Source organism: Gossypium raimondii, chromosome 7 (genome assembly GCF_025698545.1).
Source record: "Gossypium raimondii isolate GPD5lz chromosome 7, ASM2569854v1, whole genome shotgun sequence".
In the NCBI taxonomy this organism is placed as follows: domain Eukaryota; kingdom Viridiplantae; phylum Streptophyta; class Magnoliopsida; order Malvales; family Malvaceae; genus Gossypium; species Gossypium raimondii.
The window spans coordinates 25,706,760-25,778,848 of NC_068571.1; the positions used below are offsets into that span (position 1 = coordinate 25,706,760).

At 33.0% G+C, this 72,089-nt stretch overlaps 1 non-coding gene and 1 pseudogene across 1 annotated transcript; one reads left to right on the forward strand and one right to left on the reverse strand.

Moving 5' to 3' along the window:
• Positions 1–24,122: 24,122 nt before the first annotated feature.
• On the reverse strand, positions 24,123–24,229 carry LOC128042719 (small nucleolar RNA R71). Its single transcript, XR_008198232.1, has one exon. It is a non-coding gene; the product is annotated as a small nucleolar RNA R71 (small nucleolar RNA).
• A 704-nt stretch (positions 24,230–24,933) lies between these two features.
• Positions 24,934–53,164, forward strand: LOC128042528 (bifunctional UDP-glucose 4-epimerase and UDP-xylose 4-epimerase 1-like; annotated as a pseudogene).
• Positions 53,165–72,089: the final 18,925 nt, after the last annotated feature.

Here is a 72,089-nt window from a genome sequence, read left to right on the forward strand (position 1 = left end):
GGCAGAAGAAATATGAATAATCCGCCTAAACAGTAGTCATGGAAGCCCATAGGGCATCTGGGGATTAACCCAACAAGAATCAAACATGGGAAATGATGTGTCCATAGTGCCTGGTGTATAGGAAAACAAAAGAAGATCTATCTCAGAATCGTAGATGAGGATCTGCCATTAAGAACCGCCAGAAGGTGCTTAGTGAAACCTGGTAAGGTAAAGGTTTGATCACAGGTACCCCGAATAGTCTATTTGGTAAAGACAGGTCAGTTAGAACCTATTTACAGAAAGAGGTACTAAGAATGTTAATCCAAGTGACATATATATTTTTCAAGGCTATTCCTCTGTAAGGAAAGCCCAATTCAAAAGTATCTACTACAAAGTTAGTTCCATAAGGAGAAATCATACAAGGAAGAATGTGAACTCGAACGATTAATAGTCTGTTCTAGGTGGATTTGACGTGCCTGAAAGGTGAGGTATCACAATAAGGATGGATTACAAAAGGTTAACCCAAAAAACATTTAAACCCAAGTGTAGGATAGAAGTAGAAATGATGAAATAAGGTTAAAACCACCAGTGTGGTGTGACCCTTTTCTAGTAGGCCTTATGAGTTGAATGTCAGTGTATCCCCCATAGCTATGGTGTGCCACAAGCCTGGATAAAACTAAAAGGGATATCCATGATAGGAAGTGTGAGGAAAAAGGGGATAGAAGGTTATATGAGCAAGGAAAAGTGAAAATCTGCAAGGATGATAGACCATCTAGAATCCACCAAAATTAGTTGAGCAGTCATAAGCCGACTAGGTAATAATCGCTCAACGATAATTTTGCCATTAAACAAAGGCGGAAACTAAAGGGGAGTCTAACATCTTAAATAAAGTGGGATCTTCTAAATGAAACAGGGAGTAGTGTGTTTGGTTCTTTTCTATTTAAAATCGCTATGAGATAATGTTTAATTTTTAGTAATTTAGTAAAGAAACTCGCTAGGTTCATTCGAACTTACAAGGGTTTTAACATGTGGTTGCTGGATTCATGGGAGAAGGAACTCAAGAAAGGACCAAGCCAGACCATGTTAGATCAAGGATCATCATTAGTAAGGTGTCGTGCACATAGGAAAAAGGTACCTTCAAAGGTTTCACCTCGGAGTCGAATATTTTTGACTAAATAGTTTCCTTAGAGTCTTGAACTTTGAGATAGTAAAATTTTATACTAATCTAGGTTTTATGTTACAAGAGTATTTATTATTAATTAATAAATTCTGTCACACAAATTGTAAGTTTAAAATTTACGAGGAGTCTAATCTGGTCCATTTGTGGCACCCCATACTCGAATTCATCGATCGAGTCGAGTGAGGGAGTTACATATTTTTATCGAATCAGCAACTGGTGTGGTGTAGTTACCTGTGTATTCGAGTCTATTTACTAGAGTTCATCGGGCTAAGTGATGATCATAAAATTAAAAATTGAAATGAAATGATATGTGCTTGAGGTTCAAATGGATAAATGTTAAATTGAGCATGAGTATGGTATTGAAATACTGATTTGGAAATGAATTAGTTTGATATATGATTGAGATATCATATGGTTTGATTATATGTTAAACTCACATTGTTGATGTTGTGCTTTTTCATGTCTAGCCAACTATGTCAAATTATGGTAGCATGTTCTATTTGATATTAAGATGATGTAAGTTTTGTTTAATGCCTATGAACTTAGTAAACATTCTATATGCTTACCTAGCTGGTTTTCCCTTTCCTAGTAGATTATTACCTTGTGGAACACGTCAAGCCAAATCTTTTTGAAGTTCACACTATCCTATCATTGAATCTGTAGCTTTTTGGTTATCTTGAGTCAAGGAATTATGGCATATATATAAGTGCTTTGGTATATAGCTTGAAGTATAGAAGTCTTGATGACTTTGGTAACTTGTGATGATTTGGTATCTTCATTCATATATGGAGATGAATATATGCATTTCATGCTTAATGATCTGATAATTTATTACTATATGAATGTCATATGAAAATGGTTTTGAACTTGGTTTATGGTGATTTGGATGTTGGTCTTGTTATGTGATTTACAAATGCATGAATTTGCATTGGTGATGCCTAGTTGAATTGGTATATTTTGATTGATTTACTTGGAATATGTATGACATATAAATTGGACTGTTTCAAGATATTTTGGTGTATGTAAAGGCTTATTATTTGGATAATTTTATTGATATGTATGCCAAGACAATTGAATGTTAACTCTATTGGTTGAATAGGTAATGAAGGTTTTAAGAAGTTAGATGTGGCTATTTGAACTTGATTGATATGTTCTTGGAGTGTTTTGATTTAAATGAAGTTAGTAATTGTTGTACAAATTGATGAGTTTGGTTGGAAACTTTGTGATAGGTACCAAATTGCAATTTTTTGCCAAACATAAGGGCCTCGTCCCGATGACCAATTCACCTCGTCGCAACATCGACCGATAGTGAGTCACGTCATGATGTCGAGTGGCCTAAGGTCACGACATGGCAAACTATTTGGTGATGTTACAACGTGGGGAGGATGCCATCATGAAGTCAGTCATGAATTTATAAAAATTTGTAATTTTATCCTAATTCATATTTGGGTTGTCAAAAGAGCTTTTAGAAGCTCGATTAAGACTAGTAATTGACTGATTATCATAATTCTGAATGTAATTAACTCTTGATTACATGAATAAGTGATTATGTGGTGTCAAATCTAGGTTTTAAAGTTTATTCGATTTAGTCCAATTTTTACGATTTAATTCCTAACCCAAAAATTAACCATGCAACATTTCAATCAACCAATCACCAAAGATGATGACACCAAGAAAAATGTTGAATCCACAACCAAAGATGATGAGCCTCCTCTTTTTGTTTCGCATAAAGATGTCTTAAATACAACAAATTCTATATCCCTAATATTTGACTAAAAGGCCCTTAGAGAGAATGATGTAACTTAAGTTGATGTTAGACACAAAATTGCTTTTGTAGTTTTTTACACCTCGTCAAACTTAAGTGTTGCTGGAAACTCAAAAATATATAGCCTTTTTTAGCAAATTTTGACTAGAAATTCTTGCAAATTCTGAGCCCTTTTAAGCGTAATCAAACTTGGAAAAACTAAAGATAAATTTCTATTTTTTATTATTTCGATGCTCAACTTACACAATTCTGCCAAATTTCAACGGCTTTGTACAACAGAAGAAAAATGAATTTTAAAATTCACCCTTAGGAAGATAAAATTGCTATAGCACCTTCACAACATGAGGATTCAAACAAGGACGGATTGATAGGTAGCCATGGACGCCCAAAAAAGATCAATTTTGGACCCTTACAATTCAATTAACCCAACTCTCAATTGAGATGATTAAATTGGACAGGTTGTTGCAGAGAAAAAGGCCCAAAATTTTCAATTTGAAGAGGATAGATCCACAAAGATCGAGAGCAGCCCAAACTATCCCAAATTATTTCCCAATTACACTAATCTAATCTAAATTCAATAATTAAAAAACAACCCCTAAACTCTTCCTCATAATCGTTCCAACCCCTCCACTTTTCAAGCCTTCCATTCTCAAGCACTTAGCTAAATTTAGAAAAGCCATTCAACCACCCTCTCCTTAAATCACGGCCGACCACTTGAGGGAGAAAACCAAGGCTCTCCCATGCTATTTTTAGCTATTCCATATTAGTCTAAATAAGACCCCAAATTACCTTTAAAAGGCATCTTATTCATTCTTCATTTCCTCTCCACTTGAGTTTTCTTTTCTTCATTGTTCATTCCCTTTTTCTTCCTCTTGAAAAGGAGATTTTTCTATATTGAGGGTACTTTGGCTTAGTTGTGATGGAAAGACAGAAGAACAGAGGAGGGAGCAACCAGTTTATGCCTCGTGAACGTCTAGGATCGGATAGAGTGCTTCTTCCCTTTTATCTTTGTTTTTGTTCAATTCCTAAACACGATTTCAACTAAGTATTTGCTATACAAAATAATCATGATTTCTTAAATTTGTTGGTGTCAGAATGATCTAAATTCCATATTTTGCTTCATTCAATTTTGCTAAAAGTTGTTTTGTGCTTTTGATCGATTTATTCGTGCAAGTAAAATCATGATTAAGTTTCTTATGCATGTTTAATATGAAGAAATATATGAATTAATTAATTAATTTGAACAAGGTTTTAATTAATTGAAAAAATACTTGTATGGTGTAATGTTTAATCATGTATAGATTAAATCGTAATAATACCAAAACTATTATTACCTAACATAACCTTGTAATATGTTTTTCTTATGACATTTTAAGTTTGTTAAACATAGAAACATGTGAGATAGGTTGATTATGGTTGATAAATGATCAATTTAGCCATGGAATTTCCATAACATCTTTTAAACGTGTGAATAATTCTAAGCTAGAAGGATGATTACTCTAACATAAGCATGCCATTATGATAACCTTGCATAAATTACTTCCAAATTCTGAGCTCTCTTCAGCATATTCTTGGAAATTTATTACAAAATATAAAATTAGAAAAAAAAGACAAATTTATATTTTTTATTATTTCAATGCTAAACTTACACAATTCTGCTAAATTTCAGCAGCTTTGTACAACGGGAGAAAAATCAATTCTGGAATAACCCTTGGGAAGATCAAATTGCTATAGCACCTTCACAGCATGAGGATTCAAACAAGGGCTAATTAATAGGCAGCCATGGATGCTCAAAAAGATCAATTTTGGACCTATACAATTCAGTTAACCCAACTCTCAATTAGGATGATTAAATTGGACAGGTTTTCGTAGAGAAAAAGCCCAGAATATTCAATTTGAAGAGGATTGATCCACAAAGACGGAGAGTAGCCAAACCATCCCAAATTGCTGCACAAATAAACTAATTTAAGCTAATTTCAATAATTAAAAAAACCCCTTAAAATTCTCCTCACAACCGTTTCTACCCTTCCATTTTCAAGTACCTAGCTAAATTTAGGAAAACCATTCAACCCCTCTCCTTAAATCATGGCCGACCACTTGAGGGAGAAAACCACAGCTCTCACATGATATTTTTATCCATCCCATATCAGTATAAATAGGACCCCAATTTTCCTTTCAAAGGCATCTCATTCATTCTTCATTTCCTCTCCACTTGAGTTTTCTTTTCTTCCTTGTCCATTCCCTTTTTCTTCCTCTTGAAAAAGAGCTTTACATATCCTTGAAAGTAGCCATATTTCAGCTATATTGAGGGTACTTTGGCTTAGTTATGATGGTAAGGCAAAAGAGCTAAGGAAGGAGCAAGCAGTTTATGCCTTAGGAACGTCCAAAATCAGTTAGAGTTTCTTTTTCCCTTTTTATTTTTGTTTTTGATTAACTCATAAACATGATTTCGATTAAGTATTTGATGTTCAATATAATCATGATTGCTTAAATTCATTGGTGTTAGAATGATCTGATTTCCATAGTTTTCTTTATTCAATTCTGTTAAAAGTTATGTACTTTTGATGAATTTATTCATGTAAGTAAAATCATGATTAAAATTCTTATGCATGTTTAATGTGAAAAAATGTATGAACTATAACACCCCTTACTTGGTCTGGTCATCGGACCCATGCTATAGGATGCTTCAGCAATTAACTGAATAGTTACATGAAAAGTAAATTCAAGAATATCAAATAGCATGCAATTATACATATATCATGCATAACAAACAAAACTGAGTCTAAGCCGAGCTTAAAAAAGCTCTAAAATTGACTCGAAAACAAACAATGATCAAATTGTAACATTTATAAAAGATAGGGGTCAATATAAAAAATAAAGGGTCACACAACCATGTTTCTCACAGAGGTTGTGTGGCAGAAAGAGGACCTTATCCACCAGTAGTCACATAGCAATGTGGCTAGCCTGTGTAATATTCAAGAACTGTGTGAACAAAAAAAAATAACAATTCTAGGAATTCTCAGTTTTTCTTTTCTAAATACAATCGACTGGTGTATTTTTTTTGAAATTTCAAGTAGAAGAAGTCCCAATTCACTTTATCTCTTGAAACAACTGTTGTTAAAGTGGACCATCAATGATAAGTTTCGTCTTTCAATAGGGATATGACATATCTCAAACAATCATCAGGTGAACAGATCATTTCCTCAAAGAATCTTTAGGTATTTTCCAGCCAGTATTCAACTCGGGTCAGATTATCTTCTGTCTTTCCTCAAAATTCTTCAACCCCACACATTCTGATCTTGTCAACCAAAATTTGATATGAATTTTCTATATTTTGAGAGAAAAGGGATGCCACATGAGGCAAAATAAGGGTCAGAGGTTGCGGAGCTACAAGATTGGTTCTCATGAACACAGTAAACCATTAACTCATCATACCAACGAAGACATTTCTCATATCATTTTCAAATATTTTTGAAACCGATATGCTATGACTCACTTCCCATTTGGAAGCCGGAACATTACCATCTACTTTATTAGTGACGACACAGATTAATTCAGCCGACATCTTTATATCTATAAGAAAATAGAGTCAGATCGGATTGAGAAGCATCACACTATCACAAGTGAAATGTGGCATGTATTTTCTAGACTCGATACTCTTAGAATAGACTAAATCATAGCTTTGATACCACTAAATGTAACACCCCTCACCCGGTCTGGTCTCCAGACCCGAGCTATAGGATGCTACAATAATTAACGGAATAGTTACATGAAAAACTAAATTCAAGAACATCATATAACATGCAATTATACATTTACCATGCATAACAAACAAAATTGAGTCTAATTCCAGCTTGCAAAAGCTCTAAAATTAACTTGGAAACAAGCGAGGATCAAACTGTAACATTTATAAAATATAGGGGTCAATATACAAAACATCGGTGATGTAGTCGTGTGCCCAGACCGTGCATCTCACGGAGGCCGTGTGGCACAAAACTGACATTGTCCACCAGTTGTCACACGACCATGTGGCTAGCTTGTGTAACATTTAGGAATAGTGTTTGTATAATCACATATACAACCATTTCACTTTCCATTTATTCACCATTTACCTTTTATGTTTTCATTGTTCATAGAAATAAAGTGAGTATAGCATATGAAATTTACATAACTTCTCAATTTGTTCAACATAATTGAATCAGTGCTACTTAATTAAAAGTATCAATACATATTCACCATGTATATCAATTTAATAAATTATATCCACTTTTAGTTATATGACATATACCATCACACATATATGCTTTGTTTTCATACTATTAACCCGATGAACTAGATTATCAAATTTGGATACACAAAACTAATTTACTTCCACAAACTACAGAGTTGGTTTACTTATAAAAGTTTTATTCAATGCTGTTCACTCAAGCTGTCGAGACTCCGCAACATGTGTTGGATCTCAACCCTTGATAAAGCACAATTCGGTTTGCTCCTACAAGCTATGATATTTGGGTTGCTCACACAAGCTGTCGAGAATCCGCAACACATGCTGGATCTTAGCCATCGCTAAATAATGATTCGATGCTACTCACTCAAGATGTCGAGAATCCACAATTTATGTTGGATCTCAACCACCACGGATCGCTAAATAAGAATTTGATGTTTCTCACTCATGTTTTCAAGAATCCGCAATTTATGTTGGATCTCAGCTAGCGAATAAATCTCTATTCACAATTCTCCTTTTTCCTTTTTAGAACCATAATGACTTTTCATTTGTATCTAAACCGTTTATTAAATTCATACGGGCTCTTTTATCAATTTCGTATTATTTTAAATCTACAACATCATCATGTACATGCTATCCAACCACATAACATTCCTAGATCCATTCAATGTCGTGTATCTATTCATATTTATCAAGTATTTCATATTTTACGATTTAATATATTTGATATCAAAAGTAATTAAATTTTCAATTATATATATAATTAATATATATTTATAAACACAATTCAATCATAATAAAAAATACAATAAGTTCCATATGAACTTACAGGAAAACCACAATAAACAAGGTGTTAGAGACTAATCCAAAATTTCTCACGTTTCTTAATTATCTACCGATTGATTCAAATCCGATGTATAATAATTCATTATAATTTATCAATTCCAATAGCCTTATATCATCATATCATAAGTATAATTCAATTCAATTTCACTTTACCAAAGTTTCCTAAAATTTTCATTTTATTCAATTTACTCCCTAAAACCAAAATAGCTATATCTTTCAAATTTAAGCTTTCTTTTCAATCGATTCCAATTACATCCTTCTACAGCCCTATAATATCAATAATTACAAAAATTACATATCAATTTCAAATTATGTACACTTTAGTCCCTATGTTCAAAATTAACAATTTTTACTTTACAAATTAGTCCTATATCACATCTAAGCTTACAATCAAGCCATTCAACACCAAAAGCTTCAAAATTCATCGATGGAAACATTTTGAAACTTTAACAGTTTCAAAAATTGTCAAACAATTTAGCTAAATCAAGCTATCACGATCTCAAAAACATAAAAATTACAAGAAACAGATTAAAATTGTCTTACCAATTTGAAGAACAAAGTTGGTCGAAAGCTTGGTTTTCTTTTTAATGGAGAAACGGTGCAGAAAGGGGGAAATAAAAAATGATAATGGCCATTTTCCTATTGTTTATGATTTAGAACCTTTTGTTTAATTTTTTAATTTAATTTAATGTTAAAATTAACATATATATTACTAGTTTTCAAGCATTAACCGACCGATATATTTTACAATGGCCTGATAACCATTTTGAATCTTGCAATAATACTTTTTAACCTATTTAACTAATAAAAATTAATAGTGATTAACTTTATAGTTTTTACAATTTAGTCATTGTACCTTAATTAGTCACTAATTCGATAAAATTACCTATCCAAAATTCAATTATCCTATAATATAACTCCGTAAATATTTACGAGCTCAATTTATAGAAACGAGGTCCCAATACCTCATTTTTCAAAACCGCTAACTCTAGAATTGATACACTTTGGCCTTAAATAACTGTCCACTTAAAAGATCCATCAGACCAAGATCCAATATAATAATATAAGTAACACATAAATATTATTTAATAATATTTATGGGCTAGATCATCAGAGAATAGGGTTGCAAAACCATCGTTTTCGGCACCACTAAAAATCAGACTGTTACAACTCTCCCCCCTTAGGAAGTTTTGTCTTCAAAATTTCTATTTGACAATAGATTAGGGCACTGTACCAATCTTTCTTAGAAATCCCATACTACCTCTAAAATCTTGAATTAAACTTTCCTTTTCTTTCAAAACACATAACATTCTGAAAACAAATATTATCAATCCATAATTCAGTATCTTTCCTTTTATATTAGCATTATGTTTGTTGCGAGATGATGTGTCTTTTCAATAATCTTATGAAATTATGACTATTTCCTCTATACCTTGTATGAAATCAATCTCTAACAACATTTTATTTTTTATTTAAATCTGAACAGTCCAACGAAGTCCTGTATTTACATGTAATGTTGAAACCATCCGTTTTGATTACTCAACAAACTAAGGATGACGTAGCTACGAATCTCAATATCTTTCTTTCCTAATTCAATTACTAGAACAACTGTTTTGGATAGATTCCTGATATCATCAATTTTAAACTTAGAAGTATATTCGCCTTCAATTGTCCAAACTTTGTTGACACTTATGTGACCAAACGTATTGACATCTTTCTGCAGCAATTTCATTATCGGAAAAAATAGCCATCACCAAAAGCCTTTATGACACCATCTGCAAAATTCGGCTAGTTCCAAAAAATTGCACACTTTAATCTCATTTTTCGAAGATTTCAACATTTCAATTGTTGAAATTTTATTCAGATTAAAATACCTCTAATTGAAAATTACATACCCCAAAATTTCTACTTTCAAAAATTAGAATTTCACATCTGTTGAACTTCGCATACATCTATCCTTCTCATATGATCTGTAACACTTTCTTCGATGCTGATCAGGTTTAGTTTCATTTCTTGAATAAGTCTAAATTTCATCAATAAATACAACGTCAGATTTTTTAGATTAGAACTGAAAGATTGTATCCATCAAATTCATGAAAGCGACTGATGTGCTCGTTATCCCACTCAATATTATGATAAGATAAAATGTTAGTTTTTGAAATCATTGCAATTTCTTTTAGCTGTTCAAACAAGTCGTCAACACGGAGCAACTAATACTTATGATTCATGAGGATTATAATCAAATGTTTGTAATCTATACAAAATTTCATGATTCTTTCTTTCTTTCTCCTAAATAGAACTGGTGACCCCAATGTGATACACTCAATCGAATAAATTCCCAGCCTAACAGTTCTTGCGGATAAGCTTCCAGTTCTTTCAATTTATTCATTATTGTTCTGTATGGTGCAATCAAAATCGAAGTAGTTTTGGGTGTCATTTTGATAAACCTAAGAATTCTTCGAAGAACACTTTAATGAATTTCTGTAACTTTCAGTTCTTGTTCTGTCTATGCTTCCGATACTTTGAGTTTAAAGATGATTAGGTCCATTTCACATCCTCTTCTGATCATATTTCAGGCCGATATCGCAAATATAATAATCATTGACCGCCTCCGGACGTACCAATGTCTAGAGTAGAAGTTCTGCACAAAATATATGGAAAATGGTATCTACAAGTATACGAGTCAGGTTGTAATATAGTTACAATGGAGTAGGTGAGTATTCCGAGGATCATACCTAAGGGAGGCGAGCATTAGAATAATTCTTATTTTAACATAAATAAATATAATTAATACTCTAATCATATTATAGTACGAAGAATTAAAAGAAGAGGTTTTGGATTATAATAAAATAATAATAAAAGAAATGAAGGAAAATTAAATGAATGAAAAGAAAGAAATAAATTAAAGGAATATATGTCAAATATGGACATGTGTGATTAGCTCGCTTTGGTAATCTTAATTAGCTGTTGTCTTAGGTTCTCTTGTTTAATCAACTAGTTAATACCCCAGCAGGATCTTCAATACGTTCACTGAAATATTGAGTCGGCAAGAACTAATTATCTTCTGACCTCACAGTCCAGACTAGGTTAGGGTTAAGGTGTTCACGGATAGGCTATACTAATTTTTGATTAATTCCACCTTAATAAATTCATAGGGTTGTTAGGCCCAGGGTTTAGGTTATTTCTGTCCTAAACAGTTGATCCATTAAGAAATCTCTATAAAAAGTTAATTATTCATACCTCCACTCACTAATCCCCAACAGGAGGATTAGTTCTTCATGATTCTAATTAACAATATGAACATGAATAAAAGAATGGACATAAAGAACAGTTTCAAGAATAGAGTTTAGAAGAAGCCTTATTGTATAAAATAAAAGTGCAAAATCCTCACAGAGTTTGAGGAAGGTTTCAAAATCTAATTTCTTCCTGAAAAATAACAAGAATGAAAATAAAGTCTAAACCCTAAAAGAAAAGAAAAACTAATGTCTAAAACTAAGGGGAAAATATACAAAGGAAAAAAGTGTCTATAACATGTGTTAGCTAAGCCTATATATAGACTTAGGATGGTCGGCATCCTTAACAATAGGTCACCTGCCGTTCCCGACCATAAAGTTGGATTGTGCAGACCAAAATGTCCCTGGCTCGTATTAATTTCCTATATAGAGGCGATGTCGCGACACATCAGGTCCTGTGTCATGACACTGAGGGTCGTATGTTTAACTTTAGGGGAATGTTGCGACATCACTAGGTTGTGTCGCAAAATCTAAGGAAGTCTTGGACTTTTCTTATTCTGAACCTTATGTTGCGACATCCCATGCTCCATTTTGCAAGCTAGCCACTAGTATCATATTAAATCCGCCTTCTAAAGGTCTCATGCACACTCACAAAGCATTAGCTCACCCTTAGGCTTTATTCAGCCTCTAAGGTCAATAAAAGACTAGAATAACACATTTATTACACTTAACTTAATTTACTGAAATGTAATTAAAACACGACTAAAATACTTATGTTCAAGCTCCCAAAGTGTGAAAAATAGTTTAATTTGCTGCACTGAATTACGACAGATCAAACTCCCCCACGCTCAAGTCATTTATTGTCCTCAAGAAATAAAAAGATGACCCTTGAACACGTATAGTACAAGTGTTAGGTTTGGAAAACAAGAATAGGCATTTCATATTCACATATAATATTGGCATGAATATAGTCGACTTACCACTTTTGGTATCAAACACCTAAGCTTAATATATTACAAAGCATACAAGCATTAAGGGTCTCAAATATAGGAATCCATCAATATATTATACAAATAATTTGACTATCTTAGCAGAATAAAAATAATTATAAATGCAATTATTCAGTATGATTTCAAATTCTGAATAAATCTTCTTAGATCACATAGGACTTTTCAGCTTGTAAAGTTCTAAGGCTTAGGATAGGTATGGATTTTAAAAATAGTAAGCATGAAAAGGCTTCAAGCACGAAAATAGTTTGGTACATCATATTGTCCCCTATTCTCCCCCTTAGTAAGCCTTTCCCACTCACCACCTTATGTCTCTTTCTCTCACCTTCCTTATTTCTCCCTATAGGAAGTCATCATAATATAACAACCACAGTTAACTCACTAGTTTTTATGCACTAACGAATGCTCTTCTCTACTTTTGTCGCCTTGTCACATTTTTTCTCTAACACATCTCACTCACAAATGCTTTTTCTTTTCATGTACTTTTTCCACTCGTTTTGATTTTTCTTTTTGATTTTTTTCTTTTTTGCACATTTTGGCTAACCTATAATCACTAAATCACACTGATCCCTCCTATTTCACTCCATTTTTACAAAATCTGCTATAATATATCTACTTAACCCTTAATACATATGGCTAGACGTCTATAGTAATGCAATTCAGGACTAACGAGAAAGGATAAGTACAAATTTATTCGGCTCGAGTTTTGTATAAAGGTTCATTAAGAAGTATTTTTTGGCTCAAAAATAGGTACTAAGGATAAATAACAGGTTAGATTTTTGGCTTTGGGAGTTTTCCAAACAATGCCTTAGGTCATCCCTAGGTATCTCAATATTTACAAATCTAATCAACCAAACAACCACAAATTCACAATTTATCATTCATACTAGCCTGCTCATTTCTTTATATTCTCTATATCATTTGATACAGTTAATTGCTTTAATGCCTCTTTAGAGTGTAATATATAGAATTTAGTAGTCTAATAATAAAAAATATAAAATTACCTATCCTCATGCCAAATTTATTGTAAATACAAACAATCTATTTACACGCTCCTAACCAATCACTTGTATTTCTACAAACTCAAGCACATAAATGACAAGAAAAATCAAAGAACTGCATAAAAATTTAAAACAAAATTTTTCTATGTTACCCCCACACTTTAGATAACTCATTGACCTCAATGTGTAGCCCCTAATAAGGCTTAGTTTAGATAACTTATTATCCTTATTTACCTCCGGTGAGGTTAAAAATAGTAGTGGCGATGAGATTAGTTATTGTAGTGGTGAGATTGGATATTGTAGCAGTGAGATTAGAAAAAATGGTGGGGTATGTGTTTGGATTTAAATGCAACTGTAGAGATGAGGTGAAAATAAAAAATGAATATTAAGGACATTAGATTAAAAATGATATATAATAGAAGTTTTTTAAATTGTTTTACTTTTACGAAATTTTTAAAAATATGTGAATTTATAAATTTATTTAATAAGATACGTTTATTAAAATGTTCATTTTTAATTAATTAATATTAATTTTATAATGGAAATATATATAACTACTATTTTATAAAAAGTAAGCCATACAAGCATACATTAGATAAAAGGTTAAAGTTGTAAAAAAAAAGTGACTGGGGTTGCTTATTTTTTTCATTAGAGCTTCAGTGAGGTGAGGCTTTCCAAATGTGCCTCACCATTGGTGTTCCAAACACCAAAAAACTCTAGAAAAAAGACATTATTCCTTAAGATTTTGTCACACTGATGTTAATTGGTGATCTAAAGGAAGCCTAAGATAAGGAAAGAAGTTACTCGATTGATTTTGATAGTTCCATAGGCTATTGGTGGGTGCTTCTTGTTTTGATTGTTTAAAGCTCGAATTGTTGTGCTTCCTCCATGTAAGGTTCCTACATAGAAAATTAACACAAAACAACTAATAATCTACTATTTATTCTATTCCTAAAAAAATCAAAATAAAAAAATCACTCAGTAATTAATACAACCCTTGAAAAAAACATTAAAAAGTTCAAATTCATCTTCATCTGAATCATCCAATCATGGAAACTGCCTCGTTTCCATCAGGGCTTTTCCCTTTCCTGATCCATATTCTTGATGGGAGCTTCCACCCGTTGAAGGTGCATGACGGGATGGGCTTCTAAAGACTGGTCCTTTCTATGTAGAATATTGTGGCTGAAAAGCCATCTCATAATCATCCTATTCTCTTGGGAGGTCTTGCTTGCTTTCACTCTCTAAAGTTGCCTCCTACTCTACATTTCCCTAGTGTGTTTGTGTTTGGCTGAACACGTCCGATGGGTAATTTGGAGCTCTTAACCCGTTCAGTTGGGCAAATACCTGAAGTACTGGGCATGTTTCCTACATCCACCTAATCATCCCATTAAGCTTTTCCTTCGTGCTCTCACTTGCCCCTCTTTGAGCTTTCGTCTTATATTTCCATTTAAGTGAAACTGGGACATCCATTTTTTCTTTCCTCCTCTGATTCCAGTTCATGATTTGTTTCCTTTGAAGCTCAACATATTGTGTATACAATGAATCTCTGGTGATGCTTTTTGCTGGTTTCATGAACTGTTCATTTTCGCCCATTGGAACTTTTTCCCTTCGACACAATTCTGTCACCAAGTGAGGAAAGAAAATTCCAAATTTTTGGCTATGCGTACATCACCTCATTTCACAGTAAATCCATTTACCTACATATATCTGCTTACGCTGTAAAATTCCATACCATAAAATAGCTCGAAAAGTATTAACGTTAGAAACATTTAATGCAAGTTCAATTCTAGTACATATGAATTGCATCCACATTTTCGCTACTGGGAACATATCGCCTGATTAAAATTAGTAGGAAAATCTATTTTTATCCTATCATTCTATGTACCACTATCTTGAGTTAAGTACTTAATGAAATCCTCCATATCGATATTCTAAAAATTTTCTAAATTAGTGCTACTAAAGAAGTCTTTACTGTAAAAAGGTGCATCATAGAACTCACATATCTATCTAGGAGTGATCGACACCTCCTTGCCTCTAACAATTATAGTATCCCAGTTTAGTCTTTTTCGTATTTCTTGGTCTCTAAAGAAAGTGTAGAACTCCTGTACAACTAAATTTACTATAATTTCTTTGAGAGTGACACAGAATCACTCACAACGATGATATCTAACTAAGTCCAAATTTCGTTGCATTAAACCATTGAAGACTTGAACCCTCGTTCTTGAATGAATGGTCTTCCCTGTAACTCGAGAAAGTATTTTTTAGCATTTAGATTTTCAAATTTTGCAGGGTTTGAAACTACCGGAGGTTCTCGAACTGCATTTTTCTTACTCTTCCTAGGAGACGTTTTCTACTATTCTATGTTAAATAAGCAAAGAAAAATTTAGCCTAAAATGAGAAAGAAATACTTTAAACCTTGACCTTTGTGCTTCTCCGAATTGTTTGATGATTTTGCACCCACTTTACCTGTAGAAATAGCAATAGTTGTTTGTGTAGTTAAGGTTTGGGATGAAAAGGGTTTTGGAGATTAAGAGTTTGTAGAAATGTTTAGTGTTTAGGAGTTATGAGTTGGAGTTAATTTTTTTTAAAGTAAAAAATAAGGGTTTTTAGGTTTAAAAACCTGGTAGAATAAGGTAAATTCCTTTCGTAGATCATAGATTTTAACCACTTGTGGAATCATGTAACAACACAACCTTCATAATTTTTGTTTTTCATCCTTGATTTGCAAAAGATTCAGGGATTGCTATTTGTCTTTATTACACATAAAGTGCTTAAATAATTCCTCTAACAGAAATCGTACAAGAATTTCCTTGAATATCTCGATTAATGTGTCATTCCGTGCCACAAAACTTCGTTCCCAGTTGCAAAGGCCTTTAAGTTTTTCTACAGGTTGTGTTGTCATTCTAATAGGTGTTTCTTGCAATGGTCGAGTACTTTGTGATTTCTTCAGCCCTATCTTCTTGCTTACCGATGGAATTATTTGGATGATGCTTGCCATATAATCATAAGTCTAATTGATATATATTTTTTCGATCTTCGCCAATATCTAGAAAATCCCTAGCCCGTTAAACTTCTGAGACGTATGGTTAAAGATTACTATCTTACAAAAGATATTCAAGTTGAGTATTTCTCCTGAAAGTGCATATTTTTCCTCATTCTTTCTCACCAGATCCCTAAGCGTTGGACATTCTTCCACTAAGTCGAAAATACATATCGTTGGCTCTGATTGACGGGGTAGATTCATAACATACTGATATTGCACGCTGCCTCCACCGAAAGAATCCAACATTGAACAGGTGAGTTTAGCTTCTGATTGATTCTTGTGTCGATTCACTCTTTCCTCAACCAAATCTATAGCTTTTTGTGATGTTATTTTTTTCTAGTTTGTCTTGATATTCCATTGTACCCAGGGTTAACCAATTGTTTGAGAGCTCCTCTTTCTCACAAGCGTTTACAGTTAAATTCTCTTTCTTTTTCATTCTTTGGTCTTGCCCGTTCTAATACCCCTTTGTATTTGTATCGACGCTGATGTCATCATCTTGTAAAGAAGTGGGAATTTCTTCTCGAAGTTGGATTAATTTGAGCATTAATAGTTGTTGGTTTTCTTGAATCTCTAATTCTTCATAGACCCCTTCTTCATAAATATCAACATCATAATCTAATTCTTTCCCTAACCACATATAATCAAAATTATCCATGATTTAAACCAATTAATTCTCGTCGTTACTGTTGCGGGTATCTTTGAATAGAGCTATTCACGAAGGTTTCTTGAAAAGCATAAAAATGTTAGTAATATTACTAAATGATTAACTAAATTGAAATTTTATCTATAATCTGAATATTTCCTCATTATTCTGTTAATATGAAAAAATTAAAATCAAAATAGTCACGTTGCCTCCCCACAATGGCGCCAACAACTTGATCGCCTCATAACGTACCAATGTCTAGAGTAGAAATCCTGCACAAAAGATATGGAAAACGGTATTCGCAAGTATACGGGTTAGTTTGTAATATAGTTACAATGGAGTAGGTGAGTACTCTGAGGATCGTACCCAAGAAAGGCGAGCACTAGATTAATTTTTATTTTAACATAAATAGATCTAATTAATACTATAATCAAATTATAGTACGAAGAATTAAAAGAAGAGGTTTTGGATTATAATAAAATAATAATAAAAGAAATAAAGGAAACTCACATGAATGAAAAGTAAGAAATCAATTAAAGAAATATACCTCAAATCTAGGCATGGGTGATTAGCTCGCTTTGACAATCTTAATTAATTGTCTTCTTGGATTCTCTTGTTCAACCAACTAGTCAATAACCTAGCATGATCTTTCGATACGTCTACTGAAATACTATGTTGGCAAGAACTACTTATCTTCCGACCTCACAGTCCAAAACGGTTCAGGGTTAAGGTGTTCAAGGATAGGCCATGCCAATTTTGGGTTAATTCCCACCTTAATGAATTCCTAGGGTCGTCAGACCTAGGGTTTAGGTTCTTTCTATCCTAAACAACTAATCCGTAAGAAATCCCTACAAAATAGTTAATTATTCATACCTCCACTCACTAATCCCCCACAAGAGGATTAATTATTCTTAAATCTAATAAGCAATATGAACTTGAATAAAAGAATGAACATAAAGAATGATTTCAAGAATAAAGTTTAAAAGAAGCCTGATTGTATTGAATTAAAGCGCAGGATTCTCACAGAGTTTGAGAAAAGTTTCAGAATTTGATTTCTTCCCGAAAGCAAATAAAAAGAATGGAAATAAATTTTAAACCCTAAAAGAAAAGAAAAACTAAAGTCTAAAACTAAAGATAAAATTATTCAAAGGAAAAAGGTTTCTATAACATGTGTTAGCTGAGACTATTTATAGACTTCGGATGGCTGTCATCCTTAACCATAGGTCAGCTTATGTTCCTGAGCTTAAAGTTGGATTGTGTAGACAAAAATGCCCGCAGTTGGCATTAACTTCTCGTATAAAGGGCCGTATGTTCAACTCCAGGGTGTCTTAGGGGAAAGTCGCGACATCGCCAGGCTTTGTCGCTACATCGATGGTAGCCTTGGACTTTTCTTATTTTTCTCCCTATGTTGTGACATCCCATGCTACATGTTGCAACCTAGCGACCAGTATCGTATTAAATGTGTCTTCTAATGGTCTCCTGCACACTCACAAAGCATTAGCTCACCCTTAGGCCTATTCGACCCCTAAGGTCAGTAAAAGACTCGCATAACACATTTTAATACACTTAACCAAATTTACTGAATGTAATTAAAACATGACTAAAATGCTTATGTTCAATCTCCCAAAGTACAAAAACTAGTTTAATCTATTGCACCGAATTGTGGCAGATCAATCATACAGTAGGTTCTGGGAGCATTAAAATTAATCGCATCATTATTCTCACAACATATTCAAACGATTTTACTAATATATTCTTTTCAAATTTTAAAGCAGTGCAAAATGTATGAATATGTTAATTCAGGACCAATCAAAATATATACAGTTATATTGAAAAGAGAGAAATATACCTGTAACATCATTAGATGTTGTAGTCTCCTCTTTAGCTTGTATTGTATAGGTTCTGGCTCATGCACAGGCCTTGGATCTTGTAGCTATATCTCTAGTTTCACAGCGGTTAGCTCTCATAAAAATTCGAAGTCTCGATATTATACTTCTCAATAGAGTTATCACCGATTTGAGAACCTTTTCTTAATTAGTCCTATATTTATTCAAGCAATCCTTCCAAAATGGTCAAGAGAACCACACAGGAAATAGGATCCTTCCTTTAATCTACATTCCCCAAAATGGCTTCTACCGTAGTGTTTGCAAGCTAGTTTATTCGCATTTCAAACACTATCTACACTAGCCACTAGTATATTTGAAGATATTAAATAACTTGGTCTTAGTTTGTCTTTGCTCAAAAACCCAGTTAGAGAAGTGAAAATTAATATAAACATCCCTGGACTTCTTCAGTGGTGAATTCTAAAACGATCTAACCAAACGTCATTCGTTAAAATCCTAAAACTTCAACTCAGTCTGTTTCTTTTTATTATAAATTTCTTCTACTTTCTATGTTAATTTAGATAAAATCACAAACTCTTTTAGTTCTAGGGCTCCCACTAACAATCAAATATCATCATTTAATCCTCATTCAAAATGAGTTCATAACTCAGCTTCAATTGGTACAATTTCTTGGGCACATTTACTCAATCAGATAAACTCTCGCTCGTATTCAGCCAGAACGAGATTCCCTTGCTTCAGTTTTAGGAATTCACTCTTTTTCTTTTCTAGATACAGTCGACTAATGTATTTCTTTCAAAATTCCAACTGGAAGAAGCCCTAATTCACTCTATCTCTCAGAAAAACTGTTGTTAAAGTGGACCATCGCTTATAAGTTTCGTCTTTCAACACGGATATGACGTATCTCAAACAATCGTCAAGTGAACAGATCATTTCCTCAAAGAAGCTCTAAGTATTTTCCAACCAATATTCAGCTCGCGTAAGATCATCTTTTGTCTTTCCTCGAAATTCTTCAGCCCCACAATTTTTGATCTTGCCAACCGAAATTCAACATGCATTTTCTATATTCTAAGGGCAAAGGGGTGCTATAAAAGGCATAATAGGGGTCGGAGGTTGTGGAGCCACAAGATTGATTCTCAAGAACTCAGAAAACCATTGACTCATCATACCAACAAAGACATTTCTCGTTTCAATTTCAAATAATTGCAAAACTGCTATACCATGACTCATTTCCCGCTCAAAAGTTAGAATGCTACTAGCTATTTCATCAGTGATGAAATAGTTTAATTTGCTCGACATTTTTATATCTATAAGAAAATAGAGTCAGATCGGATCGAGAAGCATCGCACTATCACAGGTTAAATGTGGCATGTATTTTCTATACTCGATTCACCACTAAATTTAACACCACTCACTCGGTACGGTCCCCAGACTCGAGTTATAGGATGCTACAACAATTAGCGGAATAATTACATGAAAAACTAAATTCAAGAATATCAAATAACACACAATTATACATATATCATCCATAAAAAAATTAAGTCCAAGCCAAGCTTACGAAAGCTCTAAAATTGACTCAGAAACAAATACGAATCAAACTGTTACATTTATAAAATATAGAGGTCAATATACAAAATAGAGATGACACGAACGTGTGCCCATGCCGTGTATCTCACGAAGGTTGTGTGGCACAAAAACGACCTTGTCCACCAGTAGTTAGATGATCGAGTCACTAGATCATGTTTGTCACACGGCCTTGTGGCAGACCCGTGTAACATTTGGGAACTGTGTGAACAAAAAAAATAACAATTTAACAAATAAGCACATGGTCATGCCTCCATCCCATGTCTTTCAACCGTTCCACATTAATTTGGTACTAAGACATAACATTATACGCTATGAAAATTCAACCAATCCAACAAGCCTAAACATCTCAAATATCAAACACAACTATACTATATTTCGTTCATTTAAACCTATAATCAGTATGCCATATATTCAACAACACAATTCAAGATGACTTGATCAACATAAACCATTCAAACATTCCAAAATGGTTCAATGGTATACCATTCAAACTATATACCTAAACTTATCATTTTTCACCATTGTAATATCATTTCCATATACCAAAACTTATACTACCAAATCACATTCAAAGCCTAAAAAACCTATAATTAAATCATGTTAAATCAACCTATAGAACCTTAGTACTTAGCCATACACTTGTCTCAATCGTGGCTTACTGCAATGCCAATTTACGCACTAATCAGTCGTACTCTAGTGTAGCAGATTAAACTAGTTTTCGCACTTAAAGAACTTGAATATAAGCATTTTCATTATGTTTTAGTTAAGTTTTTTAGTTTAGTTTAAATACAATAAAAAGTATATTTGGAGTCTTTTATTGACCTTAGGGACCGAATGAGGCCTAAGATGGGTAATTGTACTTACTAAGTGTGAAAGAGACGATCAGAGGGCATAGAAACTCAATTCTGGTTGTTGTGTTGCAGCACAGGAAGTTCTATGTCGCAACATAGGGAGCAGAATACAAGAATATCTAGACTACCTTCAGTGTCGCGACACAACCATTGGATGTCGCAACACACCCCTAGAGTTACCCTGAACCTTAGCATACAACCATTAATGGGGCGACACAGGCACTGAGGTGTCACAACATCAGTCCTATACAAGAAACACTTACAAGCCAAAGACATTTTGGTCCACACAATTAAAATTTAAATACGAGAGCATCAACTGACCTAGGGTTGAGGATAACAACAACCCTAACTCTAGAAATAGGCTCTTAAAAACTTGTTAAAGGATAACTTTTGATATTCTAAGTTTTTCTTAGGGTTTAGATTTCTTTTCGGTTCTTTCATTTGTGTTCTTCTGAGAACTTGATTTGTGAAGTACAATCAAAGTCTATGAGGATTCTATGCTTAATTTTAATACAAATCAAGCTTTTTCTAAACTCTATTCTCTTGAATTGCTATTTATGTTTACTCTCTTTACCATGTTTATATTCTTTATTAGATCCATGATGAGCTAACTCTCCTATGGGGGATTAGCAAGTGGAGGCATGATTAATTAATTGTTTTATAGGGATTTCTTAACGAATTAGCTATTTAAGAAAGGAATAATCTAAAACCTAAACCTGAAACCCCTAGGAAGTCATCAAGGTGGAATTAACCCAAATTTGGTATGTCCTACCTGTGAACACCATAACCCTAAATCGATTGGACTATGAGGTCGAAAGATAGGTAGTTCTTGCCGACTCAGTATTCTAATGGACAAATCAAAAGATCCTGCTGGGGTATTGACTAGCTGATTGAACAAGAAAACCCAAGACGATAGTTGATTATGACTACCAAAGTGAGCTAATCACCCATGACCAGATTTGATACACATTACTCTTTGATTTCTTGTGTTTAATTTATATCTTTACTTTCTTTTATTATTTTTTAGTATAGTTTACCAAACCCTTTCTTTGATTCTTCGTGCCATAATTCCTTTGAAGTACTTTTTGGATCAATTTATGCTTAGGTTAGAATTAATTTACTGCTTGCCTCCCTTGGTTACGATCCTCGGAGTACTTACCTACCCCTTTATAACTATATTACAATCTGACATGTATACTTGGAGATACCCCTTTTCACATATTTTTGGCAGTGGTCACACAGACATTTACAAAACTTACAAAATCATCCAAAATCAATATCATCATTAGACCAAACTTATAATCTTTCAACCCTATATACATGTCACATAGCCTAATCATAGGTTGGATAATGTGAACTCTGGGTTGATCCAACCAACACGTTCCGCAAAATGACCTATACAAGGAAATAAGAAACAACATGTAAGCATTTTTAATTCTTGGTAAGTCCATGTGAGGTTTACTTATCTTACCTTGATATACCACCAATTAAGCAATGTACAACACATTGAAATTTAAGCATAGAGTCACTTTGGCATCTTGCACTTTCATTTACAATTCAACAATACACCATTAGGTTAGTTCCATTTCATATCAACACCAACGTACTCAAATCATAATCATATGCATCCATTCATAACATGTTCAATTGGAAAAATAACAACTCAAGTTATAATCACATATAGAAAAATTTCGTTTTCAATTTAATCACCATTTACCATTTACATTTTCATTGTTCATAGAAATAAGGTAAGTATAGCATTTTAATTTCCATAACTTCTCAATTTTATGGGTTAAATCAGTAATGATACCAAAACTATTATTATCTTACATAACCTCGTAATATGTTTTGCTTATGAAATTTTAAGTTTCTTAAACATAGAAGTATGTGAGATATGTTTAGCAATTAATTAAGTCAACTATTTTTACTCAATTTGATTAGGGTTAATAATGAACAATTCAATACGGAATTTTCGTAACATCTTTTAAAAATGTGAATAATTCTACGCTAGGAAGGATAATTGTTCTAACACAAGCATAATTTTTGTGTTCATTTTAATTGCATACTTAGACAGTTTTTAGCTTATTAAATTAGTTCATTAATTCACTTTTATTTAATTCCACCATAGTTTCAACTCATATTATTTTTTCATTACCAATTTGTTCGAGTTCTAATTTTTCACAAATAATTGATTGAAAATCTTTGTGGAGGCGATACTTGATACTTATCACTTTATTACTTGTCACGAGGGTGTACACTTGCACATTTTCGTCATTCCTAGTTTTTGGCACCCTTGTCTGGGACTGTTTAAAGACGTTATTTGTAAAATTGTTATTTTATCATTTTGTCTTATTTTTCTGTTAAATTTTAACTGAGTTAATTTTTGTGATTTTCCTTTCAGGAGTTTATGAGCGTTGATCAAATTATCGACTTACTCCTAGTTGACCCTAAGCTTGAGCGAACATTTAGAAAAAAAAAGAGAAAGACAAGCTAAAGAAATGAATTTTGAAAATCAAAATCAAGATCAAGGAAATAGAGTCACTTATGCTTGCAATGTAGTCCTTTTTGCTGATGGCAAGGATCGAGCCATAAGATAATATGCCATGCCATTTCTCCATGAACTTAATCCTGCTATTATTATATCTGATATTGAGGAACAGAAGTTTGAGTTGAAACATGTAATGTTTAAAATACTCCAAACAGTACGTCAATTTAGTGGGATGCCTACTGAGGATCCACACCTTCATCTCAGATTATGCATGCAGGTGAACGATTCCTTCAAACTGGCTAAAGTGACTGAGGATGTACTAAGGTTTAAATTTATCTCATTGCTAAATTCGTTGCCACCTGATTATACATGCACACGGAAATAATTGGTAGAACGCTTCCTAATGCAGTACTTTCCACCTAGAAATAATGCTAAGTTGAGGAAAGAGATCATTACCTTCCAACAATTGCATGACGAATCCTTGTATCAGGTGTGGGAGAGATTCAAGGAATTATTAAGAAAAAGCCCTCATCAAAAACTTTCGCATTGCATCCAACTAAAGACATTATGCAATGGTCTCAATGCACACACAGGGATGGTGGTAGACGCTTCTTTGAATGGAGCACTTCTTCCTAAGTCTTATAATGAGGCGTGTGAAATTATTGAACAAGTAGCTAGTAATAACTACCAATGGCCAACCAACCGAGTGGTCACCGGATGAAGAATGGCAGTAGTACATGAAGTTGATGTGCTGACATCCCTTGCACCTAAGATATATTCTATGTCCTCAATGCTTAAGAATTTTATTGCTAACATTTCAATAATAATATGACAGGAAATCAACCTAGCCAGTTTGAAAGCATCTCCTCTATATACTACAGAGATCGAAACATGTTTGAAAACTGCCTACCGAACCCAAAGTCTATTTACTACATGGGTAGTCAGAATCAAAATAGAAGTGGTCTGGTCTCGCAGTCAAACTTTTATAATCCTTCATAGAGAAACCACCAAAATTTCTTATGGAGTAATGAAGGAGCTGGCCCTAACAACACTTATATTTACTCTAGACCAAATCAACAACCAGGCTTTATTCAATAAGTTCAAAACTTGCCACCAACTGAACCTTCGAATAGTCTTAAGAATTTGTGAAAACTGCCTACAAACCCAATGTCTATTTACTACATGGGTAGTCAGAATTAGAATAGAAGTGGTCCAGGATCGTAGTCAATCTTCTATAATCCTTAATGGAGAAACCACCCAAATTTCGTAATGATGGAGCTGGCCCTAACAACACTTACATGCACTCTAGACCAAATCAACAGCCAGGGTTTATTCAACAAGTTCAAAACTTGCCAACAACTAAACCTTCGAATAGTATTGAGAATTTGTTGAAGGCTTACATAGCGAAAAATGATACCTTGATTCAAGGTAAAGCATCACTAATCCAAAGTCAAGCAGTAACATTGGTCTAAGGACAATTAGCTAATGAGCTTAGAAGTAAACCCCAAGATGTTGTACCAAGCAACATAAAAAATCCTCCACAGCCAAGAATTTTAATCATCTTAAGAACTTATTGAAAGCATACATGGTGAAGAGTGATACAAATTTGAGGGATTTGGAGAACAAAATGGGGCAATTAGCCAACGAACTTTGAACTAGACCCCAAGAAGCTTTTCCTAGTGACACAGAAAGTCCAAGAAATTTGGGTAAAGAGTATTGCAAAGTAGTTACTTTATAAAGCAGAATGACATTAGAATCTAGTGTCGTCGAGATGGAAGATGATCCCACTGATACTTAAGATAACAATAAAGTGTCACTAAGAGTTGAAACTCTCGCACCATAGAAGCCAGATCCTGAAAAATCTGATGAGGTAAACTCTAAACTTGTCAATTTTGATAATTTAACACCTAAGTCTGATGTAGAAACATTACCTCGGAAGAGTTCTCCAATTAAAGCTAAGGTTCCACCACCTCCATATCCGCAAAGACTACAATAGTATAAGTAACAACAAGATACTCAATTTAAGAGAATGTTAGATGTATTGAAACAACTACGTATCAGCATTCTGTTGGTGGAAGATTTGGAGCAAATGTCGAATTATGTGAAAGTTGTGAAGGAATTTCTTTCTAAGAAGAGAAGGATTAAGTAATTCGAAGCAGCCTAACTACAAAATGTAGCTTATTTTTGTAGATTAGGTTGTATCTTAAGTTGAAGGATCCAAGTAGTTACACCATACATTACAATATTAAAGAATTCTATTACGGTAAGGCTTTGAGCGATTGGGATCTAGTATCAACTTAATGCCTATGTCTATGTTCAGATGATTAGGTATTCGTTAGGCCAGACTGACTACTGTTACACTCCAACTGGCAGACAAATCCTTAGCGCATCTAGAAGGAAAAATTTAGGATGGATTGGTACCTGTTGAAAAATTCATATTTCCTGCTAACTTTATTATCTTAGATTTTGAAGCAAATATGGAAGTACAATAATCCTAGGAAGGCCTTTCTTGGCAACCGACAGGACAATAATCAATGTGTAGAAAGGTGAACTCACCATGCGAGTTCAAGATGAACAAGTGATCTTTAATGTACTTAAGGCCATAAGATCTCCTGAGAGGTTGCAAATTGTTCTATTGTTTCTAAGGTAGATTTATTGGCTCCTACAGAATTGGAATTCAATTCTCACAATGATCCATTGAAAGGTATTTCATCCATCTCTCCGTATCAAGACGAAGATGATAAATGTTTGGCTTTGCTGGAAGCTAACTAGAGACGATTCCCTTTGAAAGTTCGGTTTCAGTCATTAGAGTTGTTATCCTCTAAGTACAAGCCATCCAGACCATCAATAGAAGAACCACCCCAGTTAGACTTAAAGGTTTTGAAAAGGCCTGATAAGGGTATCGAGTGGACTATTATAGATATTTGAGGTAAAAGTCCTTCTTTGTTTACTCACAAGTTGTTGCTAGAAGATACTGAAAAGGGGTCTATTGAGGGAAAAAAGAGATTGATCCAATCTCGAGTATTTAATCCCGGGAAATTCAAGTTTCAATGGTTAAAAGCAATAATCATTTATCCCATCCATGACAGTTCTTGGGTGAGGTCTATTTAATATATACCAAAGAAAGGAGGTATCACAATTGTAGAAAATCAGGACAATAATCTGATTCTATTAAAGACAATCACGGGTAGGCGAATTTTTGTGAATGACAAAAAGTCGAACAGAGCATCGCAGAAGGACTATTTCTCGCTGCTATTCCTTGATCTGATGTTGGACAGACTTGTAGGGCGAAAGTATCATTTCTTCTTAAATGAGTATGGTTAGTTAGACAAATGGTCTTTTGTCTCTGCTCCAGATAGAGACCATTCAAATAAAATTTAAGGGTGTATTTCTTTAAGCTCCTTATTTCTTTTATATTTCCAGTTTCCATTTTATTTTTTTTGTTTTAATTGTTAGCTAAAATATTGTGCAAAATAAACGATCATTTTGACCTAATCTTTTTTTTAAGTTGTTTTTATAGGTATCATTTAAACTATCCACCACTCTTATAATATTTTCTAAACCTTTCCACTGCCACCCTTACACCATATTCCAACTTGAACCACCTATCCCTCAAGAACCATACACCGCCACCTTATATCATCTCTAAATTGAATCTTCAGCCATCTACCATAATCAAAACCACCGCCAATCACCCCATTTTCAAACTCCACCGATTCTGCACAAGTTTTGGATTAATTCTGCTAAACTTGCTGACCAGTTTGTACAGTTGTTCTAGATTTCACATTTGAGCCACGGACTCCATTCCCAAAAAGGAAGAAAGAAGACTTGAATAAGGACAAAAAAGATGAAGCGAAACCTACTTCGGATACTTAGGGGTCTACAAATAAATAAAAAGTTGGGGGGGTTTACTTTACTTTTCTTTTAAGGTGCTTTCAATTTTAGTTTCTTTTTGGAAATTTATTTTTATTTTTATTTCTCGCATAATAAACATTAAGTTGAAATAATTAATAAAATTGAGCAAACTTGCACATTATTTATTAAAATTCTTGAAAGATAATAAGTCTGGTAAGGGATACGTACATGTCTAGGTTAGGAGTTGTCAAGAAAATACTTGGTATTTAATTGGTCAAATTTAAATCACCACCCTTTTATAGGATCCTACCTGGTGTACATTCTACATTCACTTCAATATTTTTGTTCCTTTTTTCTTACGTTTTAAACAATGAGGACATTGTTTTTCCTAAGTGGGGGGACTAGAAATTAAAATTTCTTATTATATTGAGATTTTTTTCATATTTTTTGGGTTCATTGAAATTGTAAATTTTTCTAAGATTTTTGATGAAAATTATTTTTTCTATCAAGTTATGATTAAGTACACTTTGCTCTGAAATTTAAATTTTGTCTAATTATGTTAACTTTTGTACAAATAAAATTTCATTATTTCAATTATTTTTGTTTTAACTTAATTTTGACCAAAATGCTTATCTTAATAAATGTGTATAAGTCAAACCATGAAATTTTATTCCTTTAGTAAAATTAGGTATGTATGAAAGTTTAAGCCTTTAAAATTGATTCAATAACATTCTTGAGGCGAAATCCTATGAGGCATAACAACTTAAAAATGATTTAGGCAAATTTTTGTTTGGATCATTTGAGCCTTCCAAGCCTACCCTATTCAAATTTATCCCTTGAAACCCACCTATCTATTCTTTTTAGTCCTTACATTAAAGCGAACCATCTTTTATTTGAAAAATTACTCATCTTGATTTTTCTCATAGAACTTTAGACTCGGCTTATTTTAGGATATTTTCTGTCTTTAAATTTGGGGGAGTTCGAAAAGAGTATTGGGAACCTAAAGTGTAAAGGGTGATTTTATTCTAAAAAAAAGTGCACTTACTGTGTTGTTAAAAAATCATTTAGTTCCTGTGAAGATAGGCATATGGTTCCGAAATTGAGAAACAAGGAATTTGATAGTCAATGGATGATTTTTTAGTTTCGAAGGCCTAAGGTAAGCTGAGTTTAAGGGTATTTAGCCTCAAAATATTCATTTTTTTCCTACCTTAAAACCTAGCTCAATTATAACCTTTCAAAAGACTTATTGATTAGAAGTGTTATGCTTGCTACATTAGTGGAGAGAAATTGTTGAATTCAACATATAAAAGCATCATTTAAACCTAGAGATTCCTACTTAGCTTAATTAAAGGAAATAGATTTATTGAAAATATTAAATACACATTAAATTAAGAGAAGGCATTTAGTTCATCTTTTGTTAGCTTGTTAATAATCGAAAATAATTAAATGATATATATACTTAAGTTGCATAGTAGAAAAGTTTCTATTTTTAGCATAGTTTCACTAAATACATAATTATGAAATAAACTAATTTTCCTAAAGGAATCTCTTTAAAAACTAAATTCTCTTGTAAGTTAGCATTACTCAAGATGAGTAATTAATTAAGTTTGGGGGTGTGGAAACTCGAAAATATATAGACTTTTTTAGCACTTTTTGAGTAGCAATTCTTGCAAATTCTGAGCTCTTTTCAGCACAATATTGTAATTTTATTACAAAATATCAAACTTGGAAAAACTAAAGACAATTTTTTATTATTTATTATTTTGATTCTAAACTTAAACAATTCTTCCAAATTTTAGTAGCTTTGTACAACAGGAGAAAAATCAGTTTCGAAATTCCCCGTTGGGAAGATCAAAATGCTATAGCACCTTCGCAGCATGAGGATTCAAACAAGGCTTGATTAATAGGCATGTAACGCCCCAAAATTTTAATTTTGGGTATTGTGAATGTGTGACACAAAATATATGTCTGCTTTAGTGGTTATGTGTTCTAGGTATGTTTGAGAGGTCCCAAGTTGAAGCCAGGACTTAGGCAAATTTTGGTATTTTTATGAATAAGCCCTATCTTTGGTCAGTAGACTTTAAAGTAAAAGTTGGTAAATAATTAACAGAATTGGTCTGTTGGTTTGGTGGATAAGTGGAGTGTTGGTGTGAAGGAGGTCCTGTGTTTGAATCTTGGTGTGGGCATTATTTTTGCTCGTGCGTCTAGGAGAGTTTGAGATGGACTAAAATTCTGAGTAGTGGATTTAGTGGGAAGTTTGATGGAGAGAAATAAGGGATTAGGGTGGTTATCAAATATTCTATTCATCTTTTTTTTTCATTTTTTTACTTTTCCCAAAATCCTTCCACCCCCTTGCCGTTTTTCTCTTCATTGCTATCGAATTTCTACTCTCTTTCACCTTTCATATTCTTGATTTCTATTTTCCCACTCTACCTTGTGTTGCTCCACATTTTTCTGCGATCGTTCGGTAAGTTTTAGATAAGTGATTTGTCTTCGTTTGTTAAAGAAGTGTTTTGTTTATGCCAATTAGGGGAGGATTCAAGGGCTCGTAATCACCAATCGGAGTCTTAGTTTGTGTGGGAGTTACTGTTCATTGGTGGAAGGTAAGGTTTCGTCACCTATGGGTTAAAACCTCGATATGTGTTCAATTTGGGATCACGTTATGTGAGATTAAATTAATGTTATTTGTTAAATTATAGGCTTTGGAGTGCTCGAGGACTGTTATAGCATCAAACAAATACAAGTGTGTACCCGAAACATAGAAAAAAGGATTCAGTGAAAAGTCAAAATTGCTTACTGTCAAGTAATAAAAGAAATAAGAGAAAATGATGTGATTAGAGAAAGGAAATAAGAGTGTTATAAACTTGGAAATCAACATTTTGCAATAAAATCGTTTTGGACTGCAGCAGTAGTCTAACTTTCAAAAATCATCAAAAATTGTGGAAAATGATTCAGAGGTTGAATAAAATATGAAATTAAATTTTATTGAACCTATTTTTTCATGGAAGAAACAGTGTAAGCAATGGAATTGTAAATTTTGAGATATAATAAAGTTTGTGAGACAAGGTCAGAATGATTTTGGGTTCCCCTGCTCTGACTTTGGAAAATCATAAAAAATTGTAAAAAAATAATTAGGGGCTTTAATTTTTATTTTTAAATCCTTAATGAGTCTAATTTCAAGAGAAACAAACAAAAACATCATCCACATTTCGTACTAAGAGATAAATAATTTTTAGTAAGGAAAGGTTGAAGCTACCAAACAGTAGAATAGGTATAATTTTGAAGATTTTACTGTACTTATTTGATAAGCTATAAATTCTAAAAAATTTATGGTAGAAAGGTATTTGAGTCTAGTTTTGAAAACATCAAGCAGATCTTAATTTGTAATTCTGTAGCTCAAGATATAAATAATTTAGTGACAATGACTCAAGTAGACAGCTTTAAATGAACATATAAGTAAATAGTGTAAACATTTATGAATATTTAGCTAGCATTGGTTACATTAAAAATGGATTGCACGGCCAAGGCCAATATGGGTCGAGTGGGCCACATGGGTGTGCGGGCCCACACGGGCGTACGGGCCCACATAAGCACACACAGACGTGTGGGCCCATTTTTACCAAAATGTTTCTAAGGTTGCACGAGTCTCCCAAGTCGATTGTGAACCTACTGTAAGGTCGGTAAGCGCTACTTAGACCTCTAAATGTGTGAAATTGACTAAATGATATTTGTACTGAGCATGTTAATATGTGAACTGAATTCATGTACTGAAATTGCATAATAGTATATCATCCATGGTATGTTGCATTGCATTGGGTTGGGGGTTGTTATTCGGAGGAAGTGTACTGAAAGGCTTTAAGCGTAATTTACTTGCAGCTCAGCTGCAAACTACTGTTTTGTGCCGCATTCGGTACTACTTGGAGTGTAGGGATGGGTGGGTTGATTATATCCCCACATAGAGCGTAGGGTTGGACGGAGATGATGTGTAGAGGCTGGTTAGGTAGGATTTTGGTACTGCATAATTGTTACTGCTACTGATACTGTGATGGGCTAAAGCCTTACTACATTTTTGACACTGTACTGAGATGGGCTAAGGCCCAAACTATCATCGATACTAAAAAGGGATTAGGCCCAATACTGTTCAACTGTGCACTGTGAATACTGATTTTTTTTGTTTCTGCGGGATTACACACTGAGTTTACGTAAACTCTCCCTTTTTGTTTAATGTGCACAGGTAATCCCCAGACTTAGATGGATCGGTACGATGGAGAACTCAGCGGTGACCACAGTAATTTTTGAACTTCATGTTCTTCAATTTACGATCTATGATTTGATTATTATTGATTATTTGGGTTGTAATTTAAGGACCCTCTGGGACTTTGTTTTTAAATTTGGGTTTTTATTGTTTTATTTTAATTTATGGATTTATACCTGCTAGTCATAGGAAATTCGGTTTTCAAAATGTTAAAGTATATTCTAAACGCATGATCACTTAAACTATTTTATTAAAGCTTCCCCAATGAGGGATGTTTCAAAGCAAATGTTTTAAATGAATAAAGAAGACTTCCTAAGTTCTAACAAAGTTTTACTAAAGATAATAACATGGAATATTTTCATCGTAACAACGAGGTTTCAAAAATAGTATCGTGTGACATTGCCAGATACGGCCATAACGTCTAGGCTAGGTTTGGGGTGTTACAAGCCAGCCATGGACGCTTAAATCAGTTTCAGAATTCACCCTTAGGAAGATCAATTTTGTACACTTACAAATCAATTAACCCAAGTCTCAATTGGGATGATTAAATTGGACAGCTTGATGTAGAGAAAAAGGCACAGAATATTCAATTTGAAGAGTATTGATCCACAAAGATGGAGAGTAGCACAAACCATCCCAAGTTACTGCCCAAATAAACTAATTTAAGTTTATTTCAATAATTAAAAAAACCCTAAACTTCTCCTCATAACCGTTCCAACCCCTCCACTTTTCAAGCCTTCCATTTCCACCCTCTCCTTAAATCATGGTCAGCCACTTGAGGGAGAAAACCAAGGCTATCCCATGCTATTTTTAGAATTCCGATATTAGTATAAATAGGACCCCAATTTTCCTTTCAAAGGCATCTCAATCATTCTTCATTTCCTCTCCACTTGAGTTTTCTTTTCTTCATTGTCCATTCCTTTTTTTTTCCTCTTGAAAAAGAGATTTGCATAGCCTTGAGAGCAACCATATTTTAGCTATATTGAGGGTACTTTGGCTTATTTGTGATGGCAAGATAGAAGAATTGAGGAAAGAGCAAGCAATTTATGCCTCGGGAACATCCAAAATCGACCAGAGTTTCTTCTTCCCTTTTTATATTAGTTTTTCTTCAATTCATAAACATGATTTCAACTAAGTATTTTCTATACAATATAATCATTATTTCCTAAATTTGATTGTGTTAGACTGATCTGATTTCCATCGTTTGCTTCATTTAGTTCTGTTAAAAGTTGTTCTGTGTTTTTTATCAATTTATTCATGCAAGTAAAATCACGATTAAGTTTCTTATGCATGTTTAATGTGAATAAATGTATGAATTAATTAATTAATCTAAACAAGGTTTTAATTAATTGAAAAATACTTGTATAGTGTAATGTCTAATCATGTATAGATTAAATCAAATTTTAAGTCTGTTAAACATAGAAATATGTGAGATAGGTTTAGTAATTAATTAAGTGAAATACTTTTACTCAATTTGATTAGGGTTAATAATGATCAATTTAACAGTGTGAACAATTTTAAGCTAAAAGATGACTGTTCTAACACACGCATGCCATTGTGATAAACTAGCATAATTTTCTATGTTCATTTTAATTACATACTTAGATAGTATTTAGCTTAGTAAATTAGTTAGTTAATTAAATTTTATTTAATTGCACCACTTTTTCAACTCATATTATTTTTTCATCACCAATTTGTTCAAGTTCTGATTTTTCACGAAGAATTGATTGACAGTTCTTGTGGATACTCAATACTTATCACTTTATTACTTGTCACAAATGTGTACACTGGCACATTTTCTTCGTTCCAACTGTGACACTCAAGCTTTGGTTTCGTGATATCCAAGGCAATTGATGTGATCTTGCCTTGGGGTTCTTGGTCTCATGACACAACCTTGTTGGTGTCATGACATTGACGACAGTAGACATGAGCTTGGCTTGGGGAACTTGGTGTAATGACATAACCTTGTTAGTGTCACGACTTCAATGATAGTGGCACTGGGGTTCTTTGCTTCAACCATTGGCTTGGACTCGTGACCTCAAAGCCTTGTAGTTGAGACATTGTGGCTTGGCGTCATGACACATCACACCTAGTGTCGCAACTTTCATAGCAAATTGCTCCTATTGGATTTTTCTTTGAAGTTTGTTTCCTTAAGGTGATAGAGGGTCAGTGTCACGACACCAAAAATTGTTGATGTTATCTTGATGTTTGGATTTAGTCATCTCTCTAAACAAACTCAAATCAACCATTAGACTCCCAAAGGCACAACTTTTCCAATTTGGGTCTCAAAAGAATTAAAACACGAGAAAAATTTATTATTAACACTAAAAGCTAAAAATAATACAAAATATTAAAAAGGCTTGTAAATTGCTTCAGAACATGATCATCCAGTATTCGAGAGAGCATAATTTGACATATCAAATTATGGTAGATCAAACTTTCCTACACTTAAGTTTTTGCTTATCCTCAAGCAAATACGTAAGACACTAGCACATGCAACCAGACGACCCTTGATCAATGGTGAGACATTACAATCAATTAACAGATATGTATATTGTAATCATTTCTTCTAATATACAATGATGAAGAATCATAAATTAAGAACTTCGAAAGTAAATCAACTGAGTTCATAGAGTTACAAAATAAACAGACATAGAGGAAATCATATAAAAGTATCATATTTCATATTTTTCCATCAAAATAAGCTACGTAGATATGATGTATATACACAAGAAAGAATTTAACTTATTCATTTCTCACTAAGTGTTCCAAGTTATGGCTTTATAAACATAGATGTTAAGGTCATTTCGGAATTTTATTTTGTAGTGTTTCGAGGCTTAGGATGGTGTGGATTCAAAGAAAATAACAACTCAAAATTGTTCAAGCACTAAGTATTGACATCGCAGCGTTGCTCATTGTTTCCAGAAAGTCAATAAATACAAATTCACATACAACCTATATAATTGTCTATTGTTTATCTTCACCATTTAGGCAAGATACATGCCTTCAATTAACTTAAATAAGCTTATTTCATCAACATTTCCATTCATAATCACCTAAATAACCATTCCACTTAAAACCTAGTTTACAAGTGACCCTTACGAACTTATTCTTTTTCAGACGGAGGTTTGTGGCCCAGTTTTGGATGATGAGCTTGAAGCCTTAGCGTGTACTGAAATAGGTCATTCCAACCGAGGGACCCTGCCTTTTTATTTTCAGCTAGTAGATCTTCTGGAAAATGCCAAGAATAGGCGACTCGGTGTTGTCACTCTTGTGACATGCACCTCGAACTAAACGGAAGTCAAAAGAGTAGTTGGGACGAGGGATGGCTCTGGCCCTTAAGTGATGAGATAGTTCCTCCTTGATCATGTTACATTCATACATGGGGGCAAGTACGCAACAAGTACCATCGGGGCCTCTAAGTCAGATCAAGGTAGGATTTCTAGGATTGTTGTTTTGGCTACTTTAGGTAAAACCACCATGGCATCTTCCATTAGATTTGTTCTAACCATTCTTGAATTTTGAAAGAAAAAAAAAAGAGAACGGAGAATTACCTCTAAAGGAAATGTGAACTTAGGATGAAAAGAAACAAGAAGCTTTGACAGAAAATCAATCTAGTGCTCCAAAGATACAATAAAGTGTTAGGGAAGGTGTTTAATCCCAATATTCATAAAGAACCAAATGTCTATGAGAAGTTTTAAATTTTAGACCAACTTTTCAAATCCTTTAATCACACATCGACACTTGTCAAGGTTAAGGCCTTGGGATGTTTAAAAAAATGGAGTACCCACCAATATTTTCCCACACACCTAGAATCTGTCAATCAAGACTAATTGTTTACATTCCCACCAGTTGGAATCTACAGAGTGTACATCACAGATGAGAAGTCTCTTATGACTATGTTGGGCATTCCACTATGTTGGAATCTACGCATGATCCGGGGAATTGGTCATGCATCCTTACTCTGTAGCAAGAAAAGTAAAGATCAAATTAAAGAGTAGAGTAGCAAGATGTACGAAAGATTGATTATACACTAAAACAAGCCAACTAATTGAATCATCACAACAAAATGGTTTACCACTTCTCAACATGAGCCAATTGGATTTATTTGACCCTCGCCATGATAGCTCAACAATAAGGTTAACCTTCATCGAAGTTTCTTTTACGTACCCTTAGTTTGGTGGAGAAATGAAGGGGATCGAGAATATATTTATTGGAAGGGAACATTTCAGATGGTTATTCTTCTTGCTAAATGTTCAGGTTTTTCTTTCTAACCTGAACACTTTCTTCTTCTTCGATAGAACTAAGATCTCATTTAATAAGTAGATGATTTAACCTTTTGGTAAGTCTTACTGATTTGCACGTTACAATTATATAAGGGAAGGCTATTACAGGAAGACCCTGTACGGTGATCACATGTAGTTGAAATGTTAGTAAAATGTCTATAATAGGGATTCTAATGGAAATCTTAAAGTCTTATAAGTAGTTTTTTTTTTTACAAAAAGACCTAAAAGGTCAAACTCAATTTATTGAATAACTAATAATAAAATCATGGATATCCTTAGGATAATCCATATCAAAGGTCCAATTAAAACTATTTTTAATAGTTTGTTCGTAAAGAAGATCCGCAATCTTATTACAGCTGCGGTTGGCCCAAATTACATCAACAAAATTAAAATTATCCATATCCTTATCAATGTGGTAGCCCATCATGGTTATATCCTTTCAACTTTTCTTCACCCTGTTAACTAAGCTAGCGTTGTCAGTTCGAAAATCACTTTTGAAATATTAAGGTAGCAAGCAATCTTAAAAATCTCTTAAAAGGCATAAAGCTCCACCCATTCAGCTGTCATTTCAAAATTTTTGAATCCCCCACCCGCACCAAGCACAAAACCATTGGAATCACGTGCAATCACACCATATCCAATTTTCTTATTAGACACAAAGATGTCAAAGTTTATTTTTGCGAAACCGCAAGAAGGTTTCACCTAGCTTTTATTAGCAGGGGTAACAGGCAAAAACGGCTTGTTAACTAAGTTATGGATTTGGACGCCATGGCATAGGGTTTTTGCTTTATCCCAGATGACTCTTGCGTCATCCTCCTTGCCCCTAAAAATAAAGTTATTGCAGTTGTTCCAACTATTCCACAACATAGTTATGAAATTGGCAATAACTTTCATATCCAAAGCGCGTATGATGTCCTAGATCCAGTTAATGCAGTAAGAATACTTTCTAATGAGAAACCTATTATCAAGGCCAATGAAAGCAAGAATAGTACGAGTGGTAAGGCGTTCTTTGAGAGCATGGATAAGGGTTTCTGCCCTCGCATCGCATCTAGGGCACTCATTCTTAAAATCTGGACAAATAGAAGCAATCTAGGCATACGTAGGCAGAAGATCATGACCCATACGCTAGCTAAAACCATGAATTTTAGGCAAAGTTTTCAACTTCCAGATTATTTTCAGAAAAATATGTAAGGGACAAAGCCCACCTGCATGAGATTAAGTAGTTACTGCTACAGGATAGAGAAAGAAAATTAAAAGAGGAACTCCAAATTCAAGTACAGGTAGGTCTGCGGTGAGTCTTTAAGCCCGGCTGCTGCACACTATATTATAATGCACACTATCTTCTTAAGATTAAGTAGTTATATTTTCTTTGTGAAGCATTCACATGTATGCCTTGAAGTGTATAATCTGATATATGTATATGACAATGTGTGGTAAGCATGCATAGGAAGTTATGTGTTAGAAAGTATGATTCTGTTAAGATTATGAGTGAAATATGTGTAGATGTGTCCAGTTTGCTATTAGATTGATGCATGATGATGTATGATTGACATTAAGAGGGTTCAGATGGAGTGTCTGAAAATTATATGATACTTTAATGGACCCTGCAATGGTACCTGATGACGTCCATTAGGACAGTAAACACAAAGGCCAGTGAGGCAATTATGTGGAAAGACCATGGCCATGGAACATTCTGGGAATGATGGATGAGCCGCATTTGTATTATAGGATAAAACCTTAGGTGATGCTGAGTTTAGGCAAACCCATATCGCCAAACACGACAGGTTACCTAGGAAGCCTTTGTGGCTAATCTTGTGAAAAGCCTTTGTGGCGTATTATCTAGGAAGCCTTTGTTGCTAATGTTGAGAAAAGCCTTTGTGGCGTATAATCTGAGAAGCCTTTGTGGCTAATCTTGTGAAAGCCTTTGTGGTGAAGTACTAGAAAAGTCCTTATGGCATATTGTATGGAAAACCTCTATGATGAATTCTGTAGCGCCAAAATGGTGAGTGGTTAGACCGACCTTACTGTGAAATTTTGGTATGTATTGGAATTAGATTCTAAGGGAGTTCTCAACATCATATCCAACTTAGTAATCTATTAGAAAGGTGAGTTTCTCGTATCTGGAGGTAGGGTAGTGTAAGAGTCTGTCAAACCTTGAAACCCTCACTTTATGTATTAATCTATATTGAATATATTAGGCGATCAAAATCTTACATTCATCCAAGTCTGTTTGCCTAGGTTAATTGGAAAATTTGGTGTGAACTGTATTTGGTGGTCACCAAAGTCAGTAAGAGAGTCAGTAAAAAAGGAATACCCATAGGAATATTACTGTAACACCCCGAATTTTGGGCCTTGAAGAAATAGTTTTTGAACAAGGGAACAGTTAGGAGACTACACATAAATATTTAGTTGTGCAAGGAAGTGACATAAATGAATGTCTGCTTCAGTGGTTAAGTGATTTAGGAGTGTTTGGGAGTGTTTGAGAAGCCTAGGTTCAAGTCTTGCCTTTTGCAGAATTTTTAGTTTTTCTTTTAAATGAATCTGGACATTGGCATATAGGCCTTATATATAATAGTGCTTGTTTTATGACACAAAAATAGCTTGTGGTCTAGTGGCAAGGTGGCGTGTTGTATAACTGGGAGATTTGAGGTTCAAGTCCTGGGTTGTGCAATGGAGTATTTATTTTGCTGCTTGAGCTCTGTAGGTAGTGGAGTTGGACTGAAACACATCTAAGAGGAGTTTGAATGGAATTTGAATAGAGTTTTTAGGGGAGTTGAAGAGAAATCAATGCAGTGATTCAAGGAGGGATAAGGGGAGAGATTTTATGAGAAAATCAAGGGAAGTAAAGGGAGAGGAGATGTGTGCCGAATGTGGCTTTGTTCCTCAGGAAATTTAGCCAGAGGGGTATACTACTCATTTTGGTATACCATTCATTTCGGTTTTGTGTATGTTTTCCCTCTTTTTTCCTTTGGTGCCCGATTTTGCAGAGATTTCGTGTTCCTCTTGGGTTTGTTTGAGTACTATTTCTGTGCTTCCCTTTTATTTTTTCATCTTTGTTTTTGGTCGAATAGTTTTTGGTTCCCCTCTGTTGAATTCTCCTTCTTTCTTCCCCTCTTCTTTTTGTTGCTTCTTTTCACTTCTCCACTTTTCCAAACCTTTACCGAATTGTGTTGAAGTGGTTTCCTGTTGCATCTTACGTTTGAATTACTCTTCTTTCTCAACCCCTTTTTGCACAACTGCTTGTCGAATATTGCCTTTCTCTCCTCTTCATCTCCTCTATTTTGCTTTCGGCTTGACAACTATTCTCTGACGGTTCGATTTTCTTGAGGAGTAAAGGTGTAGCAAGTGATACTAAAATCATCGAAACCTTTCTCTCATCTTTCATCTTTCGATCAAGGTAAGTATGTAGTCTAGCATTCTAAAGTGTTGGCCAAGTGTTTTCTGTGGTTCCGTGAGTTGTCATGTGTGGATTTAAACCACATGAACAAACAATCTTGTTTAATAATCTGTTTGCAATGCAGATATCTGTCAAAGAGATTGTAGTCAACCTTCGTCAGTGGTATAAGTGGGCTAAGCCACTTTTGACAATCGAGGCAAATATTAATTTAGTGTTGGTTAATGGTGTAAAAGAGGGAGATTAACCCTATTGTTTAGAAACTAATGGAAAGCCTTGTATGAATGTAGGTTTTGGGTGCTCGTGGATCTTGGTGCGTTTTCACAATCAGGTGTGTAAACACCCCATTGTAACCGTAGAACGGCAAAAAGCCGAAAAGTCAAAAATACGGTGTTTGAGACCACAAAGGCGTGCGATCGCTCGTATGGCAAGCCCAACCTGTGAATCATGGGCAATAGACTGTTGAGGCCTTAGTGAGCATTTTCATGGGCTTAGGCCGTAATGGGCCACGTTGGGCCGTGTGGGCTAAATGGGCTCGTGGGCCCCACACGAATGAAATCCTTGATTTGTAGAAAATACTGGACTGAGCTATGTAGATCTCATATCCGTGGCAAAATCTGGGCTGAATAGGTCGTACGAGCGTGTGGGCCCACTTGGGCCGAGTAATGAGCCTTGGACCCGTTTACACTATTATGACCATTTAGGTTACCTGAGTTGCTCGAGGCGACTGCGGACCTTACGAGAGGTCGATATTTGCACTGAGACCTCAAAATAGGTAAAATGACCAAAATACCCCAATACGATAAAATGATCGAAATACCCCTCTAGGGTAAAATGATCGAAATACCCTCATAGGGTAAATTGAACGAAATACCCCCATAGGGTAAATCGATCAAAATACACCCAAGGGTAAAATGATCGAAATGTCCCCATAGGGTAAAATGATAGAAATACCCCTATAGGGTAAAATGACTGTTATACCCCCTAAGAGATTAAATGACTCTTATGACCTTATGTTATGTATGACTGATTTGCTCTATGATATGTATGACTATGATTGAGCATGAAACTTTGTATACACGTATGATATAATGTCACGATATATTTCATAGGGTTAGGTTGTTATATTTGGAGGAAGTGTACCGTACTGATAAGGTTGCACGGGTCGTCTAAGGCAACTGTGGACCTACTGATGGGTATATGTCATTTATTTCACTGACAGCTTTGTTGCAATACTATTTAGTGCCGCAACTGGTGCTAATCTTGGTGTGTCTGGCTGGGTGGGTCGATTTTATCCCCACATGGTGTGTTTGGCGAGACGGAGTGGTGTGTAAAGGCTGGATTGGGTAGGATTTCTAACTGCATATCTACACTGATTAATGATTTTGTACTGTTACTGCATCAATTAATGATATTACATATTGTTCACTGCATGACTGATATCTGTTACTATTATCGGCCAGGGCCCCACTTATACTATTATTGAAATTGGGCAAATGCCCTACTGATTACTGGCATTGTGATAGGCTCAAGCCCAATCATTTACTGTTACGGGAAAGGGCTTAGGCCCACACCGAATCGGATCATATCAGAATCTGCTCGAGCCCAAACTGCATTTATCTACTGTTTAATTGACTGTTTGCTTGTTAGGGGATTACACATTGAGTTTTCGTAAACTCACCCCTCTGTTTAACTGTACAGGTAACCCCCAGTTGTAGGCGGGTTGGTGCGACAGAGGACTCAACACTGGTCACACGACCTATTTAATTCGATTTGGTACTTAATTATAATTTTGGTTTAATTTTGGGGGTATTTTACTGTAATAATGGCCTTTCTAGATTTTTATGTTTAATTTGGGGTTTCTATTGTTTTGACTTACAACTGCTAGTAGTAGGGATAATCGAGTTTTCAAAACGAAACAAACGTTTTAACAAAATATGCACAAATTGGTAAACTGTTTTAAAAAGCTTCTTCGATAAATAACGTTTTGAAAATTTATAACATTTTAAAAGTGATTAGCTTTTAATGATGCACGCTTAGAAATAAACAACTCGTTTTGGAATCACCATTTAATAAAAAATGATTAATTGATTTTAAAGATTTCAACGACAACAAGTTTACGCTAAACACCTCAATGTGACATCGCTAGGTTCGGCCATAACTCCTTGGCCGAGTTTGGCGTGTTACATTTACCTTGGGGAATGTATTCAACTACAATCTTCAAAGGGATAGTTAAATAGGATTCAGACTATGGGGTGAATTTGTAATCTGCCAATTAGATGGATCTTTTATAGGATGTTCAAGAGTAGAGGCATGCGTACTGTTATCCACCAAGAATCAGAAACATATTCTCAAAAGTCTGAAAAAAGGTCAAAAAAGTCGAGGAATCCAACATCATCGTTTAAAGGTAAAACTAGTTGAAACTCACTAAGTCCCATTGAACTTATGGATGTTTATTTGCAATGTAGGTTATTAAGTGAACCAGTTCGCTAGAGGGGACCAAGCCAAGTATGCGCCAATGTGGATGATCGCAGAGCTAGATTATGCATACAGAGGGACACTTTTGAAATTATGTTTTCTAATTGCAAGTAGAATTATACGTCATGACTGGGTCTATCTTAATGAAGTTTAATTGATATTGTCTTACACTTATTGGGAATCAGTTGTAATTAAACAAACGTGAATCTATAGAATCTTTGACTTAATATAAAATTAAATAGGAAAGCAATACGTTCAATAAAGTCTTCGCCCGTTTTAAAATTCTTGTTAGGTGTTTAAGTCTAGTAATATCCTAAATTCAGATTTAGTAAATCGGGTCGGGTATAGGGTGTTACAATCCCCGTCATGTCTCCATCAATTCTCCACAAATCTCCTCATACACTACAGACCCTAATTGGCATGCCAACTATACATTACTTTGCCTGAACAATTAATAGGGTACCAATAATCAATTTACATTTTATAACCAATTCATATATCCATTCAAATTCAATATCGTAATTTCCTTCCAATTTCCATTATCAATTCATATATGTCCAATTTAACATAACATAGTTCATACTGTATTCATATCACATATCATATATTAATTATATCAAACTCTTTTATACTATATCTAGTTCAGTCCAATTTCTCGACATTCAATATCAGTCAATGCGAATCATTTCATAAAACAATATAATCTTACCTGATAGATAATCATGGAATCAACATGCATGTGCATATATATAATGAACTCGAATCATAAATTACAAACTGAATTTCTCTCATCATTTGTCAACGACTCTCGCTTTTTCTTTCAATTATAGAAGCAATATCAATTTATATCCAATAAATTAAAATAAAACCCAACATATTTTGCATTTTATTCAATTTAGTCACTATACTCAAGATATGCATATTTTTCGATATCTAGAATCGGATCAAAATTTGATTTTACATTCTTTCACTAAAGACCCTGATTTGCTGCAATTTGTTGTAGCAGATTAAACTATTTTTCGTACTTAATGAGCTCGTAGGAAATGAATTTATTTATGTTTTTGTTTAGTTTTCATTTTTAGTAAATAGATACTAAGAAGATGAATTTTAGTAACTTATATGACCGTAGGGGACAAAGTAGGCCTAAAGGTAGACTAACATATTTAGTGAGTGTGCAGGACATGTTTCGGGGGCAAAAAGAGTGGACTGCCCACGATGTTGCAACACAAAGCTTCGATGTCATAACACAATAAACAGAGTACCCAAAAGGAGTTGTCTGCCTTCGGTGTCGCGACACAAACATAGGGTGTCCTGACACAGCCCTGAAATCAAGCCCTATATAGTAAAGTGCCTTCAATGTCAAAACACAGGCCAGAGAGTCTTGCGGCACCGACGTGACGTAAGAATTAATGAGCCAAGGGTGCTTCCGTCCTCATAATGAACTTTAACACAAAAACCTCAGCCGAATTAGGTCAACGATCTGCGGCCAACCCTAGACCTATAAATAGAATTGTTCTAAACACTTTATAGACAACTTTTTACTTTAGTTTCAATTTCACTTTCACTTGTAATTTTGATTATCCTTTAGTTTCAGATTTTATCTTAGTTTTCTATTTCATTCTTTGCAAGGATTGGATTGTAGATCGCCATTACTCTTCAATGGATTATTATTCGCACGTTTATAAATATATCAGGATTTCTCTCATCCTTGTTCTTGGTTTATTTATAATGTTTATATTTTCTGTCAATTACTTTGCATGTGTTAAATCTATGGGGAACTAATCTTGTAAGGAAGATTAACGAGTGGATGTTGGATTAATTAACCTCTATGTAGGGTTTCTTAATGGATCAGCTAGTTGGGACATGAAAAACTTAAAAACCTAGACTTGAAGACCATAGGAAGTCATATATATGGGAATGAACTCAAAATCAGTATTGCTTATTCATGAAAACCTTACCCCAATCCAGTCTGCACTATGACATCAAGAGATAAGAAGTTTTTGCCGACTCATTAGGTTAGTGGAAGGTTGAGAGGCACTGTTAGGTTAATGACTAGTTGATTGAGTAGAACCCGAAATAGGAGTTAATTATGAACACTGAAGCGAGTTATTCTTCCATCATTATAAATGCTAGAATCTACAGTTTCTCTCCATTGTTATCTTTATTACTTGTTATAAACTAGATTTTATCATTACCCTAGAATTAATTGTAATATAATTTAATTAAATCACTAGCTAGAACCATTAGCATAGGAACTAGTCTTAGTTTAGTCTCGCCTCCCTTGGGTACGATCCTCGATCTACTTCCCTACTTCGTTGTAAAACTATATTACAACATGACCCGTATACTTGTTAACATTGTCTACATTCACATCCTTAGTAGTAGTATTCTCACTTCTAACGTTGGCATGTCTGGAGCTGGTCAAACCCTATATTTTCTATTCATAGCATAATCTCATGATAAGTTTTCAATTTATTTAGTTTAGTCCCTAATGTTACAAAACTATCTAACAAGTTTATTTTAATTTTGAATTTAGTCATTTTTCACAATCTAAGCATACTAACTATCAACTTCAAGCCTAATCATCAATTTTTCAATAGCGATAACTTGTTAAAAACATAACAATTGAACAAATTAATACATGAGTTAGCTAAATCAAGCTCCATGATCATAAATTTATAAAAATTTCATGAATTTTAGCTTTGTTACCTTAGATACTTGGATGGCCAAAGGCAAACTTTAACAATGGTGATTTTCCTTTCTTTCTTTTTCTCTAAGGATGGTGGAAGAAGATGGAAATAAGTTTTCTCTTTCTTTCCACTTGATTTAGTATATATATACCTTAATTAACATTGTTTAATTAGTTAACTTAAGCACTATTATAAATATATTAATTCTTAATTAAACTAAGTGGAGTCCACCATCTTCATCCACTATTTACTATTGAAAATTTTAATTAACCATTTTGATCCTAAGCTTTAATTAAAACTCAATAGCAGTTGGACTTTTACAATTTAGTTCCTAAGCTTTAATTAACAACTTTTTCGGCTAAGTTACTTAATCGAACTTCAATATATTTTCATAATAACTCTGTAAATATTCCTATCTTATATTTACAAACTTAATTTAGGAAAATAAGGCTCCAAAACTGCATTTTCTAACACCATTGAAAATCGAGTCGTTACATAAAGAACCATTAATTAAATATAAAAACTATTACAAAACATCTTAAAATAAAAACCAATGACTTCAAAAGTAAATTATTCATACATATCACCAGCTAACCAAAAGAATGATCGATTAGTGAAATAAAAAGTTGACTACGAACTCAAATTTGAATAACATTCAACACAAAGGCCAAGTAATATGAAATTAACATATTTTCTTATATAGACACCTAGTACATGCCACAACTAAAAATAATATGTCACCTTAATACTCTTGTAGGTCTCAATGATAGTATGATGTCCTAGATTGAGCTAGGCTTCAAGCCTCCCCGAATCAACAATTTATGCGCAAAAATAACAGCACATAAGGAAATAATGCTTAATAAGTTTAAATGGAATTCACTATATTTACCTTGTTAGAGGTGAGCATACGAAATGCCATAAGAACATAAATATTTACTACAACATTCTCAACTACATCACACAAGGCAAGTTAAGCATAATAATTTATAATTATTTCAACTAGTACAATTAGTATAATACATATAACATGGTTAATATATATTTTTATCATTTTATGGAACACAAATATATATTATTGCAACACATGTAAAGAATAGCTTTTCTTTAAAGTTCATAGCACAATAATTTCATATTTAATTTTCCATCATCAAGTATCTATCCTTATAAAGCTTTTCGCCCAATGTAACCTTAGTAAAATAGACTTTGACATACGAGAATCCACCACCGCACCAAGAATGCTCATAAGAGCATAGAACTACACCACAACAAGGCACATAAGTTCAAAGCCTGAAGCTATCATGTGCATCTCTCCACCACACCAAGATAGTCTCCGAAGGAATAGTGTACATCTGATGATCCTCAACAAATGCTAAACCATCGAATGACATGATATAGCTCCAACTCTATAATAAATCATGCATAAATTTGCATATAACCCTAAATGGAATGTCATCCATATCCTATACTTTCTACAAAGTTTACATGGGCATAAGTATTTATATTTTCCACTTTACAAATAAGTTACACCATTCATAAGTATTTATATTTTGTTTAAAGTTACACCATTCATAAGTATTTATATTTTTCACTTTACATAGCTCGTTTGATTGACATATTGTTTTAATATATCATATCATAACACCAAAATTTATTCTCATTATGAAAGTTAACCAAACCATTGTACCTAAATATCCATTTTCAACTTTTCATTATCACAACCAATTAATATACCTTTTAACAAAACAACTACATTTTCATGCTATATTTCCTATCATGTTAACTACCTTGATTTTTCTATCATACTTTCACATTCAATTAACAAATTAACTATATTAAACTAACTGATACACACAACATGGAAATATAAAGAGTTCCATGAGAACTTACCTTTCCTAAAAGTAACAAAAATGGATAGAGGCTTCTCCTTTTTGCTTTGCTAAAACCACCTCTAGCAACCTCTTTCTTTTCAAATACATACAAAAGAACAATTTTTACATTATTTAAAAATATCAGCATAACATTTAATAGTCATATTAGTGGCTTAAGAACCCATTTAAAGCTTTTAAACATGTAATGAGATGATAATGTGCTTGAAATTCATTAACTCTTACATAGAATCCTTCTCTCCCTCTCTAGCTTAAAGATCATCACTCTAAGTTTAAACCCTAGATATGATGGTGATGAGATTGATGAGGGATTTTGTGCTACTATGGTTTCTAAGTGATGATTTTGAAAGAAAATAAATAAAAATATGGAAGATTAAAGTAAAAATAAGTGAAGTGTGAGAAACTTTGAAGAAGAAAGCCTCTTCTTCTTTTTTGTATTTAAAATTCAAGCTTTCGCCAAATGGTCAAAGGTTATTAAGAAATAAGTGGTAAAAATGCAAGTTCAAACTAATTTCATGGTCAGTTGTTCCAAAAATCATCTCATTACCACACATCAATGTAGACTTTAGTATTTAACTATATTACGATCCAAAATATCTTTAAAAGTAAAATTTCTATTTTGCCCCTCAACTAATTTTTTACCCGATAGGGCCTTAAACTCAAAAAAACTCTCAATATGCATTCAATGACCTCAAAATAATATGAAAATAATTAAATTCAATAAAAATGACTTTCTCATGGATATTCAAATAAAATTATTGAAACAGACTTTGATGAAATACTGAAAATTTTTAGAGTGTAGAGCCCGGAGGTAACAAAACTCCGAACACATCACACTTCCCAGATCAAATGAGCATATAGTCCCTATTGGTACATCAATCATATCCTAAGCATTGCACTAAGTCTAATAGGGCACGTTATAGCTGTGGATATCAAATATCAATTAAGACCATCGACATACTTATTATTCATTCAATGTCACAGACTTTAGAGATTGTTAAACAACTTTTTTTTCTCATTTTACGTATAGGAACCAATAAGTGTTTGGCATATATACATATTTAAAAACTATTAAATTAAGCCTTAATATAGTACTCCAAACTTAGACTGAATTCCAGGTCAAATTACGAGCATTACAGTGATCACCAAAGTGACTCACCTGATCAAGCGTAAGATTATTATGCATTGAAACATAAAATTTAAACATACTAATATTAAATCATTTAACACAATCATATTGATAAATATATGTAATTAAAAGAAAATAACAAAAGTTAATCAAATAACCTATAAGTTTCATAAATTAAAAATCTAAGTACCCATCAACCAAATTAACAAATACTAAGTACATGCCAAGGCTAAACTAAATGAAAACCATCTTAATAAAATAAGGTTTGTAGAGACTCTTTAGCAATGCAGGGTCAATCATGAACTCAAGAACTCTTCCGTCCAAGTATTACCTACACACGAAATTAAAAACTTGAGCGCTAAGTTTTTCACAGCTAGTGGTGTTCTACTGAAGTCTAACAAAATATCAGATAGTTAGACTAAATTAAAAGCACTCAAACATTATATTAAATACATTTAAGTCTAAAAGAAATTCAATAAAAATAACCACAATCGACAAGGATCAAACATCAAAGTTTATAGTCTCACTTTAATCTGACCAAGTAGTATATAAATTAATCATTGCACATTAGGCACCATAAAGAACTATTTAGCCCAAGTAACCATTTGTTGGAAAAACATGTTCGACACACGAGTATCCATTCAAGCCCCATAATGATAAGATATAAACGATACCGATACTCTGAAGCATGCAAAGCACAACTTAACTAACCAACACACTAAATGCACAAAGTGCAACGATATGATACTCATGGATGCATATAACAACTTGCATGAATATATATTTAAAGATTTTTATACTCTATGACATGTCAATTATACCCAGACAGCTTTCGTACAATGTTTACGAGGGCCAATAATAATTATAATACTCGATTTTTGCTCGTGAACACATATGCATACTTTCAATACACAATAACAATAACAAGGGTATTCAATGGATAGCACATTCACAACAACAAGTAATTTAGAAAAATTATAAGATATTTTAAACAATAAAGAACACAAACTGAAATTCTAAGCGCCATTTCCTAGAAATGAGCAATTCTCAACAACCTTTACTTTCGATGATTCGCTAATACAGTAACAAATTAAATACCTTGACTTACCTAAACTAAAATTAATCAAAATTCAATCATACTCTTATTTTGAAAGATTAAAAATACTTAATTTAAGCTTATAATTAATCAAATCTAAATCAATCTAACTTAATTTTAGTTATTAACTTAATAGAGAATCGATCATAATCATTGGACTTTGGAAATCAAATGAGCTACTAATTAAAAATATATATGTATCGATATTATATATTTTAAATATACCAATAAGTTAATGAATAATAATAGTAATAATATCTTTGTACACATGTAGAATATGACTTTTCAACGTATAATACTTCTATATATATACACGCATAATAAATACTATTAGAGCATAAAACATTTCAAATAATAATAACATAATATATATGCACATATTTAAGCTTACACCCATCATTAATAGTGATTCAAACCATCCCTTCGCCAATATTAGATTATTTTATGAAGCATGGAACAGATTTTGTCAATAACTAAACATCATACTAATGACAAAGTCTAGAACTTACTTGAGCAAGCAACTAATTTGGTCAGCAAAAATAGACAGTTTGTATAAGGCAATCAATGTCTAAAATATGTATCGAAGGAGTTGGTGTAATCAGGGTATTATAATAAACGAAGCATGTAGTGAGAAAGTGCAATTGTGGCGAAAAAAGGTACTGCAAGAGAATGGGACGATGGTGGTTAAAATGGAAATAGTGAAAGGTGTTTGGTCATTAACTAGATCAAGTTCATGGTGCGGTACGAAGTAATCGGATTGAGACGATGAGTAGATGGTGGATGGGATGATCTGGAAAAGAACAAGGTGTTACCAGGTACGTAGCTAGGGGTTGACAGGGGGCACAGCCTCTTTAAAATGAAAATTTTGATTTAATCCTTTAAAAATTATAAAAATATAGATTGTTAAAATGATGGAATTGCAATTTTACTATCATAAAAAGTAAAATTTAATTTTGGTCTCCTAAAAGAATTTTTTGGCTCCGCCCCTGAGCGTTATGGTGATACAACAATGGGAATATGGTGGCTAAGATTGTGCTGGAAAAGAAGTTTTTGGTCAGGTGCGGATAGGGCAACAAGTTGAGCGTTGGTGCAAGCTGATGAAGGGTCAGGGTTGTGTGATGGTCAGCTAGGTAAGACGTTGAGGAACGATAGCCTGAGTGCTAGTTGTAGGACCAAGAGAGTTAATAGGACCGGTGAGGGCCAACTGACATGAAGTTGAAAGAAAATAATGAGAGCAAAACCTTAACAACATGTTTTATTGGCTGTAATAGCAGTACACTACAGCCCAATTTAGTGGGCCCATCACTAAATAGTTGTTTGGTTGGCTGTAATAGTTATTACAGCCCTATTCCATATGGGCTTATTTAGGGTAAAAATATATAATACAATTCCATGCTCTCCCCACTAAATGGTGATTCAGGGAACGGGTGAAGTAACAAATTAGCCAAGGTTTCAATTTTACCCTTATCTCCTCCCACGTCTGAAATCTACAATTGAATTTTTTTCATGCTTCTTCCTTCCACTATAATCATCTCTTCTTCACTTAATCTAAACCTTTTTTTTATCTTATTTTCTCCCAACCCTATCTACGTTGCACACTAAAACTCTTTTTCTCTTTAATATATTTACAAAATTGGAATTCTTGACAGCTTAATCCATTGAAGAAAAGAAGTGAAGTGTTTTTCGAGTTATTTCATAGGATCCAAGATAAGTTTTAATTCGAACCCAAATTTCAAATGCCCTAAATCTGAGGTTTTTATAATGGGTTTTCGCTTATAGATCTAATCTGTCAAGTCTTAGTTTGTTCGATACTCTTTTATCAAATTGTAAGGTTTTTGCATTAATATGAATATTTTATTTTTTAGTGGTTTTTGTTGAAATTGCAATTTTATTTTATTCATTGTTTTTATTATTATTTTGTAGATTAATGTACTGCTTTTAAAGTTGATTTCAATGTAATTATTGTATAATCACACTTGTGAGTTCTAATTATTTTTAGTTAATGAAAGTTTTCCTAGGTTTAATATCATTTTCCATTTTATGGTAATTATTTAAAAATAAGGACTTTCACTATGACAATGGGTTTTCTTATGGTGATTTTATATAAACTTGGTGAAGTGTAATCTATAAATCCAAAATTTTCAAAGACCAACATCAACAAGTGTAAAATCTATACTTCTTTTACTAAAAATCATATTTCCATTTTCGTGTGGCAAATTTTGCATTCATGAAGCTTCTTTCTCTTTTCTTTTGAAGCCAAAGATGTCCCTTTTTTTTTTTTTGGTTAAAGTAACTAGTAATTCAATAATTCTAGAAAGAGTAGATATCTTGTTTATATTTGTCAAAGTCACAACACACTTTGCAAGTAGATATGTGAAAATTGGTGAACATTGTCCATGAAAATCAAAGAGAAGCTTTTGTTATATTTGTGAAAATTCGGTGTGGTTTCCTTTTTTATTTATTTGTTTATGATGCGTTAGGTTTTTCTTTTAAAAATTCTTGCATATCAATTTAATATCATGGTTAATGGTTTCTGGTTGTGGTAAGGTTGTAAAATAAATCTGTTACCTTTTGCATTTTCATTCACCAACATCAATTTGCATATTCGTGGAAATAAACAAGTATCCGGTTTTAGAAATTAACAATTTTAATTTAGTTTCATTTTGTTGATGAATCAATTTAATAACAATGGTGGAACTTGCACACCTTTGATCTTCCTGATTGAATGATGCTTTGAATCGATTATTTGATGTTTAAATCACTTGTTTGATACTTTAAATCTTTATGCTGCTGATAAAAACAAAGAATTGGTATGCAAAGAAAGTATTTACAGCTGCTTTGAATCGATTCCTTTCTACTTTTACTCGATTGTTTTGTTATTTGCAAAGATTCATTCTTGTTTACATAGATTCTTCTCTTGTTAGAATCGATTCATTGTGGTTTAAATCGATTTTTTTTTGGAATAGATATTGTAATAGCATAAGGAAAAAGCTAAAATGGCCAAACAATATCTATTCCAAAAAGTTAAAATGACCAGAAAATCTTAATAACTCTTTTATTGAAGTTGTTGATAAGGTTAAAGAATTAGTGGGTCCTAAGCTCTCTATGAAACTCCTGTTCAACTTGGTAAGCAAAAAAATTTCCATCTTTTACTCCAAAGATGAAACCTTTTTTGTATGTATCGTTGTATTATGATGATCATACATTTGCGTTTTTATTTGTTTTAAGATCTATGATGGGATCAAAGCTTTTTCATACAGATTTTTTGTTTTGTTTGGTTGCAGAGTGATTTGAGGAACAGGGATGACTTGGAGAAGCTTTTTTCTAAAACAAAGTATTGTCAATTGAATATATATTGTAATCTTTTTTTTTGTTTTGATTGTTTGCATCACAATGGTCCATTAATTTATTGTCACTTTACAGTTTCATTTGGGATTATGCTTGCAAATAACTTAAAATAAATGTAATTTGACTAGTGTTGAATTGGATTTCACCTATAACAATTGGCTCAGGTTTGATGTTGTCATATACTTTGCTGGCCTTAAGACTATTGGGAAGAGTCTTGGTAACCCTCTTCAGTATTTTGACAATAATTTGATTGGCACTATCAATCTGTATGAGATCATGGCCAAATATAATTGCAAAAAGGTATAAGAATGTCTTTAAAACTCTTTGTTTTCCTTTTTATGGTATATTTATGGTTTCATACTTGCATTTCAACAAATCTAAGGAAGATGTTAAATTAGTATAATTGTTATAATTCCTTATTGAGTTGTTCCTACTTGTTCGAGTCTTCAAATAAGACCGTTTTTTATCTCTATGATATGTCTAAATGTGAGGATTGTTTGAGTGCCAAGAATTCAATCAAGGAGTTTATTACATGTCAATGCTTTTATGCCAAAAAAACAATAGTTTTTGCTTGTACTACTTCAATTCCACCAAAGTTTTTAGGTGTTAGTAAACATGAACACCACTAGAAAATGTGATTGCGTCCTTATTCTTCTTTTACTTTGGTGTTATACATATTCACGTGTTTTTCTTTACTAAGCAGATGGCTTTCTCACCCTTCGCAACTGTGTATGGCCAACCCAAGAAAATATCATGTCTTGAGGATTTTGAGTTGAAGGTCACGAATCTTTATGGATGGGCCAAGGTAAGTACTAGTTTGTTCTAAAATGTTTCTTTTCTTGATTCACAATAATTGTACATTTATTGTATTTAATCGATAAACTTTTCCTTATATTTACTAGTTTTTCCTTGAAGAAATTGCATGAGCTATTCAAAAGGCTAACCCAGATTGGCGTAACATTTTACTGCATTACTTCAATCATGTTGGTGCTCATGAGAGTGGTAAAATTGGTGAAGATCCAAAAGGCATCCCGAGTATGGAAAGTGATTCAGATTGAAGATACATCAATGGCAGCAGCAAGTCCCTTTTTCTTTTTTGATATTTTTGGGGAATATTTTTAGAGTTGGTGTAAGTGGGTCTGCTTGTTGGGGTTTGTTTGGTGTATAGATGTTTGATATTTTTTGTATATATAAAAATGAGAATAATTATTCTTTTTAGATCAATATTTGTAATTTTGGCAACTATGATCTCAGGAGATTTATGTTATAATTTTATTAATTCATATTTTAATAATAATTATATTAAGAATATTATTAAATTATATATCATTATTTTTATTAAATTATATTTAATAATTATTATATTAAAATATGATTAAATTATTTATTATTATTAATTTACATTTAATAATCCTATTAAAATTTAATAACAATAATTATCTACCTAAAAAAATTATGCTAAGGGTACTCTAGTCATTTCAGCTTTTTTTCTTATTCTATAACAACATCATTCCATTCAATCAAAAATGACAATATTATTACAGTTGTATTCTATTCCATTCAACCAAACAATTCAATTACTGATTACAACTCTATTCCATTACAGCGAACCAAACGTGGTGTAAGAGTTTTGATTGGTTGAAAAACATTCTCTAAACATTCTAATTCTATTAAAACTCTTCTTCTTTTTTACAATTAATCCCATTAAACCTCCTCAATTTTTCTCATTTTCAAATTAATCCCTAAACTTATAAAACTTCTAATTTTACTTTATTTCAAATCAATTATTGGCCCAAATCAAGACCTAATAATAATAAAATAATTATCTCAAATTCTTTCTTCAACATTTTATTTTCAATTACCCCAATTTATCAATTACTTATTTTCAACACTTTTGAGCCATGAGACTTACATATATTCATTGCATGATTCTCACATTTATTATACAATTCCACCAATTTTCTAATATTAGTATAAGAAAAGTAAGAGTATCCAAGGGTACTTATCTCTTGGATGCATTTATACTCAAAACCAAACCTTCATTCACTTAAATCCATCTTACACTAGCTTGAAATTCCATTATCCATCATTTCCTCATACACAAAAATATAACTAAATATTAACTTGTAAACTTTTAAAGCTTTCTCAAAGAAATCAAACTAAATATCAAGCTAAGAGAGGTGGAACACCATTACTAGACTTATTGAAACTTTGTCTCTTTAGCTTCAATTTTCTCTATAAAGAACCTATGAAACCCTAACTAAAACGGAGAGACTAAAGGAGGATTCAAGCTTAGAGATGAGTATTGTAGTTGATTTTAGCAAGAACTCAAGGTTTGGGATTGAGATCTTAATAATTTTTTAAGAGAAAGACCAAAATAATGAAAAGAGCAAAAGCTCATATAAAAAGTAGGAGGGACAGCTAGAAGAAGAAGAGAATGGTAATTTTTTAGCCTTTTCCTTCTTTTTATAATACCAAATAAGATCAAGTCAAACTTATTCAAAGACCAATTCAAATTTGCGGTCCACAATTTAATCACCATTTCATTCACACCAAATGGTCCAAACTCATTCCATATATCAATTATCTATGTACAAATTCTCCACATCAGACAAGAAAAATTACCATTTTCCCTTTTTGTCTATTTGCATAATTTTTCCACATCAAATAGATATTATCAACTCAATTATAATAGATCATATTTAAATCTTATTGATAATCCTTGTATAGTGGAAATTACATTTTACCTTTTTTCTCGAAAAATTAGAAATTTACAATTTAATCTCGTACTTTCAACTCTTTTCCAATTTGATCCAAAAGTGATTTTCATCATGCCAATCATATTTCATATTTTCTCATGTCAAATAATCAATGATAACTTAATTTCTCATTTTGCTTAAATTTGCATTTAAGTCCCTCAACTTTTTAGAATTTAAAATTTAGTCATTTTCCACATTTTCACATCCAAAATTATTTTTTGATTTTCATTTCCAATATCAATTTTACCTTCATAAAAATTCTTCATTTGAATCAATTCCCAAACTTTCTCGAAATTGTACTATGTTCGATCCTGAAATAGTGGGCTTTATATAAAAATAACATGAAAATTTTGATTAATTACAAAATAACCCACTTTTTTTACTATGTACGTAAATGACCTCAAATGAATAGTGAAAGTTGGTGGAGCCAAAGAAATTGGTGCCACCCACTTGCCACGTCAGCTAATCATTGGCTACTATGATTAAAAAAATCAATATTTTGGGTAGAGCCAATCTATTTGGCGCTACTTGTATAAATACTAGTCTAATACCAATATTTTTGAATATCTTGGAGGCCAAAAAATAAATAATAGTGGTGGAGCCATAGCGAATGGCGCCACCACTTTAATATGTCAAACTTTTTATTTTTAGTTTCAAACTAAAATTAGTATCCACCTTCAGACTTTTTGTTTTTAGTTTTTCTTTTTATTTTTAATTTAAAACTAAAATTATTATTTATTTTGGTGTAGCCATAGAGAATGGCACCACCACATTTAATATGCCAAGTTTTTTTTGTACAAATTTTTTTAAAAAAATTTTTAATAACAAAAATTATTTTTTTATTTTGGTGGAGCCATTCTCTTTGGTGTGACCACTTTGATGGTGCCATTGAGAATTGCATGACCACCATAAAAATGAATTTTTTATTTCGGTGGAGTCATTCTCTTTGGCATGACCACCTTCGTGATGCTACATATAAAGATTTTTCTTGACATTCTTGTAACACTTGAACTAGAAAAGAAGAAAAGAGAGAAATTGTTGTGTTTAGTAGGAGAGCTTAGAAATTGTGTTGAAGATGAATAAATCGGTGTTTTTTGTGTACATTCATTTTTATAGTAAAATTGGAGAAGGTGATATTGGTTGTGTATTTCAAGGTTAATAGAGAGTAGGGTTGCAATTCAATAAAACTGTGAAGCTAGAAGAAATGAAAAGAAAGATCAGTGCAAAAATAGTTATATGTTGTGGAAAGGCGATGTCCAAATTATTTTACAAGTTTCTAATATCTATAAATCCATTGAAATTTAAGGAGATGCAACTATTAGATGATGATAACTTGGGCACTATGATGGAAATATGGTGGTCGACTGGGAATGAGAACCCCCAACCAGTTGAGTTATTCATTGAATTAGTCGATTTAGAGCCTGTTGAGAATGTTAGTCCAATAAGTCAACATCGCAAATTTGACTTTGATCTTAATGTCAGATGGAAAAATTAGTTAGACTGTAGAGGGACATCACAAATGCCTGAAAATCCAAATTCTGGTGGTAGTTCGTATAACAACCCTATCCCGGATCCCCGTCTGCAAATACAGTCAGAGGTGATAGGCACCGATGCAGACGTCAAAGAAGGGTTTGATATTGATGAAGATTCTTATCACAACATTGAAGATTTTAGTGACCTCGATCTTGATAAGGTTCCAGACGATATCGATGATGAAGGCTCAGAAGAGGTTGAAAATGTTCATGCCCCTTCTTTTGAGAAGCCGAGTCGTGGCATTGTTTTATGGAATGACCCTATGGCCCATATATTAAGCATAGATCCAAATACAACTCATGCACCCAAATTCCTCGAGTACGCTGATATAGTTCCTGGTCACAAATTGGCGTCAAATTTGCAATTGGAAGAGTTATTCATTGGGAAACAGTTCGAGAACAAGGCGGACTGCATGTTTGCCATCAAAAAGTACAACATGAAGGTGTCGATTGATTACAAGGTCGCAAAGTCTACACGGGCATTATATGTTGGGGAATGTTGGAGGGTTGACAAAGGGTGCAGCTGACAGGCTCGAGCTGCATTTATACAAAAGACTCAACAATGATAAATACGAAAATTAGAAAGGCGCCATGATGTAATGTCATACGTGCACTGTCGTACGTATGATGCCAAAAGTATCTGCAACTGCATCAAACCACTGATGAAAGATATCCCAACCATTAATGTGTCGGTCTTGATTGCGGACATGCAAGTTGTTAGCTTGATTGATCAAACTGAAATTTCCAAAAGGGGGCGAATTGGTTTGTTTTAAATTAAGAAAGCTAGAAGAAAATATAGAACAATGAATTAAGAAAGCTAGAAGAAAATATAGAACAATGAACACAACAATTTAAAGTGGCTCGGCCCCAATTGCCTACTCCGCTACCTTAGCTTTCCACAACTAAGGATTTTCTCAAATTCACTAATTGGTTCAACCTTTGAGGATAAGGTTTAACTTTACAACTCCCTTAAGATTTCTACCCAAATCTTAGGACACTAATACTCTCAAAGAGTAAATACAAAGAGCAAACTAAGAAAAATCCATACAAGATCAGAATATTTGTCAATTGAGCACAAATAGGTAAGAGTACACTTGAGTTAAAGAATAACAGTGAAAGCTCACAAGTGTATACAACAAAAGTATGAAAGAATTGAGTACTAAGGTTGAATTGATTGATTTTTCGACTTTATTATCTCTCTTGTTGTTGTAATGCCATCAGAAGCTGGTATTTATACTATCTAATTCATTTCCAACTGTTGTGGTTGTTAGGAGAATAAATAAAGTTGTTGGGAAGGAAATCCCATACCATTAAATTCACCTGAACCAAAAGCATCGATATTTTTTGTACAAATATTGATACTAGTAGCATTTAATGTTTGATTCAATGACCATTAAAATTGGTTTCCAATACCAAACAATGACTTATCGATATAATTTTATGGGTATCGATACTTTTTGACATTTTTGAAAGTTCATGAAAGATATAATGCAAAATTGGTATCGATATAAATTTTTGGTATCGATAAAAATCAGTAGGTATTGATATGGTTTTAAAGGTATCGATACTTTTGTTTGTGTTTAAATTTTATTCAAAACAAATAGCAAATTTAGTATCGATAAAAATTAAGGTATCGATACATTTTGAAAAACATTGATACTTCTTGTAGGAGCAGCTTTAAAACTTATTAGAAATCGTTTTAATTAAGTTGAAGAGTTTAAATCCATTTTAGAACTTTTGCAAAATTATTGTAAGTGTTTAAAGAATTTTCTAAGATGTTTGAAAGGTTTGAAGTATTATTCATGCTTTGAATTCTTTTTTCAAAAAATTATTTTTATTTAAAGATGTTTTTGTTTGTTATACCAAAATAATTTATCAAATAAAGCTAGTTCAACACAAGCCCGGTTCCAGTACAGAGTGTCATACAGGAAAGCATGGTGGGCGAAACAAATGGTCATAGAGTAGTTGTACGGTGACTGGGATGAGTCATACAATGAACTTCAGCGGTGGATTTCAATGATGCTGGAGTACGTGCCAATAACTATTCTAGACTTGTAGACGTTGCCTTATAGAGGCCCAAATGGGGATCTTGAACCGGGGAGAAGAGTTTTTCACCGATTTTCTGGATGTTTGATCCATGTGTTAGGGTCTTCTCCCACTGTAAACCACTGGTGCAAGTTGATGGAACGTGGCTTTATAGAAAATACACATAGATACTACTAATTACGGTTCCATAAGACGGTAACCTAAATTTACTACCAATCCCCTTCACCATCATGAAGTCAAAGAACTCCGAATCATGGGAATTTTTCCTTCGGAACTTGCGGAGGCATGTTGTCAGGCAAGACAACATTTACATTGTCTTTAATAGATCCAAGGGTCTTCTTACTTCGACTCGGCATTTCGAGGTTTCATGGATGTCTGTCTACTGCATTTGCCACATCACTGTCAACTTCCACATAGAGTACAAGAACAAAGACTGACGCTAACAAATCATGAACATGTGTAAAAATATCATATGTAAAAGTGTACTTGTAAATATTTTGAGTTCATTTTACTAAAAGGAATGGTAACCGGTTTTATCGGAATACATACATATGGTACAAGTTGGAACCACACTAATTCAGGCATAAGCTGGCAAGGTTGGATATTGATATGGTGGGGTCTAATCCTTCTCTCAGATAGTGGTTGGGTAGTTGGAGTGGTGGCAATGGACTCAATATTTTGATGATCGGTACCAATATGGTCATATGATGACCAACCTCATTAAGGCCGATAATTTCGTCTTCAATTGTATGCGTCAGTTGCCAATTTCATCAGTTTCTTAGCTATGTTTTATAGGCTGAAAAACTTGATGTGAAAAATGGGGTAGAGAGAAGCAAAACTGATGAAAGTTGGACACATGTTCATTGAAGATGTCAAGAATGCCATGGAAGACAACACTTGGAAGTGGAGGTCGATGAATGCAAAACTATATTCTTGGAACTTAGAAAATTTCTAGGTGACAAAGTGTATCAGTCATCCTGCAAGGATCCAACCAAAGTCCTACTAATTTGATCTCTGAAACAAGCATTGCGAGTGTTACAGGTTCTAGACACTTCGGTACCCGTGTGCACATGTGGTTGCGGCGTGTGCAACATTCAATGTGAATGTCGAACAATATATAGACGATGTGTACACGTTTCAACACACATTACATATTTAGGGTAACAAGTTTCCCGTATTACGGGATGTATCAACATGGGAAGTGCCTCCGCCTACGTTCAAGATGGTTTTAGACAAGTTACTACATAGGAAACTCAAAGGTCAAATGGAGACAGCGAGGATTCAAGGTGACATGGATGTCAAAGAACAGCTCGAACCAAAGCATTACACCATATGCAAAATAGTCAGCCAAAATCGGAGCAAGTGTCCACATCGAAACGCCCATACTGGCCAGTCTGCACAGTTTAGAGGAAATTAAATGATGTACCTAATTTTTTTTCGTATTATGGAAATGAAAATTGTAATCGTGCTTGATACTTTGAAAATGAAATCATTTTCTTTACGTTTAATTCAAAACTATTAGTGTTTAATTTTAGCTAAAGTCTTTAGTGTTAAGTTTTTATTTAAAATTACTTATATTTTTAATTATTATAAACACATATACAACTTTTAATTCTTTAGAATGATATTATAAGTTATACAAAAAAATCAAGAAGTTGTGGAATTATAAATCAATTAAACAAATATCAAATAACACTTGAAATTTATAGGTATCAAAATTAGAATGAACCGGGAGTGGTATCATCATTCAGGGTGTATTGAACACATCATGAAGATCTGGCACTGAATCGAATGTGGTTGGAAGCGGGGTGGAGTACATAGTATCACTGATAGGTGTTGATCCAAACATATCAAATATTATTGGTGATTGCGGCTGCTGGTAAGTTGAACTGCAACCGCCTATCTCTAGGTGATATGCATTGCTCTAGGACCCCTCCCCAAAAGCGTCAACCCATTGGTCTAGTGAAGTGTGTGTGTTCAGAGGTTGTTCCTCCGGGTTAGGCTTCGCCACTAATTGAGACCCTTGTCTGTACCCTTGATTCGATACTACCATAATTTGCACACCATATAAAAAAAGGTGCCCTTAAGCCATGTCACAATATATGTATTCCTCCAAGGGACTAAAGTCAAACATACAGGATTGCTTCTAAGGCTGCCTCTCAAACTGGGCATTCCATAATGCTATATATAGTTGATGTTCCACGGCCCAATCCACTCCGTCTTTTCCCCTCTTAGTCTTACCGTAGACATCATCAAATCGTTGTGGAACGTCCAGAAAAATTTGTTTGTAACTAAATTGCCTCATAACCTGATCGATGTTGTACCACTCAACAATTGAAAAGTTCAAAACTGACGCATTAATGCACCACGAATTTGATTTAGCATGAACCCACTGTGGAATAAGGGTTGCAACGTTCAGTGCGGAATACGGCATCCACAAGAGCTGCACAATATAATAGAATGAGTTAGTTAAACGAGTCAAGTAACATGCTACAATTAAATAAGTTAAATCAATGTTACTCAATTAAAATTATATATATTACTTTGTCTCCGACGGATGCCTTTATCATTTGTCGGTACACTATTAGTGTCTTGCTCGCGCCAATACCCGAAGACGTGACCCATCTGAAACTAAAACAAGCACGTTAGCACATAAACTATAAAATATTATCCACATTTATGAGTCATTAAATGTTAAGTATAACTTTTTTTACCTATTTACAAGTGGCCACCTATAAAGCTGGCGCCTAACAGACGCCAAAAACGACATCTTATACAGCGTCCAAGACTGCAGCAGTAGCAAAGAACCAGTCATGTTATGTTCCCCATGATTTGTGTCCCGAAAAAGCTCTTGGTACAATGTCGCCAACACTGTTAATCCCCAGTTGTAAGTACTGGCACGATTGAAATCCTTAAATAAAGGCAAGTACATTAACTGAACCCTATTAGACGTTGCATTCGACATAAGTACCCCCTATCAACTACAAAATATAGACTCGAGTAGCGCACTTAAACTCGTTTTCAGTGGTAGTGCTCAATAAGTCCTTGAAATTTGCTCTCAACCATGAAAATGTCAAGGTCGTGAAGTTCTGTTCCCCATCGCCAAGGGATTGTTCAAGCAAGTTGTTACATACCACCGAATGTTCCAACATTTTGCTTCGCCCCGTCCCCATCTCACCATCAACTTGTAGCCCCACGTTGTATAGTGACGTCCTCCAATATGATCGTGCACTCCCCGCATGACATATGAAAAGTGTGGCTCTCTGAACGCCACCGCTCAACCAAAACAGATATTAGGTCCACACTCAGGTCGAACTTCCAGACCAATGCCACGTCTCTAAATCCCGCCAACTATAAGTAAGGCATGACCCGCTCATCCGCATGATACTAGGAAAAATGGATCCGCAACCTCAATACCCAGTACTCATCCTATACGGTAAAATTTTTATTAAAAAATGATAATCAAATATCTATAAAATTAAAATTTATGGAAAAATAAAAAGTTAATATCTCAATTTGAATACTAAAATTCCGTCCCAAAATTTTAACAAATAAATATAATTTATTTTTGGTTTTCTAAATAAATTAAACCGAAGAAAAGAAATTCCTTTTTCCAATTCACGCCAAAAATAGCATTTTTGGAAAGAAAATGTTTATAAATAGTTGAGCAAATGGTTAATTTACAAGTAAGCCCCTCGGCGCTTTCCATTTCTTAAGAAGTACTTCCGATGACTACTCAATTATTATAATTTATTCCAAAATCATTTTTACTACTTAATTATTATAATAAATTACATATAAAACACTCAATCAAAATTCTTAAATGTTGAATCCAAAATTGTAAGCATAATTATCATCATTTTAATGCGAAATAAGTTGTAAGATAATGATAATAAATTGAGTAATGAAGGGTTAAAACATTATTGGTTTTACCTAACTATCTTTTGGATAATCAGACTAACTAAAATCTTAGCTAAACTAATTTTTACCTAACATAACTAATTTAGACATTAAATCAAAAATCTATTTATTTTTAACTAAGCTTTTAATAAACATACCACACTTTGTAAATAAATATCATATATATAACATGCGAATAAATAATTTGTGATTTAATAATTTTATTGTTTCATTAACCTTCAATGAAGTGTAATCCGCATTTACTCGAGAAGACATTCTAATATATGCATAACTTTTAAAAATTCAAACTACCCTTCATAAATTAAATATAATTAAACATTACATTACAATAACTACTTTTAATATAATGCGTGCATATCAAAATATATTTACATACCTTTATCGTATTTATTAACTTCAAATTTTAAATAACACCAAGTAAAACAAACACAAAACCCTTTTTCTTTAAAAGAAGCAGTCGTGGAGGAAGGAAGCCTCAACTCAGGTAACTATTTTTTTTTAAATGTTAAAAGCTAGCCAAGCCTCCAGACCAGTTACGTCACTGATTCCGTTGATGCGGTTGACGTGATGTGACCGATTAATCAATTTTTTTATATTTATTTTTGTCCTCTCTGTTATTATTTTTTTTAAAAATCCTAATATTTTTTATTTTATGCGTAAATACTCTTTCTCATTCTTTTTTTCAGCTAACTCCCTGTCCTACTTTCTTTTTTTCTCATTTTTTTCCAAACTAAGGGTCTGTTCGATTGAAGGAATTGATTTTCCGGAAAATCATTTCCAACTTTTCCAGCGTTTGATTGGCGGAAAACATTTTCCGTTTAGAAAATGAACTCCAAAACAAGGGAAAATGGGTTACATTTTAGGGAAAATGTCTTACCCTTTCAATTTTCGTAAGACATTTTCCGTGCTCTCCTCTCTATCGCCTCCTTCATTCCTTCCTTCATTTCCGGTAGAAAATTGCTTCTGTTTATCGATTTTCCAGTAGCTTTTTTTTTTAATTATTCAATACTTGTTTTTTAACACAATTACAAATAATTTATTTGATATTAATTTTTTTCAATTTATAACGATTAATATTGTAGCTTAATAATTGAGTATTATTATAAATAAATCATTGCAATATATGTAAAAATAATTAAAATATAAAATTTATTAATATATATCAATATATGTAAAACAATTTTTTCAAAAATATTTTCAGAAATCATAAAACAAATAGAAAATATTTTACATGATTCAATCAAACACCGTAAAATATTTTCCAAGAAATCATTTTATAAAAAGTAAAATATTTTCCCGAAATCATTTTACGGAAAATATTTTACTGGCAATCAAACAGACCCTTGCTTTTCTTTCTTTATCCTTTTTTGTTTCACCCGTTACATTTTTATTTTTTTAGTTACGCCCCTTATCGAATGATTAATTCACATTGCATAAATAATTTAAATGAAAATTATTTTACATTCCTAAAATTTCAAATAACTATTAATTTACATAATTCACAAATTATATTTTACAAAATATAATTTTACATTAGCTACCTTCCAAAATAATTTCACATAACTTACTTTAGTACATGATTTACATTTTCCTACATAATTAACAACATAAACGGCCAATTTTAACGACAACACAAGCAACTTTCTCAATACTAATAAACATAATTAAACAATTTTATTTAAGACTGACAGCATTGTATCTTACAAATTGAAAAATACCATGTTTAACCGCAACACGAGCAAGTTGACCGAGTAAGTTTTTCAGTGCTAATATTTTGCAGCTCGGACGCTCCTAATATTGATGATCTCACTCGTGCTGTTCAATTTGGGAGTCCAATGGACTTTCAATCATCCCGATTACCTAGAGATTCCCAAATAATCTACCCGTTGGTTGCATAACCAATTTGAACCCTTTATCGAATAAATCACTAGCAACTGAGACCCCTATATTTACTTGAAATTGTCGTCGAAATGACCATTAAATTTGCGGGTGTCGAAGCTCTATCGGATTATCATTAAATAAAACATACCTTCAAATTATAAAATTTTCTAAATAAATAGAAACACAAAAACATAAAAATCAGTCCTAATCTTCCTCCCCTTCATCCTCTGACTTAATAAAATTAAAAAAAAAATTCACCTTAGATTAAACTCCCATTGGAGTTATATATAGTCATTTGGTCAAGCCAAAGAGAATGGCTCCACCAAAATAAATAATAATTTTAGTTTTAAATTAAAAACTAAAAAAAAAATCTGAAGGTGGTGGCGTCATTCTCTATGGCTCCACCAAATAAAATACTAAAAAAAAGTATAACATATTAAGGTGGTGGCACCATTCTCTATGGTTCCGCCACTATTATTTATTTTTTGGCCCTCGAATTATTCAAAAATATTGGTATTAGACTGGTATTTATACAAGTGGCATCAAATAAATTGGCTCCACCTAAAAAACTGATTTTTAATCCTAAGAGCCAATAATTCCACCAACTTTCACTACTCATTTCAGGTCGTTTACGTACATAATAAACAAAAAGTGGATAATTTTTATAATTAATCAAAATTTTTGAATTATTTTTATAAAAAATTTGAAATAGTGCTAAATATCATATCAAATTTTTTAGAATGTTACTACAACTGTAAAATCTTAATTTATCATAATTGGCTGTTTCAGAGGTCAAATGTGACATCTTTCATTATGTTGATGTTACAAAATCTTGAATGAATCTCAATTGTCATGATTAGTAAAAATCCCCAAACCAACCCAAGTTTTGCATAAAAGTTTCCTTTAAGGCTTGATTGAAGATAACTTGCATTTGGGAAAGATAGTAATGCCTCAAAATTTCATAGAAACTTGATGGACGTTAATTGTCTAATGCTTTGATCCTCCTTAGAAGAAGGTGTGCTCTACTTTGTCAAGGTAGCACTACTAGACTCCTGTAATGTTGCACTCCTTTATGTTAAAAAAGAAGAAGCTTGAGAGCGATTTCTTAGACAAGTGGCGCATTGATTGATATGTAGCCTTCAATGTTGAGGTGCAGATGCTTCGAAGTGCGTTGATCATCCTATAGTTATATGGAGGGGTGATTCCATCTTAATTAATGGGTGCTTTGCAAAAGTGTTATGCAAGGTGTACATATAGCTTCATAGTTAAGTGACAAAATTGATGCATGGCTTCTTGGCGGATGGGAATAGCAGAGTTGATTGTGACCTTGATACAAAGCTCCAAGTCTGAACATGAGAGTGTATGTGTAATCTCTATTCGGGTTCTTCCATTAAATTACATTATGAGCCGAGCATTGTCCATAGTGAAGAATTAGTTGTATAAAGAAATTAGAGCGATCAGACATGTAAATTAAAAAAAAAAAATACAACAAGGAGAGGAAGATCTTGTCTAAAAGGATATGCATATGCTGCTCTGTGAAGTGTGAAAAATCATGGACTCAGGGACCTTATTTATAATGATTGGAAATCAAGTCCCTATAGGTGTATGAACCAAAGCTAGATACTAAATTTGAAGTTAAGTCCACTTGAATTTCTTTGCTGAAGGCAAGGATTTTGTCCTTAAAAAATAAGGGTAAACTACATCATTAGTCACTCATTTATGAGTAAGTTTTCATTTTGATCACTTAACTAAAAAAAGAATTACAGTTTGATCGCTAACATTTTCGAAATTGTTTTTCTTTTTTCACCCAACATTAAGTGACTAACAGTAATATTTTTTAGTTGGTATAATAACAATTTTAATTCTTTAACTTTTATACTTTCTGTCAATTTGACTCTAACTATATATAAAATTATTAGTATTCTAATTTGGAAAGCTTAGCAAAATAATTGAAATCCACGTGAGTCTCACTCACCCAAAACACTTTTTTTCTTTTTTGTTGCCAATAAAATCCGATTTTATTGGAGTGATTTTCGACCTTGTTCCATGATGCAGACAATTTTAGTACTTGATGTAATTAAGCCAATTTACATAACATTGTTCCAACTATAGATGAAATTAAATTTGACTTGTTTTTTTTTTGGGGGGGGGGGGCATATTCCTTGATTTCTTTTAAATTTTAGTGTTTGGGCCAAGTTATTTTGCAAACATCAAAATTGGCCCAGACCAGATTCTATCATGTTATCATCATTTTTATTATTACTTTTATTATTATTTCTATTTCCTACTTGCATTCATATTGCTTTCCTTTCTTTCAAGTGAAAATTGGTCAAAAAAAGACCAGTAAAAATTCAAATTTAAATTTTTGGGTAAGAGAATTTGAATATAAAATTTTGAAACACAAGTAAAACAAAGTTTTTGGAAGACTGGAATTCAATAAAAATCAAAATAAGAAAAAATTAAAATTATAGTGAAAGAAAATCAAATCTTTCAAGATTCGATTCTCGATTTCTTTTCCCTCTACACAACACGCCAAGGTATCAGTGAGCTCATCCAAAGAATACAGTAGCCAAAAAGCAATTTTTTATTTTTTTATTGAAAAAATAATTCAAGTTTGAACATTAAAGATAATGACCAAAAAATAAATTTAAAGATACATTATTAGAAGAGACTGTTACAAACTCTTAAAAGATTAATCCCTATAAATCTTAAAATATGTTTTAGGTTTAATTATGTGAAAATTAACTTACTAATATTATTACTTGTACACCTCAATTGTTCGAACCGAGCAGTAGGTCTATGAATTGTACAAGCAAACCCCTCGAGAGGATCACTTGTGAGGACCCTCCAGGCAAACAATTGAGCAAGCCTCACTCATTAACTATCACACCAAACTCATATTATTATGTCCCATCTAAAGTGACACAAAGCACATCATAGCATCACCTAGCCTTGACTTATACCATCAAATCATTTGGTCAATTGGCTCTCATATATCAATGATAGCTTAACACATGGCACCTAGGGATAAGAGACTAAAGGTATATAAGGCCCTGAACAACCGACGGCATGGGATTGATCCATTAGTCTTTTTTTCTCACCCCTCTTTACTTTCTTCTACTTATCATCTCCAGTCATCTCATTCGATGGTTCTTCGCCTTGTACTAAACAAGATAAACCATATATCTCCACTAGCTTCTCCACCTTATCCAAATTACCATCAACATTATTTAATTATAAATTTTGGTCAAATCAATCATAAAATTCGAACTGAATATTAAAAAATTAATATCGATATTTTTAGATATCAAAATATATAATTTTTGTCAAATATAAATATCATATAGAAAAATATATATCAAATTACAAAAAAAATTCAAACTCAATATCAAATAATGTATTAGTCACCTAGAAAATCTTGAATTTCCTTACGAGAATTGAGTTTACCGAACCAAAATATACGTATTGGAAGAAAGCATGAGAAAAACATTAAAAAAAAGAATTACAGTTGATTGAAACTAGACTCGCCCATGGTCGGGCGGCTCGACCTACCGACAAACCCGCCTCAAATATGAGAGGGTTCGGGTAAAAATATAGGCCCAAATATGGGCTTAAAAAAAACGAGGCCTTTAAAAACGGGCCGGCCTCTAACACCACTTTTTTTTGGCCGGGCTGCCCTACCAATATAATAAATATATTTTTTATTGTTATTTTTAATTTTAATTTTAAAATACTTTTAAAATAAATTTTTTATTTTTTATTTTAAAATAATTTTTAATGTTTATTTTAAAATGGGCCGGCTCGGGCTTATGATATTTTTCTGGCGGGCTGGGGCAAAACTTCAGCCCATATTTCAATGGCGGGCCCCGAGCCTAGGAGGTGGGCGAAAATTTTTTCGGCCCTACCAAATTTCACCCATGGACAGGTCTAATTGAAACACAACTGTAGTAACAGCACAATCCTGAATTTTATCCCTGGATGAAAATTACCCTTTACCCTTTATAAAAAAGAAACGAAAAGAATGAAAAAAAGAAAGAAAGAAAGAAGTTTTAAATCATTGGATTCGGGTCTAGTTAGGACCTGCTCATTAACCCACGCCACTATATGTGGATTTAATTTATATTAAGACTTAGTGTCTCTTTGGATAGGTGTTTATTTTTAGTGTGGTATGTTTAGTTTTTTTCACATTATAATATCTAATCTAATCGTTACAGTTATTTTTATACTAACTGTAAGTAAACGCACCGACCATACAAAGAAGACCTTAGCAAAAGAGTAATAATAAAAAGAAAACAGAAAACCAATGTACATCAAGGTATTTGGACAAAAAATCAGGAATACCCTAATCAAATTCTATCGTTATTTAATTTATAATAAATTTTACTTTTTATGATATAAAAGTAAATGTCTTATATTCTGTCTGTCCTAGTAAAATTGTAACGATTGATATTTTTAATTTTAAACTGTTTAAACTTTGATCTCAATTATTTTAAATATTTTAATTAATTAAAATATTTTAAAATATATATTTATAAATTACTTTAGCTAAAGTTTTTAAAATATATTTTAATAAATTTTAGGGTAAATTCCACCAACAGTCACTCAACTTTAAGATAACTGACAAAACAGTCACATTGGTTTCATTTGAGTCATTCAACTTTAGCAAAATAACAAAAACAATCCTTTTTACCGTTTTCCGTTTTCCGTTACATATGAAACAACAAAGTGACATGACAGATGACAGCTTGCTTGGTGTCATTAACCGTCCAGCTGGCCGGTTAGCACCAATTTAAACAGCCCCTTTAGCACCAATTTAGGGTTTATGCAATAGAATAAGAAGAGAAAAAGAAGAGGAGGAGGAGGAGGAGGAGGAGAAGAAGAAGAAGAATGGGAGAAAAAAAAGGATTTGGGATGGTTTCTGTCCAAGGCAAAGGGGTTATCAAAAGGAAATAAGGGTTTGTTGTCAAGGATTAAAGTAAGGCTCTTGAGAGATTCAGTGTCGAGAAAGGCTTTTGAAGTGAAAGCTTTAAATCGTGGAGGATCGAAGAAAGATAAGATTGGTTTAGTGCAATTATGGGCAGGGGATGCTTGAGAGCTGTGATCAGCCATTAAAATTTGATTATTGGTCACTACTTTGGACCTATTCCTCAGCATACCTACCTATCCTCTTTTTATTAGATGGATATTAGAATCAGACCCCGCCAAATTTTTAATATGAAACAATTGCAAAAGCAAGGTAGCAATGATTATTGCATTAAAGGTTAATCATAAAAAGGTTATGTCAAATCATGATTTCTTGTGACTTAGGTAGCAATGATGCATTGCTACGTGCCACTCATTGTTTGTAACATTGGAATCATTCTAGTATTACTGCTTATGTTACAATAACCTACAAGGTCACACCCTATAGTTGAAATGAACGGAATAAAACATAGTTGGTATTGTGTTTGGTTGTCACTTGAATTAAATTAATTATAGAATTAATTTAATTGGGTAATCAAATATCGAACACATTATGTACAAGGTTGTTGTACGCATAAAGAGAACATGAATTTGGTTAGTATATAAATTCATATAAATATATAGTTTACCGAAATTATTATTATAATTAATGTAATTATAATTTTTGATTTAAAACATTGTTATATTTATTTAATTTCTAGAAACCCTAAATATAGATATAAAAAGCCTATTTTTCTTTGCTTGGGGTCTAGCAGCCATCAAAGCAAAGTCTTTTACAAAAACAGTTTTGGGGATTCCTTTCGTTCATTGTCAACAAGGTGGATTACGTAGAAGTCGGAGTCACGATAGATTATGGCTTGGTTCGATAGTAGATCAGATTACTCGTTGCTGAGGCGTTGCTATCTACTTAGAATAAAGATTCGGTAATTTTGAAACATTTATTTCACCCTGATTCGTTCCTCACACATGGATCCATGGTTAGGATCGCTGAATGTTTTATTTTTCCGCTACGCCGTAGGGGTGCCGGCGTTCCAACAATACATATTTTTCTATTTTCCAAAATAAAAATTATTTTTTTCATTTAAATAATTTCCTCATCCGATTTTAACCATGGTAAAATTTTTGAGAAAATATATTCAATATTTTACAACTCAAATTGTTCACTATGATTGAATGGCTTCTTTTCATTTTCAGGCTTTAAAACTGCTCAAAAACATAAACTCATTCTTCCGATCATTTTTGAGTAATCCATGTACATTTGCAAATGAGTCATTTCAATGTTCTTTTTCATCTCCATTTTAATTTTGAGAAAACCACATTCATTTCCAAATGATTTCATTTCTCTATTTCAAAGAAAACCATAATCATTTTTTAATGTTTTCCATTTCTCTATTTATATTCATTCTATTCATTTTTTATTCAACACGCAATTCGTTTGTGGTTTCAACGAGCTAACGAAGGGACCTATTGGACATATGTAATTAGGGCTCAAATGATTTGTAATTAAGTTTTAGCTTTTTGCCTATTAATTATAAACTTATTTAGTCACGAAGGCCTTCCACTAAAGTATTGTAACTAAGCTTTCCCTAACGACATACCATTACGAGAGCAACTATTCAATGCTCTTCCATTGACCTTGCCATAAGTGTATCACCCTCATAGTATATTATTGATCTCTTTGGGATGATATTCGTTCTCCCAATATGATCTTATTTTATCTCACAGTAACCATTACATCTTCATTCATGAAAATTCAACCACTATCAAATAGTAATCAAGTCATCCATCATAAAGACGAATGACCCGTAGCCACATTTGCTTCTCATCAACAATGTAATACTTATGAGAGGATATCATTTTCTCATATCTTGGGCTATGAATTCCACTATTGTGAATGACGCTACATACTATGGAAGTCGTACACCCAACGTACCAGCTTTTGATTTTGTATCTATCTGAACTCATGCTTTTACTTACATCAAAGTGTACGAGTCACGCATACATAGTCCGCCATCTACTCAGGATTTACGTATGTCACACTATGAATGTCTCAAGTGAATAGACCCATAAACGACTTCAGGATCTATTCTACTTGGCTCTAGTCTGATGTATTATCAATCTAGTCAGCCACATCTATGTCTCTATCTTCTAGGAGTCATTCGCTCTGATGCCCAGGACAAAGCATCACCCTAATTGGTCATGATAGACAACATATTAGTCTTTCAATAGGTTTCCTCATTTTCGATCAAACTAAAGGCATCTTTAGGTTCATCTACTAATACAAGTTGTTTTTCTTTATTACAATTCGACCACGTAATACCGTTAAATATTAGTTAAATAGTAATAACCAGTGAGCAACATTTGCTTCCATTTTGCTTTGTGTGAAAAAAAAACATGTGAGGACAATATACAAAGTATTAATGTAATTGAATTATTTTATTAACCAATCCGTTCAAAAAATTACAAGTGTACTTAGACAAAAATACTACACTAAGGGCACCAAATCCAATAAGTGGATGGTTGATTATTAGGGTCATTAGCTTAATTAGTTTAAGTTTTATTTAATTAAATTAATTTTAATTAAGATAATTGCATGTATATATTAGAGTTAGTGGAAGAAAAAGATGAATGACATCTTCTTCATCTAAACACCGAAAGTTAGAAGAAAGAAAACCTAAGAGAAGTTTGAAACCTCCAGCCACAAATTGGTTTGTGCAATCAAGTCATTTTCTTGTAATTTCTATGTTTTAAGGTCATTGGAGTTTGATTTAGCTAGCCCATGTACTAATTTGTAAAACTGTTAAAGCTTTAGAAAGTTGTCATTGTTGATTTCTTAAACTTTTAGTTGTTAAATCGATAGGATTTAAGCTTAGATGTGAAAA